The sequence below is a fragment of the Mastigoproctus giganteus genome, chromosome 13 (assembly GCF_048544385.1).
Source record: "Mastigoproctus giganteus isolate SK-2022 chromosome 13, ASM4854438v1, whole genome shotgun sequence".
NCBI lineage: Eukaryota > Metazoa > Arthropoda > Arachnida > Uropygi > Thelyphonidae > Mastigoproctus > Mastigoproctus giganteus.
Window position 1 is genome coordinate 55,472,821 of NC_143587.1, and position 72,089 is coordinate 55,544,909.

General features: G+C 38.3%; 1 protein-coding gene across 1 annotated transcript; it reads right to left on the minus strand.

The window, feature by feature from the left end:
- Window positions 1-17,329: 17,329 nt before the first annotated feature.
- Window positions 17,330-31,049, minus strand: LOC150076072 (uncharacterized). Its single transcript, XM_090387767.1, has 2 exons — window positions 30,766-31,049; window positions 17,330-17,674 (listed from the first exon to the last, which is right to left on the minus strand). Exons 1-2 carry the CDS (start codon window positions 30,874-30,876, stop codon window positions 17,405-17,407), a joined length of 381 nt encoding a protein of 126 aa, XP_090243893.1. The 5' UTR covers window positions 30,877-31,049; the 3' UTR covers window positions 17,330-17,404.
- Between the last annotated feature and the right edge of the window lie 41,040 nt (window positions 31,050-72,089).

The following is a 72,089-nucleotide window of genomic DNA, read 5'->3' on the forward strand; positions in this document are numbered from 1 at the left end:
AGGAATGTGACAAATATTAGTTGTCTGCTATTCCAAATCAGTTTTGTAGAATATCAAAGTATTTAACCATCTAGCTGTTAACCCTGGTGTATTTTGCATGCCAAAAACAGTAAAACTTATAAATTTGAATATCTATTTGAATTACATTTCTATTTTTTTTTGTTAACAATTCACTACTCTAAGATTTGCCCATAAAGTAGTACACATTTTTTTTTTTTTTTTAATAAAAAGCTTTCTAATGATTTTTGATCTTATTATACAATAACTTAAGAATAAAATTTGAAAGTTTCCCATTTTGAACTATTTCTTGCCTTTTCTTCCCAAAAAGCTGTTTAGTGAGTAAAATACGCCAAGCACCCACGAGAAGGTTATGTAAAGACAGAAGAGCTGTTCCAAACTGTATGCTATATGGGGATTCTTTTCTTTGTGATCGATATAAGGAGTGCACCGATCTTAAATTACAATTTGGTGCACTGATGGAACAATTTGAGTCCCTGAAAAAACGGGTACTTGCCCTCGAGAATAATGCATCTGGGAGCTCTTCAGGGACTCAAGACTCAAGAAATCTACCAAGTGATGCACACCTGATTTGGGCCTCAAAACAGAAAAACCAAGTGCAAACTACTCTGGTTAAAAAGGACATTGTTTTATTAGGAGACTCCATTGTCAGGGAAATGGGGAATATTTTTCGTAATAAGGATAGGTGGAGTAGAACCAGGGTATGTCTGCCGGGAGCAACTATTAATGATGTCACCAACAGATTGTCAGATTTTAAAGGGGGGTAAAGAGAATATTATTATTCATATGGGGAAAAATGACATTAAACGTACACAATTTGACGATTTTTTGGAAAAATACAGGACCATGCTGAGGAAATGCTGCGATCTAGGCCACAATGTCTGTCTGCAATTCTGCCCAGACTCGACAGGAGGGATTATATGTTAAAAGCCTTGTGGATTAACTGAAGACTTGAAGGACTCTGCAAGGCTTTAGGGAGGAAATTTCTATCAGCTTGGCCCACACTTGTAGGTAGAAGGAATTTGTTTTGTAGAGACAGGATACACTTGAAAAGGTGGTGCAAGAGTTTTTGCCAATATTATTGAGGATACCTTAAACGTTCAGGGAAACTGCTAGTTAGGGAGGGATGTGGGTAATACTGACAAGTGTTTATCTGATAATATTGGTCAAAGTAACTTGCATATACAATAATACCCCGAAGTTACGCGATAGGTGGGTCCGACGAAAGTCGCTTAAGTCGAATTCGCGTAAGTCGGGGTACAACTTTGCATATAAATAATATAAATTTTGTTTAATTGGGACCAAGGACTAACAAAAACACTAGTTTAGAAGAAAAATATTAATAAAATTGCAGTTCTTTATACATATTAATACAAAATATGTATTAAAAAAATAGACTTACGTAAAAAAGTTATTTCGATGTCGATGGCTTCATAAAATCTAACAAATTCGTCTGACGACACAGAGACTTCTTTTTTTTCACGCAGAATTTCTTCGTAGCAAGCTAATAATTTTTTTATTCCTTGCTTTGTAGCTATAACGCGTTCTTCATTGTAGTCTTATGTTTTCTAAAATTTTTAAGCCCTTTTCAATTGAGCTGAGACCTTCTGTCAAATTTGAAATTGTCATGTGCTTTTCGCCGTTGCCTCATTTAGGCCTGTAGCATGTGCAATATCACATGGTCTTTCATTTCGCTCAAAGCGTTTCACAATTTCATATTTTTTCTCTATCGACAGAGGCGGACTGGTCATAAGCCTTACTGGGGAAACCCTGGTGGGCCTGTGTGATTTTGGCCATAAACCATAGTATGAGGCCACTACAAATTTTCCCGGGTAAGAATTTTTGATCCAGTCCGCCTCTGTTTATCGATAATTGCTTTTCTTTTTCTCTCTGAATCTGCAGTGTCTTCACCAGGACACTTCCTTTTCACACCTTTTAAGTATTTTACTCATTTTTAGGGAATAAAGCACAATTACAAAACGAGGAGGCACGCTTGATACACATAAACAAAGCTGCACACATGTAGCAACTGAATAAACAACACCATAAAGGCAGAGATACACTATTAACACCTCACATTTCTAGGGTTACTACCATAAAACAATAAAAATCCAGTTGCTTTTCTGCTAGTGGAATCTGTTATAAACTGGTAGTAAACTCAATCTAATTGCATACTGATAGCTGGAATTCTTACATTTTCAGAATCTCCTCTTCATTCTTATCGTGTTGCGTTCGGTTGGGGTGATTCTGCGTTCGACTGCCATTTCTTGTAAACACAAAGGCGAATCGCGCATAAGCCAATTCGGTTCGTGTTATATTATAAGATATCGTTACCGTATTTATAAATAGTGTATGATCGAATTCGTGTAGTGTACACACGTGTTATACGAGGACTGACTGTATACGGCTCGACCGACGTGATCCATTTCTCTCGTGAAAACGATGTAATTTCCGACAAACGTTGAGCACGAATTCGAATGCACACATATAAATATGACAGTTGGAATACAAATTCTTGTATATGTGTGCAGCTCATGCGCAGCAAAGTTGAATTTTGTTCATCTTTTGCTCTCACTCTCCGCCGTCGCACCATATATCAATAACATATGAAAAACGACTTTGAAGATAGTGGGCGGCAGTGTTGCCAAACGAAAAAAATCAAGTACCGCGTTACTCAGAGTTCGCGTAAGTTAGGGTATTACTGAACCTCAAGAGTTCTTATCTGTTTCCCCACTGGACATATTATCTAGATGTTCTGGGGACAGAAACATTTCAAGCGAGCGGATAGCTAATGCCATGGAAGAGAGCCTAAAAATCTTCAAGGGTTGTGTTAGGGTTGTTAAATATACAAAAACAGTAAGTCTTAATTGTTTATATAGTAATGTTAGAAGTGTCGTCAATAAAATGAGCGAATTCGAACTGCTGGTTAAAACAAGTAATGCGGACATAATAGGGCTTACGGAGATGTAATGCTACCCGGAAATTGGGGATGAGCTTCAGTACGGCTTGTATAATGTATTTAGGAAGGATATGGTAGATAGAAGGGGTGGTGGGGTAATGCTTCTTATCAGAAGCAGCCTGAGTGCAACGATAGCTTTCCCAGATTCAGATGTTTCAGGTGCTAGTATAGAATCTGTATGGTGTGAGATAGCTGGAAACAAAGGAATAATGCGAGTAGGAGTAATCTACAGACCAGATGATTGTGAAGATTATGACGAAAGCCTCTACGTGGAAATGGAATGGGCAAGTAAGCGTCAAAGTCTTATTATGGGTGATTTCAATTTGCCTCTAACTGATTGGAGTAAATGGGAAGGAAACTTGACATGGGGAAAAAATTTTTAAATCAACTAGATGACTGTTATTTGTATCAACATTTCAGGGAAGGTACTAGAGAAAAGAATATCCTAGACCTCATCATCACCCATGAATCAGATAACATAACAGGGCTGACAGTAGAGGAACCAGTAGCAGGAAGTGATCACGGAGTTCTACGGTGGATGATGATGAGAGAGGTAGCAGCAGTAAAAGGCAAAGGAATGGGTTTTAATTTGAGAAAAGGAAATTACGATGCCTTAAGGTACTACATGGCCTCTGTTAACTGGGTAGATATCGTGCAGAGAATGAATACATTTCAGCTGTGGTATGCTTTTAAAACATTAATCACAGATGCCTTGAATGCGTATATACCATTAAAAAAATATTCCATGAGGAGGGTTCCAAGTTGGATGAATAGTGAAGTTGCCACATTACTTGAGCAGAAAAAGGTGGCATGGAAAAGTTACAGAGCAATAAAAAGTACTTAAGCCTATAACAGCTACAAGGTGATCTGTAAGAGCCACAGAAAAGGTTCGACAGGCAAAGGCAGATTATGAGAAATCACTAGCAAACAGAGCGGGGGGGGGGGGATAAGGAATTCTTCAGATATATAAATGCCAAGACGAGCAGGACAAACCAGATCAGGCCTTTACATAAGTGAAAGGGGATAGTATTAAATACACAAGCTGCCGTTGCAGATGAACTCAACAGTTATTTTGCATTGATATTTACAAATGAAAAATCTTTTGTGGCAATGGGATATTGTGGGAGCGAATTTTGAAAAATATGTAATTAATGATATTGAAATTTCGCAAGATTATTTAATGAAAAAACTTTCGAGCCTACAGGCCAGTAAGGCTCCTGGAGTTGATGGAATATACCCTATAATCTTAAGGGAGGTGGCAAGTGAGTGCATTGAACCATTGAGGCTAATTATGCAAGCATCACGAGACTCCGGGGAGATTCCCTTGGATTGGAAAAGTACCAATGTATCTCCAATACATAAGGGTGGCTCTAAGAGTGAAGTGGGAAATTATTGACCTGTCAGTGTGACTTCAGTGATAGGGAAAATCATGGAGGCAATGATCAAGGGCGGAATTCAGGATCGTTTGGATCAAAATGAAATTCTCAAGGATACTCAGCATGGTTTTGTAAAGGGAAAATTATGTTTAACAAATCTGATTCGCTATTTTGAAAGGGTCTCTCACAAGCTGGATTTAGGGAGTAATTTCGACATTGTTTATTTAGATTTCAGCAAAGCTTTTGACTCAGTCCCACATGAGCGGTTGCTTTATAAGCTGGAACAGGTTGGAATCACTGGGAAAATCTTTAGATGGATAACAGGATGGCTTCAGAGCAGGAGACAGATGGTTGTGATAAATGGCTATTCCTCAGATTGGGTTGATGTAAGAAGTGGGGTTCAACAAGGATTAGTATTAGCACCACTGTTGTTTTTAATTTTCATAAACGACATCGATGAAGGGATACAGGGCGTGATGTCTAAATTTGCAGATGATGTTAAAATTGGTAGAGTAGTTAATGATCACTGTCAAGCTGAGCTTCTTCAGAGAGACCTAGATAGACTTCAGGAATGGTCAGAAAAATGGCAGCTATGCTTTAATCCAACAAAGTGTAAGGTATTACACCTGGGAAACAGTAATCCCAAAATAACTTATTCACTTGGTGGAGTTCAACTAAACCCAATACTGGAGGAAAGGGACTTGGGTGTTACGATACGGTCAGATATGAAATTCTCTGAGCATTGGAAACAGGTTGCAAGGAAAGCCCATGGTGTCCTATCGATGATCTATCGAACTTTTGCAAGTAGAGATAGGGACGTGATAATCCCATTATATAAGGCTTTTGTTAGACCACACTTGGAATACTGTGTTCAAGTATGGAGACCGCACCTAAAGAAAGACATCGAGCTTCTTGAAAGGGTGCAAAGACAAGTAACTCGCCTGCAGAGATCGGCAAAAGGACATCCTTGTGAAGAAAGTCTCTGAGGTGTCTAGTTTGGAAACTAGACACCTTAGAGAATTGATTGAGGTGTTTAAGGCTCTGAGCGGCATCAGTAAAATGAATGAGGATGAAATTTTCAAGATTTCAAAATTCTGCTGACGAGGCTACTAGAGACGGTCGTGTTCCAAGCCGCTAAGTGGATTTTTCTTATTTATTGATTTGAAATTATTGTTTTTCTAAAACTTTTGATTTAAATTTAGTAGTATAACATTATTTTGTGATTTTCTGATTAACTTGGTGTATTTATTCTTTACTCGGCCTTGTAATTGCATAAAAGTATCGGTAAAGGTTTCCACGTGTTTCAACTCCGCTAGCGTTCGTAATTTTCCCGCCATTGTGATACGATAGTTGTACGCCGTACTAGATAGCGTTAGTTGAACTTCGTTAGCAGTTAAATTGTACGTTTAAATAAATACATATAACGACTTAGATTACAAACGTAATATAATTAATTATATTTAACATAATTAATAACATAACATAATTAATTAATAAATTAATAGAATCATGACTCAGACCAGAGCAGCAAAGCAAAAGGCTCAAGCTAATGGAAGCGCTGTGGCTCAGAGCAGAACTGAGGGGAGCAGTTGTCCTCTGACTCACAGCCTTATAAAATGCACTGTTTGCTTGATGTTTGCAGAGCAATCGGGTACGGGACATGATACTGCCAAGGGGGATGTCTTTGTGTGTGCGCGATGCAAGGAGTGTATCGATATCAGGCAACAACTCGGCGTTCTTGTGGGCCTATATGAAAGCTTGAAGAACAGGGTGGATGCCCTCGAAGGAACTAAACTGAGGGGCCCATCAAGCTCTCAGCTGCCCACATCAACGCCAGAGCTTGCACTTGGGCATCACGTGACACAGAGACAACCCCCAAGGCAGAATGCGCTGGTCCCGAAGGAACTAGTAGTTGTTGGTGACTCAATTGTCAGGGAAACGGGGAACATGCTTTGTAAAAAAGATAGGTGGAACAGGACCAGGGTATGTCTGCCAGGGGCAAAGGTTGATGACGTTGTAGAGCGAATATCATCTTTTAAGGGCACAAAAGGTGATATAGTTGTACACGTTGGCACTAATAATATTAAGAGTAGGAGACCGGCAGAATTACTTAACAAGTACAGGTCACTGTTGAACAAAAGCCGAGAATTAGGGTTGAATTTGAAAGTGTCTGCAATTCTGCCCAGACACGATAGGAGGGAGTATATGATGAGAGCCTTGTCGATCAATTCGGCCCGGGAAAGATTGTGCAAGGCTCTCAAGGGGTAGAATTTTTTTCAGCCTGGACTGTACTTGTTAACAGGAGAGATTGCTTCTACAGGGATGGGATACACTTAAATAGAAAGGGTGCAAGAATATTTGCTGATGCTATCGAGGCAGTGTTAGGTGGGTCGGAAAACTGCTAGCTTGCGGGGAGACAAAGACCAATAGATTGACAGTAGCCACTGGCAGAGGTGAAAGAGATTCTTGCACTACTTCTATTAGAATGAGTAGAAGCCTGAAAAACAAGATGCATGGTATTTCAGAGACTGCTGGGAGCCATTGCGGTACAAATAAACACATGGGTTGTGTTAGGGTAGCTAAGAATAGAAACAGGTGCAGGTATACTTGCGTGTACACCAATGCTAGGAGTTTAGTAAATAAATTTGATGAATTTGAGGTATTGCTCAAAACATCAAAGGCAGATATTGTTGGGATATCAGAGACGTGGTGTCACACAGATATAAGGGATGCAGAACTGCAATTTGGGGAGTACAACGTCTACAGAAAGGATAGACAGGATAGGAAGGGGGGAGGGGTTATGCTATTAGTTAAGAAACACATAAAAACCAAGGAAGTGAAGCCAGTCGACATCGCTGGACAGTGCAGTGTTGAGTCAGTTTGGTGTGACATAAGCATTGGGAGATCAAAATTGAGAGTAGGAGTGTGCTATAGGCCTAATGACTCTGATGAGTATAATAAGAAACTGTACAGGGAAATAGAGTGGGCCAGTAAATCAGAGAGTCTTATAATGGGAGATTTTAATTTCCCAGATATTGACTGGAATTTGGGGGCTGGTTACTCACACACTAGCAGGGCTTTTGTGGATTTATTGGATGATTGTTTTCTATATCAGCATGTTCAGGAAGCAACTAGAGGGAGTAATACTCTTGATTTGATTATCAGCAGTGATTCTTCATGCATTAAGAATCTGCAGATAAATGAACCACTAGGTGGCAGTGATCACAGTGTGCTGAAGTGGGATTTACTCAAAGAGGTAACTACCATTAGGGGTAAAGGAAAGGGTTATTGCTTCCGTAAAGGCGACTACGATGGACTGAGACAGTATTTAAATTCTATACAGTGGGACCAACTGATGATGTTACCAACAGCAAATTCAAAATGGGAAGCATTCAAAGAACATATCTTGGAAGCTACTAGGCTTTACATACCAACTAAGAAATATTGTTCAAGGTTTAGGCCAAAATGGATGTCAGATGAACTAATGAGGCATATGGCAGAGAAGTAAAATGCATGGGATACTTACAAATTAACACATGACACAGAAGCCTATGATAGATACAAGTTGATATGCAACCAAGTTACAAAGGAGGTTAGGCAGGCGAAGGCAGATTACGAGAAATCCTTGGCAAGGGATGCAAAGAAAAACAGCAAAGAGTTCTTTACTTATGTAAACTCTAGAAGGAAGGGGATGAATCAGATTGGTCCACTTGATATTGATGGGTGAAGTGTTGATGATCCTGCTCAGGTAGCTAACAAACTAAATGAATATTTTGCATCGACATTCACACATGAGGAGTTATTCAGCAAGGGGAATGCCAGAGGTGCATTCAACTCTAGCAGTAAGCTAGAGAATCTTGAAATAACTGGGAGTAAAGTGGAGGAGAAACTGTTGAAGATAAACATAAGAAAGGCACCTGGGGTGGATGGGATCTATCCAGTTATATTAAAGGAGGCAGCAAAGGAAGTAAGCAAACCCTTAGCCATAATTATGAGAGCTTCCTTGGACTCAGGGGAGGTACCCATAGACTGGAAATATGCAAATGTGACCCCAATTCACAAAGGAGGATCAAAGGCTGACACAAGTAACTATAGACCTGTGAGCTTAACTTCTGTTCCAGGAAAATTAATGGAGGCACTGGTTAAAGAAGCACTGCAGGATCATTTAGACAAGACTTCAGTTATACCTCAGACACAGCATGGTTTTGTTAAGGGGAAGTCTTGCCTGACCAACTTGATTGGATACTATGATGCAGTCACAAAAGAACTGGATGCAGGGAATAACTTTGATATTATATACTTGGATCTTAGAAAGGCTTTTGATACTGTGGCACATGGAAGACTGCTACACAAATTGGAGCAGTGTGACATTGGAGGCAAATTGCTGCTATGGATAAAGGGGTGGTTGAGTGGGAGAAGACAGAGAGTGGTAATCAATGGACACTGCTCATCATGGACTAATGTTATTAGTGGAGTCCCTCAGGGCTCAGTGTTGGGTCCATTATTGTTTTCTGTATTTATAAATGATATTGATGATGGTATATCAAGCTTAATGTCCAAGTTTGCAGATGATACAAAGGTTGGCAGGGTTGTCAAGGACACTACTGACACTACACTGCTGCAACAGGATCTGGAAAGGTTGAGCAGATGGGCTGAGAGGTGGCAAATGAAGTTTAACATTGACAAATGTAAAGTACTACACATGGGAAACAGCAACCCCAGGGCAACGTATCAACTCTGTGGTACTACACTGACAGTGGTAGAGAATGAAAGGGACTTGGGGGTGATTGTGCAGGCAGATATGAAGTTCTCTGAGCAGTGCAGACGGGCTGCAAGAGTAGCTCATGGAGTATTGTCAATGATATACAGGAATTTTTCCAGCAGGGATAAGGAGGTGATTATTCCATTGTATAAGGCAATGGTCAGGCCACACCTAGAGTACTGTATACAGGTCTGGAGGCCTCATTTCAAGAAGGATGTAGAGCTGCTGGAACGAGTACAGAGAAGGGCAACAAGATTAGTGAATGGAACAAAGGGGTGCTCTTACGAGGAAAGGCTTAAGTTTTGCAAATTACAGTGTCTGGAGACTAGGCACCAGCGAGGTGATCTGATAGAGGTGTATAAAGCCTTGAATGGTTTAAGCATGCTCAATGCTGATGGGATTCTTCCTCTAGCTCAGAAAAATCACCTGAGAGGGCATAAATTCAAATTGAGGAAAGACAGATGTAGGATAGACGTGCGGAAATTTGCCTTTAGCCAGCGGGTGGTCGGTTGGTGGAACAGACTGCCATCCCTTTTGGTGGAGGTTGATAGCCTAAATAAGTTTAAGGCTCAGCTGGACAGGTATTTTGAACGAACAGAGGGGTGAAGTGGAAGTGGTTTTTTTTTTTTTTTTTTTTGGCTGATGCTGCATAAGCTTGCTTTCTTGCATCAAATGCCTCTACTAATGCTAATTATAAATGATGCTAGAACTAGGGGACATAAATTCAAGTTACAGGGGGAAATGTTTAGATTGGACTGCAGGAAGTTTTATTTTAGCCAGAGAGTTATAAATTACTGGAATAAGTTGCCTACATGGGTGGTAGAGGCTGACAGTTTGGGGAAATTCAAAGCTCATCTGGATAGTACCTTCGGGTCAGGGAAGCGCATTGATAGGCTTAATTTCCTTTTCTTTGACTAATTGTTATTATCTATTTATCTTTATTATTATGTTTTTTTTATCATTGTTTTATTTTATTTTTTTTATTTTTTTATTTTTTGGCCGGTGCAGCATGAGCCATCGGCTTTCTTGCATCATGTGGCCATTACTAATACTATATCACTGTTAGTAAAAATACTCCACTGCATATCAATTAAAATAATATCAATTATACTCTCATTTGAATTGACAGCCAGGCCACACAACTTGCCACCACTATGCCATAAGATAGGTATCTAGTATAGTGATATGCTTTACATAATTTTACTTTTAAACACTCAGTATATTAACTTAATTTTGCAGTGATAAAGAGGCCAAATCCCATACTTATGATACATCAAATGGCCACTTTACCTAATAACTTTATCCTTTTTGCAAAAGGAGTGTTCTTTTAATAACAGCATCACATGTTTTTACCGTGTGATATAAAGTGATGCTAAGTGAAATTCAGTGGAAGAATTAACAAAAGATCTCGAACACGGTAGCCAACACCAGAAGCATCAATAAAAGTAAAGTGTAACCCAGCTGAGATTTTCATATACAACTTGTATTCAGATATGAAGTTTTCTGAGCAGTGCAGACAGGCTGCAAGAGTAGCTAATGGTGTCATGTCAATGATATACAGGAATTTTGCTAGCAGGGATAAGGCGGTGATTGTCCCCTTGTGTGTGTAAGGCAATGGTCAGGCCACACCTTGAGTACTGTATACAGGATGTAGAGCGGCTGGAATGAGTACAGAGGGCAAAGAGATTGGTAAGTGGAACAAAGGGTTTCTGTTACAAAGAAAGGCTTAAGTTCTGCAAACTGCAGCGTCTGAAGCCTAGACACCTGCAAGACGATCTAATTGAGGTGTATAAGGCCTTGAATGGTTTGAGTAAGCTCAATGCTGATGAGATTCTTCTTCTTGCTCATACTCACATGAGGGGGCATAAATTCAAACTGAGGAAAGACAATTGTAGAATACATGTATGGAAATTTGCCTTTAGCCAGCAGGTGGTTGATAGACAGAATAAACTTCCATCTGTTGTAGCGGAGGTCAACAACTTATATAAGTTCAAGGCAGAACTAGACAAACATTTGGAGTGAATGGATGGGTGAAATGGGAAGGATTTTTTTTTTTTTTTTTTTTTGCTGATGCTATATAAGTTTACTTTCTTGCATCATAAGCCTCTACTAATGCTAACGGTTTCAGTTTTTTTAACTTCGATAGAGATTTTGTAGGTTATTACTTAGTATCGGCAAGGGTATCAAATCCATGTGCTTTACAAGTGTTGCAGCTCCGGCAAATGGGAAGTTTTTAGCTACATTTAACCTCTTTATTGACTAATTGTTATATTAGATTACTTCCTATAAGTAGCTTATAGACCTAGTCAAGATCCTTCATTTATTCTGAATTGAGACAGCGAGATTTTGGAAATTAATTAATACTTAATAGTATTAATTAATTTCCAAAATCTCACTGTATACTGTATACAGTCCCCAGATTTATCGTTCGTAACTTGCCGCCATTGTTATATGATACAACTTTATATCCCGTACTAGATAGCGTTAGCTTAGTATAGTATATAACATTATCAATTTATTAATCAGTAAAATTTATTAATCTTGTTAAACTTCATTGTCAATTAAATTGTACTTTTTAACTAAATACATATAACGACTTAGATTTTACAAGCGTAACATTATTAATTAATACGGAAGTTATATAACAACACTCGAAGATAACACTTGATACTGAAAAAATATATATAGATATATAGTGTTATAATTGCATTGGATATAAGTTTAGTTATAATTCTGTACTGAAATTGAATCGAAATCATGACTCAGACCAGAGCAGCAAAGCAAAAGGCTCAAGCTAATGGAAGTGCTGTGGCTCAGAGAACTGAGGGGGGCAGTTTCCCTCTGAATCACAACCTTTTAAAATGCAATGGTTGGATTTTTTTTTTTTTTTTTTTTTTTTTTTTAAGGAGCATTACCAGAGCAGCAAAGCAAAAGGCTCAAGCTAATGGAAGTGCTGTGGCTCAGAGAACTGAGGGGGGCAGTTTCCCTCTGAATCACAACCTTTTAAAATGCAATGGTTGGATTTTTTTTTTTTTTTTTTTTTTTTTAAGGAGCATTAGCAACTAAGGCCATATTGCTCAGGCAATATGCGGTGGTCATTCCCTGACCTTTCCGCATCCTCCGTATTTGGTGTCTCAAGGGCTCAAACCTCGGTCTAATCAAGAAGCATATGCTATGCACTGTTACTCCTGCCAACCTGGCGACGGAGGCACCTTAAAAGCAATGCTTGCTTGATGTTTGTGGAGCATTCAGGTACAGGACATGATATTGCCAAGGGTAATGTCTTTGTGTGTGCGCAGTGTAAGGCAATCAGGCGACAACTCAGTGTTGTTATGGGCCTATATGAGAGCTTGAAGGACAGGGTGGATGCCCTCGAAGGATCTAAATTGAGGGGCCCATCAAACTCTCAGCTGGCCACATCAATGCCAGTGCCTGCACTCCCCCCAATTCAGAATGCGCTGGTCCCACAGAAACTAGCAGTTGTCGGTGACTATTGTCAGGGAAACCTTTGCCCCTGCCAAACATACCCTGGTCCTGGAACAGGACCAGGGTATGTCTGCCAGGAGCAAAGGTTGATGTTGTAGAGCAGATATCATCTTTTAAGGGCACAAAAGGTGATATTGTTGTACATGTTGGCACTGATATTAAGAATAGGGGACTGGTGGAATTACTTAACAAGTACAGGCCACTGTTGAAAAAAAGCCGTGAATTAGGGTTGAATTTGAAAGTATCTGCAATTCTGCCCAGACACGATAGGAGGGAGTATTTGATGAGAGCATTGTCGATCAATTTGGCCCTGGAAAGATTGTGCAAGGCTCAAGGGGTAGAATTTTTTTCAGCCTGGTCTGTACTTGTTAACAGGAGAGAGTGCTTCTACAGGGATGCAATACACCTAAATAGAAAAGGTGCAAGAATATTTGCTGATGCTATCGAGGAAGTGTTAGGCGGGTCGGAATACTGCTAACTTGAGGGATACAAGGACAAATAGATTTACAGTATAGCCACTGGCAAAGGTGAAAGTGATTCTTGCATTGCTTCTATTAGAATGAGCAGCAGCCTGGAAAACAAGATTCAGGGTATTTCAAAGACTGCTGGGAGTCATTGTGGTACAAGTAAACACAAGGGTTGTGTGAGGGTGGCTAAGAATAGGAACAGGTGCATGTATACTTGCGTATACACCAATGCTAAAAGTTTCATAAATCAATTTGATGAATTTGAGGTGTTGCTCAAAACATCAAAGGCGGATATTGTTGGGATATCAGAGACATGGTGTCACACAGATATAAGGAATGCAGAACTGGAATTTGGGGAGTACCATGTGTACAGGAAGGATAGATAGGATAGGAAGGGAGGAGGGGTTATGTTATTAGTTAAGAAATACATAAAATCCAATGAAGTGCAGCCAGTCGACATCGCTGGACAGTACAATGTCGAGTCAGTTTGGTGTGACATAAGCATTGGGAAATCAAAATTGAGAGCCGGAGTGTGTTATAGGCCTAATGACTCTGATGAGTATAATAAGAAACTGTACAGGAAATAGAGTGGGCCAGTAAATCAGATAGTCTTATAATGGGGGATTTTAATTTCCCAGATATTCACTGCAATTTGTGGATTGGTCACTCACACACACTAGCAAGGCTTTTGTGGATTTATTGGATGATTGTTTTCTACATCAGCATGTTTGGGAGGCAACTAGAGGGAGTAATACTCTTGATCTGATTATCAGTAGTGATTCTTCATACATTAAGAATCAGCATATAAAGGAACCACTAGGTGGCAGTGATCAGTCTGCTGAAGTGGGATTTACTCAAAGAGGTAACTACTATGAGGGGTGAAGGGAAGGGTTTTTGCTTTTGTAAAGGCGAATACGGTGGTCTGAATAGGTATTTAAATTTTATACGGTGGGGTCAACTGATGATGCTACCAATAGCAAATTCAAAATGGGAGGCATTCAAAGAATTTATCTTGAAGCGACTAGGCTTTACATGCCAACTAATAAATATTGCTCAGGGTTTAGGCCTAAATGGGTGTCAGATGAACTAATGAGACATATGGCAGAGAAGAAAAATGCATTGGATACATATAAATGGGTGACGTGGAAGCCTATGATAGAAGCTGGTCTGTAACCAAGTCACAAAGGAGATTAGGCAGGCAAAGGCAGATTATGAGAAATCTTTGGCAAAGAAATACAGCAAAGAGTTCTTTAACTAATATGTAAACTTTAGAAGGAGAGGGAAGAATCAGATTGGTCCACTCAATATTGATGGTTCAACTGTTGATGATCCTGCTCAGGTGGCTAACAAACTAAATGAGTATTCTGCATCTACATTCACACATGAGGAGTTATTCAGGGAGGGGAATGCCAGAGGTGAATTAAACTCTGGCAGTGAGCTAGATAATTTTGTAATAACTGAGAGGAAAGTGGAAGGGAAATTGTTGAAGATAAATATAAAAAAGACACCCGGGGTGGATGGATTTTCCAATTATATTGAAAGAGCCAGCAAACCCTTAGCTATAATTATGAGAGCTTCTTTGGACTCAGGGGAGGTACTCATGGAGTGGAGATGTGACCTCAATTCATAAAGGAGGATCAAAGGCTGATAAGTAATTATAGACCTGTTATTTAAACTTCTGTTCCGGTACTGGTTAAATTAATGTGGTACTAGTTAAAGAAGCACTGCAGGATCTAGACAAGACTTCAGTTATAGCTCGGATACAGCATGGTTTTTGTTAAGGGAAAGTCTTGCCTGACCAATTTGACTGGATACTATGATGTGGTCACAAAGGAACTGGATGCAGGGAATAACTTAACTTTGATATCTTATATTTGGATCTTAGAAAGGCTTTAGATACTGTTGCACATGGAAGACTGCTGCACAAATTGGAGCAGTGTGGCATTGGAGGTAAATTGCTGCTATGGATAAAGGGATGGTTGAGTGGGAGAAGATAAAGAGTGGTAATCAATGGACACTGCTCATCGTGGACTAATGATATTAATGGAGTCTCTCGGGGTACACTGTTAGGTCCATTGTTGTTTTCTGTATTTATAAATGATATTGATGATGGTATATCAAGCTTAATGTCCAAGTTTGAAGTCGTTACGAAGGTTGGCAGGGTTGTTAAGGAAACTAATGACAGTACTCTGCTGCAACAGGCTCTAGAAAAGTTGAGCTGATGGGCTGAGCGGTGGCAAATGAAGTTTAACATTGAGAAATGTAAAGTACTACATATGGGAAGCAGTAACCCCAGAGTAACGTATCAACTCTGTGGTACTACACTGACAGTGGTAGAGAATGAAAAGGACATGGGAATAATTGGGCAGGCAGATATCAAGTTTTCTGAGCAGTGCAGATGGTCTGCAACAGTAGCTCATGGTGTCTTGTCAATGATATACAGGAATTTTTCTAGCAGCAATGATGTGATTATCCCCTTGCATGTATAAGGCAATGGTCAGATCACACCTTGAGTACTGTATACAGGTCTGGAGGCCTCAGTTTAAGAAGGATGTAGAGCTTTTGGAATGAGTACAGAGAAGGGCAACAAGATTAGTGAATGGAACAAAGGGTTGGTTGCTCTTACGAAGAAAGGCTTAAATTTTGCAGATTACAGTGTCTGGAGAGTAGGCACCTGGCAAGGTGATCTCATTGAAGTGTATAAAGCCTTGAATGGTTTGAGCATGCTCAATGCTGATGGGATTCTTCTTCTTTCTCAGAATAATCACTTGAAAGGGCATAAATTCAAATTGAGGAAAGACAGTTGTTGGATAGATGTGCGGAAGTTTGCCTTTAGCCAGCGGGTAGTTGATTGGTGGAACAGACTCCCATCCCTTGTTGTGGAAGTTGGTAGCCTAAATAAATTTATGGCTGAGCTAGACAGGTATTTGGAACGAACGGAGGGGTGAAATGGGAGCTTTTTTTTTTTTTCTTGACTGCTGCTGCATAAGCTTGCTTTCTTGCATCATATGCATCTACTAATGCTAAGTGCATTAAGATTGGTCCACTAATTAACATCCACCCAACAGCAATCCTGCAGTCAGAAACAGCTTTTTGATGCCACAGGTCAACAGAGGCTAACAACATGACTTGTGCAGCATAATAGAAAAGCTACAATCACTCAAATAACAACCCATTATGACAGTGGTAACCAAAGAGGAATTGCAGAATGTACAACTCACCATACCTTGTCATATATGAGACACACATGACTGAATAGATGTCCACCCCATCACAAAAAACAGGAATGTACAGTTACAATCAGCTCAGAAGTGGCAACTCTGGACAGGGGAGAATTGGATAAATGTTGTGTGGTCTGACATCTCCCAGTACCAGTTGTTTCAAGATGATGGTAGCACCAGAATAAGGCAAAAACACTTTGGTCCATGGAGCCATCCTACCAATGTGTGAACAATGCAAGGTGGTGGCGGCAGTGTAATGGTGTGGAGAAATGTTTTTGTGGTGTACATTCCATCCCTTGAGGGCATATTTGAATGTCTGAAGTTTATTTCCGACCAGACATATCACTTTGTGGCTGCACTGTATCCATCTGCAAATGGGTTCTTCCAACAAGATCATGTGGCATGCCAAAAGGACAGAATCACAGAGAATGGTCAGGAACATGAGTGAATTCAGCTTATTGCAATGGTCGTCACCAGGCCATCCCAGATCACAATTCAAATCAGCACCTGTGGAACACAATGGAAATGAGCTCTTCAGAGTAGAAATCTGCAACGTCCAATTTTCAACAACTGCAGAATCAATTGAGTTAATAGAAACCAGCATTCTTACGAAATACTTTCAAAACTATGTTAAGTTTAGCCTTTAGCATACATCGGATTCAACATGGCATGTCAAATCAGAGCTGTGATAAAGGCTCAAAGGGGGTATTACTCTCTATTGGGTAGGTGTAATTTAAAACTCAGGCTAAATGATAATAAAATGTTTGTTTTTGTTAATATGCAGTGCCGTGTTTTTACTAACAGTGTCATCTAAACATACTGTATTCAGTTTGAATACTTCAGCTGAAAACTGTTGGCTTTAAATTTTGAAACTGTGCAAAAATTTATAATCAGCTGTTTCACCACCTTTCTATATTGTAATATGCTTTAAGAATTAAATATAAAGCACATTATTCTGATAAATATATTTACTATTTTACAATTATTTACAAAAATAGCAACTCATTTTAATACAAACGTACTTTTTTTTTTTTTTTTTTTTGACATGAAGTATATTACAGAAAAATACAATTCCCTAAACAGAATTTCAACTCCAAAATATCCTAAATTACCATTTATTCACAGTGATTACTGACTGATAATACACTGCTTTGTATTTCAGAAGAACTGGCTACTCCACTGTTAACAGCCTGTGCTTCATGCTTACTTGGTTTACCTGCAGTTCTATCCTGCTCAACTGAAAGGGCAACAGTTCCATTGGCTGTCACAAATTTACACCACTTCTCTACAAAATTTAGGTTGTTCTCTGTTAAATGTGACAGCTTCTTTGTTAGTGGGGAAACCTTATTTACAATTTTACAGATTTCAGTTAGGGTCAGAGCCATCTGAAAGAAAAATGTGTACTCAGAAAATATTTCAACATCTAGAAGAATTACATGCATGTTTATTACATGCACAAAAAAATTTCATTGTACGTACTAACAATGGACCAAACATATCATTAAAGTTATTTTAGTAAGTTTAATGGAAAAAAACAAAACAAAACCCATTGAAATCAGAGTTCACATTATCAAAAGATAGTTCTAAAATAACAATTTCTATTAATTGATTAATAAATATTATAAAGCATGTGAAAGGCAATTATGAATCAACATTATAAAAGACATGTATCAAAAAAAAAAAAAACATTCACATGAATGAGAGTAGGACAGTTGAATCATTTCACTAAATTTGTTTTTCTTTCAACTATCAACCTGGTACCAAATGAACCAAAGATTCTACAAAAAAGTAACTCCAGCATTAGGCTAAATAAAATGAAAGGCAGCATTCAAAAAAATAAGTTCAGAAAACTGACTGAAGCATTTCCACGAAATTTCCTAAATGGTAAACTTTTGAATGTATGATGTCAAAAGCTATGGAGTTTATTCATATGAAAACATTTTCCATTTGGGAATCTCCAGCATATTCATTCCTTAAATGAGCAAAGTTTTCTGTAATTGGAGCAAGCATCTGTTCATGCATCATATTGTCCACAAATTTCGATTTTTGTTTTCAATTTTAATTTCTATTCCCAAGATAGTTTGGATTTCTTGTTCTGTACTGTTCTTTTAAACTTAAAAAAAAAAAAAAAACAGGCTATTTCACATACAAATATGAAACTAAACCAGACTAGATTAATATTACTGTAACAATTAAAATCAAATTATTTAACACAGTACCATTTGGCTATGAAATAGTGCTGTGTTAACTAGTACAAAACAATTTTATAATTTCTTGTATACAATAATTTATGAAATATGAAGTTAATATTTTCTGCTACTGTCATTAGTAATGCGCCATAGCAATCTGATCCCAGAAGTCAATAATTATAAAGAGACTCTTGGGCAGGGGAGAATAATCTGAATAATGCTGTAGAGATATGTATGACTTACATACCATAACTGTATAACTTGTGAAAGTTTCCCTACTTGCCTCTGATGTACTAATACATACCTTGCATTACTATTAGAAATTTATTTCTGATAGAAAGCAATTTAAAGAGATAAATTTTTAAAATAATAAAATCCACAGCAAATATCACTAAACTACCAGAAAGAAAACCAAATTTCCAAAGAGCTCTCAGAAGCCACCAAAGACCAAGAACAATAAAAAAATGGCCTCCTTTATAGAATAGGATACCCCAGGTAGGCCCAGGACACTATAAAACATCCACTCACAAGTAAAGACAGCAAACCAAAAACTTTTAAGTACCATGTTTCATTTTTTGATGAATTTAACTGCTGTGTGCTACTGCATTCTCACTCCTGACTACTCAATTATTATTATTATTTTTAATTATATTTAGCCATATGGTGCAAAGGAAGCCTGAGGCATTTGCTACACCAGCCAAAAAAGAAAAAAAAAAAAATTCTGAAACAGAGAGAGAGAGAGAGAGAGAGAGAGAGATAGAGAGTTAGAAGTAGAAGGGAATCACAAAGAAAGAGAAGAATGATATCCAGCTCAGGCCTGAACTGAGAGGCCTAAGAATTCCTCCCTATTTATTCAATTCTAATATTTAATAAGTAATCATTAAATGTATAAGGGACATCCTTCATTAATCATAAAAAAAAAAAGTCTGAACTCAAATGTTAAGGGTAACTCACTAATAAGAGTGAGATTTAGTTTATAAGATAGCTAATGAAAAGTATTTCATTAGCTATCTTATATCTTAGCCTGGTGACCAAGAAGTGACATCAAAAAATGATTTTGATCTATTTTATAAATATTTTATAATTGATTTTATTAATTTTATATATTTTCCGATTTATTCAAACAATAATTTACATAAGGGTCGTGATAACTTGAAAATAAGCGGCTGTAAAAACTAAGACAAGAAAACTAAAACATTACATGCATTTGGACCCTCAACACTGCAGGTAACTAATCCTGATATTTTAAATCATAAGTGCAATTATCTATGTTATGTTGATTCCCAGAATGAATTGGCTGTATATAATGAGGACAGAACCCAAAGAATCATAAAGACTACCTAAAAATAATAAAAAGAGAAATACTTATGTAATGGCCAATAAAACTATTAAACTTGATTTTGCAGATATTTTTGAAGAGTACAGAACAAAGTGAGAAATCAGATGATATCAGATGAAAAAAAGACAGTACGACGTAATTATTAAAGCACAAAAATTCAATGCTGAATAAGATATTAAACTTGGAAGTATACTTCATTTCTAGAAATTAATACAACAATCTTCACTTATATTTTAAAATTAAATTGAGAAATTTCATTTTGCAAAAAAAATTTGAGAAATATTTTGTGTGAATGAGTGAGAGCATATTCCTGAAATCACTGGCATCTATGGTTTCTCTTGTAGTCCTTTAACACCTATATTAATGGAGAATTAATAGAGGCACACTGGTTAAAAAAGCTCTGCAGGATCATCTAGACAAGATTTCAATTATAGCTTGGACACAGCATGGTTTTGTTAAGGGAAAGTCTTGCCTGACCAATTTGATTGGATACTATGATGTGGTCACAAAGGAACTGGATGCAGGGAATAACTTTCATATCATATATTTGGATCATAGAAAGGCTTTTGATACTGTTGCACACGGAAGACTGCTGCACAAATTGGAGGAGTGTGGCATTGGAGGCAAATTGTTGCTATGGTTAAAGGGATGGTTGAGGGGGAGAAGACAGAGTGGTAATCAATGGACACTGCTCATTGTGGACTAATGTTATTAGTGGAGTCCCTCATGGTTCAGTATTGAGTCCATTGTTGTTTTCTGTATTTATAAATAATATTGATGATGGTATATCAAGCTTAATGTCCAGGTTTGCAGACGATACGAAGGTTGGCAGGGTTGTTATGGACACTAATGACAGTATGCTGCTGCAACAGGATCTAGAAAAGTTGAGCGGATGGGCTGAGAGGTGGAAAATGAAGTTTAACATTGACAAATGTAAAGTACTATATATGGGAAGCAGCAACCTCAGAGTGACGTATCAACTCTGTGGTACTACACTGACAGTGGTAGAGAACGAAAAGGACTAGGGATAATTGTGCAGGAAGATGTGCAGTTTTCTGAGCAGTGCAGACAGTCTTGCAAGAGTAGCTCATAGTGTCTTGTCAATGATCTACAGGAATTTTTTTTACAGGGATAAGGAGGTGATTATGCCCTTATATAAAGCAATGGTCAAGCCACACCTTGAGTACTGTATACAGGTCAGGAGGCCTCATTTTAAGAAGGGTATAGAGCTGTTGGAATAAGTACAGAGAAGAGCAACAAGATTAGTGAATGGAACAAAGGGTTCCACTTATGAAGAAAGGCTTAAGTTTTGCAAATTACAGTGTCTGGAGACTAGGCACCTGGGGGGGGGGGGTTGATATGATTGAGGTGTATAAAGCCCTGAATGGTTTGAGCATGCTCAATGCTGATGGAATTTTTCCTCTTGCTCAGAATAATCATTAGAGAGGACAAATTCAAATTGAGAAAAGACAGATAGATGTGCAAAAGTTTGCCTTTCGCCAGCAGGTGGTTGGTTGGTGGAACAGACTTCCATCCTTTGTTGTGGAAGTTGATAGCCTAAATAAATTTAAGGCTGAGCTGGGCAGGTACTTGGAATGAACGGAGGGGTGAAATGGGAAGCTTTTTTTTTTTTTTTGGCTGATGCTGCATAAGCTTGCTTTCTTGCATCATATGCCTCTACTAATGCTAATGCTAATATACAAGGTTGTTAAAATTAAAGTATCCCTATGTAGAGGGCTCTGGATTGAGTTCTAAGGCTTGTACTGAAGAGAAATTTGGAAAACATTTACAATAAAGAATGTGTTCTTCATTTATTGGGAAAAAAAATTAGTTACAAAATTTGTCACTGTATGGGGGTGTGTCACTGTATGGCATGTAACTATCTTAGTTACGATTAGCATTAGAATTATTAGATGTATATGATGCAAGAAACAGCATCAGCCAAAAAAACCCACTCCCATTTCACCCCTCCGTTCGTTCCAAATACCTGTCTCAGCCTTAAATTTATTTAGGCAATCAACTTCCACAACAAAGTCTGTTCCACCAACCAACTACCAGCTGGCTAAAGGCAAACTTCCATCATACATCTGTCTTTCCTCAATTTGAATTTATGTCCTGTCAGGTGATTATTTTGAGCAAGAGGAAGAATCCCATCAGCATTGAGCATGCTCAAACCATTCAGGGCTTTATACACCTCAATCAGATCAACCCCCCCCCCAGGTGCCCAGTCTCCAGACACTGTAATTTGCAAAATTTAAGCCTTTCTTCGTTAGAGCAATCCTTTGTTCCATTCACTAACCTTGTTGCTCTTCTCTGTACTCGTTCCAACAGCTCTACATCCTTCTTAAAATGAAGCCATCACACCTGTATACAGTACTCAAGGTGTGGCCTGACCACTGCCTTATACAAGGGGATAATCACCTCCTTATCCCTGCTATAAAAATTCCTGTATATCATTGACAAGACACTATGAGCTACTCTTGCAGACCGTCTGCACTGCTCAGAAAACTTCATATCTGCCTGCACAATTACCCCCAGGTCCTTTTTGTTCTCTACCACTGTCAGTGTAGTACCACAGAGTTGATACGTCACTCTGAGGTTACTGCTTTCCATATGTAGTACTTTGCATTTGTCAATGTTAAACTTTATATGCCACCTCTCAGCCCATCTGCTCAACTTTTCTAGATCCTGTTGCAGCAGCGTACTGTCATTAGTTTCCTTAACAACCATGCCAACCTTCGTATCGTCTGCAAACTTGGACATTAAGCTTGATATACCATCATCAATATCATTTATAAATACAGAAAACAACAATGGACCCAACACTGAACCCTGAGGGACTCTACTAATAACATTAGTCCACGATGAGCAGTGTCCATTGATTACCACTCAACCATCCCTTTATCCACAGCAGCAATTTGCCACCAATGCCACATTGCTCCAATTTGTTCAGCAGTCTTCCATGTGCAACAGTATCAAAAGCCTTTCTAAGATCTAAATAAATTATATCAAAGTTAATCTCTGCATCTAGTTCCTTTGTGACCACATCATCGTATCCTATCAATTGGTCAGGCAAGACTTTCCCTTAACAAAACCATGCTGAGTCCGAGCTATAACCGAAGTCTTGTCTAGATGATCCTGCAGTGCTTCTTTAACCAGTGCATCCATTAATTTTCCTGGAACAGAAGTTAAACTAACAGGTCTATAATTACATGTCGGCCTTTGATCCTCCTTTGGGGTCACATTTGCACATCTCCAGTCCATGAGTACCTCCCCTGAGTCCAAAGAAGCTCTCATAATTATGGCTAAGGGTTTTCTTACTTCCTTTGTTGTTAGAGTTGTTGTTATTATTTAGGAGCATTAGCAACTAAGGCTATATTGCTCCGGGATATGCGGTGGTCATTCCCTGACCTTTCCGCATCCTCCGTATTTGGTGGTTACGGGCTCGAACCCCGGTCTAATCTAGAAGCATGTACTATGCACTGCTGCTCCTGCCCACCTGGCTACAGAGGCACCTACTTCCTTTGCTGCCTCCTTTAATATAACTGGATGTATCCCATCCACTCTGGGTGCCTTTTTTATGTTTATCTTCAACAATTTCTCCTCCACTTTCCTCTTGGTTATTAAGAAATCATCTAGCTCACTGCCAGAGTTTAACTCACCTCTGGCATTACCCTCCCTGAATAACTCCTCATGGGTGAATGTAGATGCAAAATACTCATTTAGTTTGTTAGCCACCTGAGCAGAATCATCAACAGTTGAACCATCAATATGCAGTGGACCAATCTGATTTATCCCTTTCCTTCTAGAGTTTACATAGGTAAAGAACTCTTTTCTGTTTTTCTTTGCATCCTTTGCCAAGGATTTCTCATAATCTGCCTTTGCATGCCTAATCTCCTTTGTGACTTGGTTACAGACCACCTTATATCTATCATAGGCTTCCATGTCACCCATTAATTTATATGTATCCTATGCATTTTTCTTCTCTTCCATGTCTCATTAGTTCATCTGACATCCATTTAGGCCTAAACCTTGAACAATATTTCTTAGTTGGTATATAAAGCCTAGTAGTTTCCAAGATAAATTCTTTGAATGCTTCCCATTTTGAATTCACTGTTGGTAACATCATCAGTTGGTACCACCATATAGAAATTAAATACTGTCTCAGACCACCGTAGTCTCCTTTACGAAAGCAAAAACCCTTTCCTTTACCCCCGATGGTAGTTACCTCTTTGAGTAAATCCCACTTCGGCACACTGTGATCACTGCCACCTAGTGGTTCTTTTATCTGCAGGTTCTTAATGTATGAGAAATCACTACTGATAATCAGATCAAGAGTATTACTCCCTCTAATTGACTCCCGAACATGCTGATGTAGAAAACAATCATCCAATAAATCCACAAAAACCTTGCTAGTGTGCGAATGACCTTCATGCATTAAGAATTATGCAAATAACGTAAGTTATTACCACAGTGCCACTACTCAGCTCTAATGTACTGTATAAAAGCAAAGCAGTCTCTTCAAAATCATACAGTACTGTAGATGTTTGCCTGCATTATGGCAGCAAAGCCAACAACGTTGCAGGAAAAGGCACTATTAGTGAAGCTGTACTATCTGAACAGCAACAATGCAGCTGCGGCTATCAGAGAATTCAGGCATCAGAAGTGCATAAGGCGTGGACCTATGACTGTACTCTCCACAAAATGATTGCAAAATTTGAAGTGACAGGACATCTTGGTGTTCAACCAGGCAGAGGTCAAAAACAAGTGGACTCCTCATGTTGAAGATGTGGCTATGACTGTCGTGGATTTATCAAGTCAATCTACATGTGGGAATGCAAGTGTGCCAGCTGTTTCATGTGAACTGGACATGCCGTATTCTACTGTAAGGCTAGTAATGCATCAGGTGTTGCAGTATTATCCTTACAAGATGCACATGCTAAAGCAGCTAAAGCATAGTGATGCAGATATTCGTTTCACATACTCACTTCAGTTTCTGGAGCGAATGACAATGGATATCACTTGGCCATGGAACATCCTTCGGATTGATGATGAAGCCCACTTCTGCTTAAATGGACAAGTGAATATGCACAACTGTCACATTTGGGCAACAGAAAACCCTAGAATTATCCAAGAGGTCCCGTTACATTCTCCAAAAGTGACAGTGTGTTGTGGATTTACAGCCACATTCACGATTGGACCATATTTTATTGAACAGGTAACACGAACTGGACCCTGTACCTGTTCCATCACTGGACAGTGATATTATGAAATGTTGGCAAATTTCGCAATACCAGAGCTGCAACAATGTGGGTGCCTTCAGGATACCATATTCATGCATGATGGTGCACCACTCCACAACCACCATTGTGTCTAAAAATTGCTAAGGCAGCACTTTACACACAAACGGGTCATCAGCCGTTATTACATCTTGGCCACCCCAATCATTGGACCTCACCCCATGCAACTTCTGGTTGTGGGGTTCTTTTAAGAACCAGGTGTATCGGGAAGGATGTCAAACTCTGGCAGATCTGAAGGACAGCATTAGACATCATGTGCTGACTATTCCACTTACTTTCTGCTGTAGAAAATGCTGTTCTTCGAATGGAAACTGTTGTTGACCAAAATGGACACACTGAACAACTGTAGCACTGTTCAAGTCATTTGTATTGCCATAGCACCATATAGTGACAAATTTTGTAACTAATTTTTTTCTCCAATAAATGGCAAGCACATTCTTTATTGTACCTATTGTCCAAATTTCTTTTCAGTGCAAGCCTTAGAACTCACTCCAGAGCCCTCTACATAGGGATACTTCAATTTTAACAACCCTGTACTTCTCCTGTATACCTGAATTACATATCTACAGATTACTGAAATACTTATGATAATGACCTATAAATTTTAATTATATCCTCTCCAGGAATAAACTAGCAACTCACACCTAACAAAGGATTCAAAATTAGAACTTTCATCAAGCCATAAAACACTATCAGTAAAAAGAAAAAGGATTTACAAACGATGGGCATTATGTTAAAAAAAAAACTCAAAGAATTACTCTGGTTCACTCCAGAGTTCAGCACTGACATCAGAATACAATCTGGCCTAGACAAATGCAAGTCCCAAGGAATGCATAAAGGAAATCCAGTTGGTTGAAACTACCACTTGAAGTCTGGTGGAGATTGATGCCATGATGGAGGGAGAGACCTACAAATATCTGGGGATGATGCAGGCTCACCAGTTAGAACACAAGGCCCACCTAACTCAGAAATACCATCAGAGACTGAGAAGCCTGCTAAAATCAAAGCTAAATGGTGGGAACATGGTCACAGCCATAAGAACTTACACAGTCTCAGTACTAATGTACATCTTTGAGATCATAGATTGGACCAAAACTGAGCTGGAAGGGATTATGAGACCAACCACGATAACGAAGACCAAGAGCCACCAAGAGACCAACCATAGCCCAGAAAAAAGGAGGGAGGGGATTGAACCTCATTGAACAAGAGAAAGCAATTAAGAACCTGCAGGATTACTTCCGAGAATACACAGCACCAATCTACCAAGCTATAAGAAGAGACAAAATGGCATACAACACAACCTTAACAAGGAGACCCCCACCAACACTGACAGAAAGATAGGCAAAGGCCTCCATCAAGACAAGATGGTCTTGATGGAGGCTCTTCATAGATAAGATGGCATCCAATGCATGGCTCATTAACAGGAGGCTCTTCCCAGACTTAAGGATTCATGCTCCCACCCAAGACCAGAAACTACAAAAAATACTTTGCCAAGGATCCTGGAGTGGCAAATGCCATCTGGCCCCCGAAACAATCCAGCACATCACTGCGGGATGTAGGGTGATTACCCCAGATGGAGTACGCTCACTCAGGTTACCAGGATAATACGTAAAAATGTAGCATATGGAACAAGTGATGACCATCCTGATCACCATGTCAACCACCGGCTTGGTGCCAAAGAGCCTCCATAGGAACCTAGCAGCAATAAGCCTCCTAAAGCCACAATCTTGAACACCTGTAGGACAGTAGGAGAGTTCCTCAACAAACAGTAATAACAATAATAATAGCACCAGACACAACCATGCACTTGGTACTAGTCTCTGTTGCAGGGTAGAAAAAATGACATAAAGGATAAAAAAAAAGTCTAATAATAATAATAATAATAATAAATAAAGTCAATTATACTGTACAGTATTATTGAAATACTGTTTCTTTGTAAAAATACAGTTTATGGGCAAGTTTTAGCATTGGGATGACCAACTTGTTCACCCTCCAGCTCCTTCCTGATGTCCGTGTTTATTATTAATTATTACACTGGAATAACCTTTAAACCTGATTATAAAAGATTTAGTTGTCTTGTTTATAGTTCTATTAGGATAGGACAACAAACGATGATAACAGATGAGGTTTTTTCATTACTGCAAAACCAAAAAATTTCCATTTTATGAATCCTTCAATGCCATCAAAAATGTAAATTACTGAGAGCACAAAGAAACTTAAACAGAAACACTTTTAAAAAGCAGTAATGATTAAAAGAGAAGCATATTATAGTTTTTGAGAATTTAAAATCGTCAAAAATGTAGCCTACAAAATAAGCAATATAGGATAATGGCAGTCGTACTAAAATGGCAAGTAATAGTAATAGCGGCACGTGATGCAAGAAAGCAAGCGTACGAGCTTATGTAGCATCAGCCAAAAAAAAAATTCACACAACTATTCCCTCTAAATGTTTGTCCAGTTCCTCCTTAAATTTATTTAATCTATCAACTTCCACAATGACAGATGGAAGTTTGTTCCAGCAATTAACCACCTACTGGCTAAAGGCAAATTTCAGAACATCTATTCTATAGCTGTCTTTCCTCAACTTGAATTTATGCCCCCTTAGGTTTGTAATCTGAACAAGTGGAAGAATCCCATCAGAATTTAGCATGCTCAACCCATTCAAGGCCTTATACACCTCAATCAGATCACCTCGCCTAGTCTGCTGCAATTTGAAGAACTTAAGCCTCTCTTGGTAAGAGGATCCCTTCATTCCCCCACCAATCTTGTTGCCCTTCTCTGTACACGCTCAAGCAAATCTACATCCTTCCTAAAATTAGGCCTCCAGACCTGTATGCAGTACTCAAGGCATGGCCTGACCACTACCTTATACAGAGGGCCAATCACCTCCTTATCACTGGTAGCAAAATTCCTGTATATCATTGATAAAACCCCATGACCTGCTCTTGCAGCCTGTCAGCATTGTTCCGAAAACTTCATATCTGACTGCACAATTACTGTCAGGTCTTTTTCATTTTCTACCGCCCTAAGTTTGTTGTTGTTGTTTTTTGGTTTTTAGGAGCATTAGCAACTAAGGCCATATTGCTCCGGGATATGCGGTGGTCATTCCCTGACCTTTCCGCATCCTTCATATTTGGTGGCGACGGGCTCGAACCCCGGTCTAATCAAGAAGCGTGTGCTATGCACTGCTGCTCCTTCCCACCTGGCTACGGAGGCGCCTACCGCCCTAAGTGTAGTACCAGACAGTTGGTATGTTCCTCTGGGGTTACTTAGCATTTTAGAAGCATATGACAAAATAAAGCAAGCTTATGCAGCATCAGCCAACAAAAAAAAAAAAAACTCTCATTTCACCCCTACGTTTGTTCCGAATACCTGTCCAGCTCAGCCTTAACTTCTACCCATAAGCAATACTTTGCATTTGTCAATGTTAAACTTCAGTTGCCACTTCACGGCCCATCTTCCCAAATTTTCTAGATCCTGTTGCAGTAGCACATTGCCATTACTGTCATTAACAACCCTGCCAACCTTTGTATCATCTGAAAACTTTGAAACTAAGCCTGATATACCTTCAACAATATCATTGATAAATATACAAAACAACAGTGGACTCAACACCGACCCCTAGGGACTCCACTAATATTAGTCCACGAAAAGCAGCACCCATTGATTACCACCCTCTGTCTTCTCCCATTCAACCATCCTTTTATCCATTGTAGCAACTTACCCTTAATACCATTCTGCTCCAATTTGTACAGTAGTCTTCCATGCACAACAGTGTCAAAAGCTTTCCTGATATCCAAGTACATGATATCAAAATTATTTTTCGCAACCAGTTTCTTTGTAACCACATCATAATATCCAATCAAATTTGTCAGACAAGACTTTCCCTTAACAAACCCATGCTGTGTCTGAATTACTGCTGCAGTCTTGTCTAGATGATCCTGCAATGCATTTTTAAGTAGTGACTCCATTATTTTACCGAGAACAGAAGTTAAACTTGTCTGTAATTACTCATGTCACTCTTCGATCCCCCTTTGTGAATTGGGGATACATTTGCACATCTCCAGTCCGTGGGGACCTCCCCTGAGCCCAAAGATTCTATCATAACTATGGCCAAGGGTTTGCTTGGTTCCTTTGCCGCCTCTAATATAACTGGACAGATCCCATCCACCCCAGGTGCCTTTCTTGTGTTTTAACTTCACAATTTCTCATCCACTTTGCTCTCAGTTATTACAAAATCATTAAGCACCCTGCTACAATTTGATAACCTTCTGGCATTTTCAATCCTTAACTCCTCATGTGTGAATGTAGATAAAAAATACTCATTCAGTTTGTTTGCTATCTGAGCAGGATCATCAACGGTCGAACCATCAATATCAAGTGGACCAATCTGATTCATCCCCTTCCTTCTAGAGTTTATATAAGTAAAGAAATCCTTGCTGTTTTTTTTTCTTTTTCTGAGCATCCTATGCCAAAGATTTCCCGTAATCTGCCTTTGCCTGCCTAACCTCCTTTGTGACTTGATTACAGACTAGCTTATATCTGCCATAGGCTTCTGTGTCACCTGATAATTTATATGCATCCCATGCATTTTTCTTCTCTGCCACAAGTCGCATTAGTTCATTTGACAACCATTTAGGCCTAAACCTTGAACAATATTTCTTAATAGGTATGAAATGTTTAGTAGCTTCCACGATTAATTCCTTGATGCTTCCCACTTAGAATTTGCTGTTGGTAACATTAGTTGGTCCCACTGTACAGAATTTAAACATTGTCTGAGACCACTGTAGTCACCTTTACAAAAGCAAAAACCATTTCCTTTACCCTGGATGGTAATTATATCTTATAAGTAAATTTACATAAATTATAAGTAAATCCGACATCAGTACACTGTGATCACTGCCACCTAGTGGTTCCTTTATCTGCAAATTCTTAATACATGAATGATCACTGCTGATAACCAGATCAATAGTATTACCCTCTCTGGTTACCTCTTAAACATGCTGCTGCAGAAAACAATCATCCAATAAATCCCCAAAAGTCTTACTAGTGTGCGAGTGAACAATCCACAAGTTCCAGTTAATATCTGGGAAGTTAAAATCCCCCATTATAAGACATTGTGATTTACTAGCCCACTCTATTTCTTTGTACAATTGTTTGTTGTACTCATTTGAGTCATTAGGCCTATAACACACACTCCTGTAATTTAGATTACCCTAAAATGCGGTGCGGGAGTAATCCTGATGTGGGAATTCGAAATGAATGGGCAAATATCTGAGTGTCTTATGAGAAAAAACACAGATGCAGATTCTATGCTATTATTCTGTTCGGCTTCTTTGAGTTCATCCCCCCCCCCACACACACACCCTTGTTGGCATTGCAGATGGCATGCATTGGATTGGTTGGCATCCATTCCAAATCTGAAAGAATGGTTCTAAATACAATACCGAAAATTTCAGCACTTTGCTTGAACGATACCAAATTCATACTTTTAAAAATAATAACTGAATTAAGCAGTTTTATTTGGACCGGGACAGTAACCAGCTTTAATGTAGATCGATCTCACAGAACAATAACCGGCCTCATTCAAACAAGAGAAAATAACATAAGCAAGATAACACAAAACTGCATCAAAAAGAATATCTCACTCTTTGAAATTCTTTTTCTACTTCGTCGCGTAATTCGTCTTCATCGGAAACTGTGGACAAATCTTTCCCAATTGGGGAATCGAAATCATCACCGGTATTACACGCTGCCATCAAAGACACTACTCAGTAGACGTAGGTAAATTTAACACGATTAGATTTTGTAGTAACAAAAAATTGGTTCTTTGGTTTTCCACCTCTGTTGTACTTTCACGCAACTTCAAATTAGGCGCCAGTGCAGGCAGTTTCGTGGATTAAACAATAACTCTGCACAATCCATGTTGTAAGGAAGCTGTCACTCAAACAGCAGCTAAGAGGTATCAAACCGTTAATACAAATACAAATACAACCAAGACATTCTCAGTTACACTTAGCGCCCCCTATAATTAATGGCTTGGTTCGAATTTACTCAAAATTTTTTGTACAAATGAGACACAGAAAATTCGTTAATTATTTTTTTAAAGAAAAGTTGGTTAATATACGTAGTAGGTTACATTTCAAGCATGTTAGCAAATACATTTCTCTACAAAACTATTAGAACACGTAGAAAACGTGGTATACCCCAGGGGCTCACATCTGGCGAGTATGGGCTTGGCACACACCCAGGGTCCTGAGCTGGAGCTGGATATCATCATTCTTCTCTTTCTTGGTGATTCTCTCTCTCTCTCTCTCTCTCTCTCTCTCTCTCTCTAAGGGTAACTCGGGAATTTTTTTTTTTTTTTTGGCTGGTGCAGCATAAGCCTGAGGCTTCCTTGCGCCATGTAGCTAATAATAATAACACATTCAGCTTGCCATGAAGCGGGACAAAATATAGAATGATGGTGTACCGGAGAATAACGATGAAATAAGGAGATAGAGAGAGACTTCGGACAGGTACTGTATAAGGAACATTTCTAAGGATTCTATAAGAATTACCAGAAAGGTCACGTTACAGAAATGTTCCACAGGCTTTTCCGTCATATTATGCTCTTGCCTATCAATATACTCGTGAATCCTCGCTATAGCAAGTCAGCACAATATCATATGAATTCCAGAAAAGCCTGGGTTTCGAATGATCTATCTAGTGGTTCAAATTAGGACAAAATCCTGCGCCCTCAAGTCTCACTCAACATGTCACAGTGAGCGTACTCGCAGCGACAGAATTGCGTTGTGTTTTTTCATCCCGAAACAACTCTTAGCTAAGGGCTGGTTCGAAATGCCGCCATAAATGATTCTTAAAAATAATTATTGTTCAGTGAATTGTATGTAATTTAGAAAGAATGATCAGAACGCAAAATAATAACAAACAAAATAAGTTTATTTAACATATATGTATACAAATGAGTACAATATAACTGGTAAATAAGTTAGATTAATTGGTATTTAATTGTTAGACAAATTAATTGAATGCAAGCATTATCTTGCTGTTAGCTATATTACAATGTTGTAATATTCTTCATATGGTTTTTCCACTAATTCCTTAGCAAGTACAAAATAATTAGTGTTTGTCAGAGCATACCACTGTTCAAAATATGAAACAGGTAATTATATTATCTTAATAGTGTAATTAGTAATTGACAATTAAATTAATAAGTCGCATTATCATTAAAGTTGAATACTAAGAAAATAATACAGTTGTCGGGGTATATTTATGTGAGGAAAGGTGTCTTATAAATGCATTAAAACGTATGCAGGTAATAGGTTGGCTTTTGGGTGTTAATACAGTTTGTTATTAAACAATAAGGGTTGTCTTACCCGAAAATATTCTGCAACGCCTCGGGGGGGGGGGGGAATCTGTTCCAGACATCAATACGATTCTTTTCTCATCTTTTCCTATTAATTATTAATTTACCTCTTCTTCACATAATGACAAAAATCGGCCAAAACTATCACTACTCTTTCTTCAGTCATGTCTTGCACCAAGATCACTGTGTCTCTGTGTGTCCCTCTCTGTCTGTTTTCCCCTTTTCCAATATATACCTCCGCATCCCCTCAACTGTGCTCCCTAAGAATTGTCTTATTCTCACGAGTCAACTATGTGGGGGGGGGAAGAATTAAATGGATACTGTACCATGCACGGCGTCGTAGTGACAATTAATATCTTTATAAAGGTCTTGTTATGCAAGACCTGCTGTGTCTTGTTCTGGTAATTTCTACTCATATACAATTCACCGTTCTTCGGACCTTTGCGTTCGATCAACATTCTTGTCCGCTCAGGAGAACGGGTGACGTCACTGTGGTGTAGTATTACGGCGAGCGCACCCCTGGGGTGTTTGAATTCGAAAGTAAAAGCTTAGCTCAAGTGACGCTATCGTTATATAATTTAGTTGTATAGGCCGTGAAAAATATATCAGGCATTATTAGGCCAAATACCTCTTGAAAATAAGTGAAAGGGCTGAAAATGAAAAATATTTTTCACAGAAATATGGTCAGTACGGCGTATGATCCCCTCAAACGGCTAAACAGGCTTGACAGCGGTGAACTATGCTCGATATAAGGTCGTCTATAAGATTCTGTGATACCTTATAGACATTCTTCTATGGAACAAATACCATTCTTCCATCAGCGCAGACAGTAATTCTCCAAGTGACCGAGGAGTTGGCTGTCGCTGTGCAATGCGACGACCAAGGGCGTCCCACACATGTTCGACTTGAATTAAGTCTGGTGATCGCGCTGGCCAAAACAGTCGTTGGATACCTTCATGTATTTTATAGTATCTTCAGTTTCAAGATATTCCTCCAACACTTGAGCTCTATGTGCAGTGGCGTTGTCGTGCACGGAAAAAAATATGGGCCAACCGCACCGCTAAATAGTCGGACATAGGGTTCAAGAGTCTGCTCTCGATATCTCTGAGCAGTTTCAGTACCTCTATCAAAAATATGAAGAGGGTTGCGGCCGTTGATGATTATTCCGCCCCACATGATGATATCACGTTCTCTGACGTTGAAGGGATGATACTGCATTCCTCGTTGCCTCCAGACATGAAACAGCGTCTAGACTCTGTAGAACCTGTTTGTAAGCTAAAAGGGGACCCTTCAGAAAACAGAACTGTGCTTCATTTGAAAGGGCTCCAAGTCACATGTTCATGGCACCAGTTTCAACCAGCTATGCGATGGTTTAGGTACAGCGGGATACAAACTGCTGGCTTCCTCGCGAAGAGTCCACTTGAATTTAGCTTTCTTAATATAGTCTGGTTGGAAATGTTTTACCTGTAGACCCAGCAACCTCAAAAAACAGTTGATGACAGGACATCGTAGTGTTTCGTCTTGCTGTTAGAGCCAGATAGTGGTCTGTGCTGGTTGACGTAGCCCTCGGATGACCTTGGCCAGCTCTTCTTGTAATAGTTCCTGTCTCCTGAAACTACTTCATAGTGCCGAAACAACACTGCGTGACGCATTAAGCCAACGTCCCACTTCCACCTGCGAATGCAAGTCGTCCAACGGCCTGCCATCTCAAAGAACCATCTAAACGACGATGACTGGTCATCCTGAGTACTGGCGATGTGGCTGTCCCACTGAACAAGGCGAAAAACTGGAATGAAGTGATGTGGTCGCAACCTATGTTTTTATAGGCGTGAATGATTTGCATAATGTGCGGCTCTGTAAGATGCAGGAGCGGGCCGTCCCGATGGTGAAAAGGCGGCACTGGGCGAAGGCACTAACGTTCAAGGGGCGCCTGAAAATCTGAAACTTACATACACATATGAAGAAAATTTTAAAAGGGGTGCCAAATTTCAATTACCACCCGGGCACCACATACCCTAGGAACGCCCCTGTTAAGGTGATTAATCGATTTCTATTGGACTCTAGGAATTTGCATGCCAGAATGTCTCTAATATCAAATTTCACAATAAAATATTCATGAAAAACGTTTTGTCCTGTTAATTTTGTAAAGCAGTGTAGTAATAGTTCATGATTTCTAACAAAACAAAAAGAGCAAAAACAACGACTTGTATGCGCGGACAGAGAACATTTCATATCTATGCATCCACCATATTGTACATTGATTTCTCCAATCAGACAAGGCAACGAATATAAGACGATTTTTTGCGGTTTGAAATAATTTTGTTGGTTATTACGGTTGTACCGGGTTATTATTTGACTGACTGTATCTTTTCTGTTACTCTCCCCAAGTTTTGTCAGCCTCCGTTGCTATCTGGCATCAGCAAGTTATTTCTGTCAATTCATGACATAACAGAAATGTTATTTCTGTTAATCATGTTCTTTGTACCACAAGATTGCTGTTGGCTGGATGTTATTGGACTATTGAACAACCTCGATACATAACCATACTTCAAAACTCCAGCTCTGTTGCATATTTCCGGGATACTCGTATCGGTACGTCTGTCTTTAGCAACCATGTCACGTCTCTGAACGTGACATGGTTGCTTAGCTCACTTAAATCTTTCGTCTTTGTCCATTCTCTCACTGAAGAATTGTATACATACAGCATCCCTATATATCTGCTTATCTCCTTTATATCGCATGGTACGAACCCGTAATATTATTACTGAAGGAGTAATATGAGTCCCTTCTTCAGAGGAGGACCAGTGAAAATTTCAAATAATGATTTTCGAAGCCATTTTAGGCTTTTTATTAAAAAAAATTTATAATGGCTCTAAGCATATACTGTTTTCTAAAACAATCACTGACACTACTAATTTAATAATGGCATTAATGCCACAAAACCCGGGCAGAGAAATATCACGAGCTCTGCCCAATTACGGATGCTAGGCAGTTTTCTTAACATAAATTCGGCTATGCATTGAGTGCATTTTGTCACTTGCTTTTCCATTGGATGTCAAAGGTGAATTGTTGCACCATACAGTACTGATATTGAAAAAATTAGAAACAGATATTGAGGAACTAGCAGTTACTGTTGCTGATCCTGCAGCTACATGAAAGCACTCATCTTCGTGCCACAAGTCTGCGCAGTAACACAGTGGTATCGTCACCGTCCTCCCCACACGGGATGGAAAAGGATCGGGTTGGAATCCCGTCGACGACGCGAGGAACTTTAATGCGTTTTTTTAACTCCTTGGCAGACTTAGTCGGTCTCAGGCATAGATAGCAATGTCCCCCCCCCCCCCCCCCAGAAATGGGTTTTTTCGTCCAGCAAAACAGGCAAATTGACGAGAAAACACGCAATTTACAGACAAAATACATATATTGGCATGTACAGGGGCGTATTCAGGGGTGGGCAGAGGGGACATATGTCAAAAATTTGAAATTAAAGAAAAAGAACGCAGGAGGCGTTCTAAAAAAAACAAACTAAAAAGGGCCTGGTCGCTATGCCCTCCACTTACGATGACACCTGGAAACGCCACTGGGTTATGTAATCAATTATGGATGACCCTAATATAATTTTTTTTTCTTTGTACCACAGTGATGTTGCAACAACTAAATATTCTATGAATCAACACTGTTTTGATCCCTCCTTTAATGTTTGCTTAAAAGTTCCAAACTACACCAGTTAACTTCACATATCTCCAACAATGCACCAATATCGGTCTGTAGTTTCTGGCTAGGATGGAAATGGATGATGATATGTGGCCTTAAGACATCTTATTGATTGATGAATCTTATTTTCAGTAACGTATCACTACCTATGAGAAACATTGCCTTCACGTCTTATTGGAAAAGTTCCTTTCCACTGTCTACGGGTTTCTTATAGCATTCTAGCAGTCATCGAACAAATGTGAAGTGGGGAGAAATACAAATAATCTTCGAAATTAAGTAAATAAATAAAGACCGCCCTTATACAAAGTGAAGGAAGTGATTCAAGAAAAATGATAATTACGAATGTCTGTAAGACGGTAAATTTCCTTTCAGATATAAATTTATCCTAAATAAATTAAATGATTAATTAGAAGAGAATATTCAGAAGTAAATAACTAAGGGAAACCAGCAATATATCTCCTTTACTGGAGTTTTTTTCAAATTGAAAAGAATTTTGAAATTAAATTACTTAATGATGCGGATCCATATATCACTTTCACTATTTTATATAGATAGCACAACCTTCGTTCCACTCCATTGCTCCATTTTGACCCCTTCCCGGACTCAGTCACTGTGGTAGGAGACACAGAAATAAGAGCCGGGATCTCCTACTGGGAAAAGTGAGCCGGCGTGAAGAGTCTGTTTTCCTCCAGAGTCCATGGTAGTTCTAGATGCTTCCTTTGCTAGCACGTTTCAGGAAAAAGGTTGACCACCTTTTCAGAATAATTGGTGTCATCCGAATCTACAGCTCGCCCCATCCTGATTCACCCAAAGTAGCAGTAATTCTTTCCTACGTCTCAGACAAATTGCCAAGAGGAATCGAATAACTTGGTCCAAAAAATAATCGACGCCTTTAGCAAGGATTAAAAATCAAAAGTAGTTTGGAGTACAATAGGATTCATTATTATTTATTTAATTTCATGACATCAAGACAACAGATCATCGAAGTTCTTACAATATTCAGTTGTCTTTTTCTGCGAAGTGATGCCATCTATTGACTACTTTTGAAAGCAAAGTAACAGGGTGGCTGCAAACATAAGTCGTTTTTTATTATATACTGGGTAAGGATCTTACAGGTTAAGATTATTTAACAGATAAGTGGCGTTTGGCCCTATATCTGCAAATAATACACAGTCAGACTTTAAAAGTGTACAATTGATTCATAATAGGACTTTGAAAATACAGAAGAGGAAACAATAAAAATTTGTCAAGCAATTAGATTAAAAGTAGTGATTATTTCAAAATTCATAATGATATAAATTAACAATTTTAAAAATAAGCCCGAAAGTAAAAAAATAAGAAATCTGTTACGTATATATGAGGATAATAAAAGTATAAATGATCGTTTATTTAATTTATTTGGGTGGGATCCGTTAAGTTTTTTTTTTTTTTTTTTAAATTGATTAAAATAAATAAGCCACCAGTATTATAATTGGCCAACAAAATAGGGTAATAAATTTGTAGTAATGTACTTTAAATTCCGTCATAAAATAAGAGAAACAATTTCACATGTATGGTAAAAACAACCTCATTCTCTAGGTTCTTTTTTTTTTTTTTTTTTTTTTGAGAGGAGTTGTAATGGAGATTTTCTTGCACAAAGGCAACTAAGGCCACATTGTGCCTTTTGAGAAGGGGACGCTGGTAAACAAGGGAGATTAAAGCTTAGGGGAGGGGTGAGTACCAGCACACGAAAACTTTTTCTGTTTATAGATAATGCGGAAGGACAAAATGCAAGACCGTGCTTTTTTGAATAAAGTATAACTGATGCTCTGAAACAGTTGTTCCATATTTAGTTAGTTTTTGTCTGTTTTACAGCACATAAGCATCTAAGGCTATAATTGACTAGTGTGTACTCACTAGTCGATTTGCATGTTGCGTGGTATGAAAATCCCAGAATAACTCACTAAAAAACGCTACTCTCTCATCGCTAACTGCAATCCCGATTGAAGAAACCTTTAAGAATTCCCCCGGCCTCGGGCTGGACTCGAACCCAGATCCCTCCAAACAATGTTGAAGCCTCTGTAACGTTACGGAGGACTACATATTTATCGAAGTACCATTTCATAGAAACGGGTCTGTGTGATAGCACATTTGTCATGCAACAAAACTTAGTCCTTTTGAGTCCATTTCTCCAGTCTTTTTCTCCCCATCGTATTTTTTAGATGACGAAACAATTCGATCTCTTTGGCACAAGCCCCTGTACTTTCTCCTCCCCTGATCTACACTAGATTTTACCCATTTTGGCGAATATTTTTGCGCAGTTCAACTCAGCAATATTGTTGTACACAGGAGGAAAAATGCGTATATTCATCAGGAGGGGTTCTATCAACGAAATTTTTGTACTGGTCTTTCTAATCCCAGTTACGCCACTGTTGAACAATCCTATCATAAATTATAACTTTTCACTGCACTTTAGGAATTCAGATGCGTAACATCACTTATTGGCAATTTTAAATGAGAAACCAGCTACTGGGATGGGTGAATGGAGCAAAAGAAACAGTTCCTGAGACACAGGTCATTGTTGGTGAAGGACTTGAAAGTGTAGAAAAAATGTCTCAATGGGAGCGAAATCCTACAACAACCTTTAAGGTGGAGGATAGGCCAAATATGAGTTTTACCGGGAATCATAAATTCATGATTGGACACTTTGACAGATATCCGAACGGTTCCACTCGATTTTTAATAACAACCATGCCAAACCTGCAGCTATTCTTCCTCCCCCATTTGACTAACCTAGTGGTACAATTATTTTGTCATTGTGCAGTGCTGAAGTAGCTTACATGGCATTTAGAGGTTCCAAAATCCTAACTGATACGTAAGTATGCTTTTGTCTCTTTTGGCAAATCCACTCAATTCATTTTTTCCCTTTTCGTTTCTTACATGTACTGCAAAATATCAATTTTCGTTTATGCTCTGACAGTCGCATGGCGTCAGAGGAGTTTGCACTAATAGGGACTATAAGAATATAGTATTGGCGTATTTTGTATAAGAATATAGTATTGGCGTATTTTGTATAAGAATATAGTATTGGCGTATTTTGTATAAGAATATAGTATTGGCGTATTTTGTATAAGAATATAGTATTGGCGTATTTTGTATAAGAATATAGTATTGGGGTATTTTGTATAAGAATATAGTATTGGCGTATTATGTGCCTTTGAACACATGATTTGTCCTATTAACTGTATACTTCAAGGCTGAGTAGTCCGAAAAAATGAGATGTAATTACGTCAGCCTGTAAAACTACGTAGGTATATTCTATGTTCAGTTTGCCTCTTTTACAGGATGCAAAAAAAAAAAAAGTTCCCGGGAGTCGAAACAAATTATGCAGCGCAAATTAACCATAAAAACTCCCCTCCGTCTCCCGATCAACTTTTGCCAGCGACGGGAATCGAACCCTGAGCCTTGGCTTTTCTGCAAGACCAGCAACACTAGCCACTGCCTATTCGCGAGGATCACCATCAAAGATTGATCTATATGAATAATACTATTGATATCAACAATATTATTGTCATTGCGGGTTGGTCCGTTAGATAGCACGGCTCTTTTTTAGCCTCGATATATCGCATCAACAAGCTGTCACCAGGCGAACGACTGCCATTGGTCGGGTGGATGATTGGTGCAACAAACTTCCAACTGTCCTTGTGGAAGTTGATAGCTTAAATAAATTCAAGGAGAAACTGGACAAACTTTTAGAGGGAATGGATGTGTGAATTTTTTTTTTTTTTTTGGCTGGTGCTACATAAGCTCATACTCTTGCTTTCTTGCATCACATGCCTCTATTACTATGTGTTTCTGGTTGTTGAGGCACCAAAGTTCAGTACAGTACATTCCAAACTGTTGTGCATGAACAGGTTATAAATAAATTTTCTGTTTATAGTCCGGGACGATCACATGGTCATAGGAGTTCACAAGATAAAGAAAAATATTTTGGATTTTGGAGGCTCCGATAGCCTCCAAAATGTTCTTGTTTATACTCTGGCATCACCACCAGATCAGAGAAGTTTAAAAATAAATCACAAATACAATCGTTAATCGCGTTTAGCAGTCACGGACTTGAACTACTGTCCACTTAAAGAGCGTGTGCGACTGCACTCTGCCAATGACCACTTGGCTACAGGCTTTAGACGCAAGAAACAACTTTAAAATTTCACATATGAATATAAATTAGAGCAGGTCAGATTAAAGGGAAAATCATTCGGTGCATTGGGAATGACTTGGAGGGCAGGAGGCAGAGAGGGAGAGAGAAAGATCATAAATGGGTGTTCTTAAGCGTAGACTGGAGTAACAAGTGGGGTTCCTCAGGGATTAGTGTTTGGAACCTTTTTTTTTTCTTATCTTCCTAAAGATATTGATGAGAGAATACAAGGGAAACTGTCAAAGTTTTCTGACGACTTAGACGTTGGGAGAATTGATAACGATCGGAACCAGGCTATGCTGCTTCAAAAGGATTTAGACCAATTGCATTTATGGTTTGAAAAATAGCAACGACACTTTGGTGAACAGAAACCCGGAATCAGTTTATAGGCTTAGGAATTATGATACAGAAAGACACGAAGTTCAACACGCGGTGTAAGCAGGAGGCAAGAGAGATACATGGCATTCTACGATTTATCCGTATGTGACAAGTGAGAGAAAGGAAGTTATTAACCTCTTATAAAGTAATCGTACGATCACACTTGGAATATTGAATCAGGTGAAGGTCGCATCTAAAGAAAATATATAAAACTTCTAGAGAGAGTACAAAGAAAGGAGTTTAGGTTGGTGGAGAGAACTCAGCATTATCCTTTAGGAGCAACCGCTTAAAAGATATGGTCTGCAGTGCCTAGCAACTACACTACACGCATAAGGATGAATTTGATTAAAATGTATAAAATCCTGGTGGGGAACTAGTAAAATGAATGAGGGAGGAACAGTGTCACAGTTAGTGAGACAAGAACCAGAAGACACAGCTACAAAAAAAAAAAAAAAAAATGTTAGGGAGGAACAGTAGAGCAGACCTTATGAAGTTTACCTTCGAGCAGCGTGTTGTGAAACTGGAATAAATTGCTTGCAAGGGTGGTATTCAGAATAAATTCGCTTCCTTGAATCATTATGCCATTTTAATACTAAAAGCTCTAATACTAATGCCAATTTGGACACAGTTCAGCTAACAGCAAATGACATACTTAAGTTTTGCCATAGGCTAATATGATTCATAACGTTAAATGTCCTAATTCCCTAGTTTCAAAAAATGTGATTTGTCCGATGTATCCCACCAAACGAAAAAAGCATGACAGAAAGCGAGGCTATAAAACCATCAGCAGCAAAATCTGCGGTGGGAAGAATAAAAGATCTTTTAGCCTTTTTAATAACCAAAAATGAGTTGATCTCATTACTGTAAAAAATTTTTCAGTAATGAATTTCCCGCCTATCCAGTATGTTTTTACTGAAATTCTATTGATCTGTTTGCACCTCCATCCTCTCCGAAGGGTGTATGAAGTTTTAGGACATTGTTTTCTAATGAAACAGTGGGGATCTTTAAATAGAATTTTTTTTCCCTTTTAATTACCGTATTTTGCGAGCTGGATTACGTTTAGCTTATAATAATGTATGGCCTTGTTTTTCGATGTGCCAAAAGTAATCTAACCTATAAAGAAGAGACACAAAGAAGTAAATGAAAAATTCGTTCTTAATAATGATTCAGCTGATTTTAATCTAAAAGAAGATAGAGTAATTAATGAAGAAACACAAAGAGAGAGAGAGAGAGAGAGAGAGAGAGAGAGAGAGAGAGAGAGAGAGAGAGAGAAACATGTATCTCCCACGGCGAGAAAAATTAGAGAGCACAGAGGGCAGGAAATCATGACAACAGTCCTTAACCACAAAGGTAATGTGAATATGACCACCGCCTCCTGAAAACTGGTATAAACAACGCGGCCGACCACAATTAAAAGGCAGTAGATCTGCACATGTCCATGTCGTGTACTGGGAGTGGACAGCTGAGGTGCAAGCTGCAATTTAGTTGTCCATCCACACCCATATAGTGTTCCAGAGGGTATGAAGGTAGCAAGAGAGAGAGAGAAAACGCACGTGCGACCCTAGAAGAGAGAAACGAAAGGAGCATGACAGGAGGCAAGGCCAGAAACTACTACATCAAGTTTTGCAGTAGGAAGAATAAAAGCACTGAAACATTCCTATTCGTAGGCTTTACTTTCAAACACGTATAGCAATAACCAGCCATTGTAAGAATAAATGAATAATCACAGACGCTGAAAAAAAAGATGAAAAAGTATAGAAGAATGTACGAAAACACAACTTTGCTTAATATTCAGAAAATCTGTGTGTCCTGTGAATCGCAAAACAGCATAACATAATCTGCTGAAAATTCTTCGGCGTGATGAGTTATGTCACCAGCTCTCTTAAAGTGCAAGCATCATTTCTCATCTACAGTCAACAATTGGATGCATCACAAATCGCCCTCGACAAGTCCAAGAAGTTATTTCTTTCCTCTTAATATTGCACCTAAAGCGAGATAAACACAGTTCCATTCGGAAACGTTTCTCTTCACCGTAAGGACATTTTGAGAAACCTTCCGACTACAGTCTGTCATGGACGATGTCTGCACGTCTGTCATGCAGCCTGTCACTGATATTGGCAGACCGATGTTTGATATTCAGCGACCTGAACCTTATTGACCTATAATCAACTGTCGCATACCGATCTGCTTTGATGACGTTGTTCATCAAGACAATATTTTCTTCTGTGAGAAGTGTGTGAGCTTGTCTAGAGCGAAGAGCATTCTCCAGATCTTCTTTACTTTAAATAATTTGTCCATTCGTATAGTCGTGGGCGTGTCATAAACTGGTCTATTAAAAGTTCATGGGACATTCTTCTAATTGCAGGAAATTGTGTGTAACTTCGAAATATGAAAATATTTTGATCTATAAAGGTGATCAGCAGTCGGCTTTGAATTCATTTCAAACATGTACGCTGCACGATAAGCACATGGAAAGAGCTAACCTTTCAGAAGAGATTAATGATAGTTGGTTGTTATGTGGAGAAAATGTCTGTAGGTAATTCAGGAAATAACAGAAGTCGTCAACTGGCTACAGAGATGAGAAGCAATCCAAAAAAATAAAGCACCAAGAAGGAATAAAATACTGACTGAGAGAAGTAAAATACTGGAATGGTCCTTCATTCATCGGAGAGGATGATATGGTGTGCTATTTAGAGTTTTAAGATGACACTACATTAGAAAGAAGTTTGTTTATATTTAACTGTTTCTTATACGTACTTTATGTGCTGAAACTAAGAGTGTCGTTGGTTTTTCTCTATTGTATAACCATTGGCTGAAATTTGAAAGTTGTATGTTTTTGCGACATTTAAAAGTGTATACCAGTACTTTTATATTGTATACAAGAACTTCTAGTATTCGTAAAATAAGGTTAGTTTTGTTTTTTTTTTTGTTTGTTTGTTTTTGCAACTTGCTGTGGCTACGAAAAGTTTTCTGGACAGTGACGCATTATAGGGCCCCCAAATTCCATTTTGCCTTAGGCCCCCTTCATGGGGCCTAAGGCAAAATGGAATTCGGGGGCCCCATCTAAAGAAAAAACTATTAAAGAACGTTTTCACTTTCATTTTATTGTGACAACAAAACAAACGAATTATATGACATAAGAACTAAATACAAAATTTCATCAAAATCAGTAAACCCATTTTCGGAAAAAACGTAATTTTCAAATTAATCTTCGAGTAAAGTTCATTGACCTTGGCAGGTAGAAAGTTCAGTTTACGATAAAAATCACTTAAAAATATTAGTAAAAAATAGCAATGAGTTTTTGAAACAGTGATTTCGGGGCCCCACCTCTGATCGGGGCCCTAGGCAGATGTCTTTTTGCCTATAGGATAACGCGCCACTGTTTGTGGATATTATATATGTCTCAAGTAGGAACCTATACAATATTCACAAACGATAAAGCATTACATTGTGCCACAGCACCCAGTTTTGCTGTTGGTTTTCTTTTCCTGTTTTTTTTTAAGCGAAATAGCAATTTAAACCACATTGCGCCCTTGTCTGCTATTTTTATAGAATTGTGTGCGTCCTCGCTGTAGTACAGTGGTTATAATCACCGTCCTCCCCACACCGTGTGGAAGAGATCTCGGTTCGAATCCCGTCAATGACGGAGGGAGGTTTTTAAGCCTTTTTCACAGCTTGGCTGAGTATTCCGTCTTCTCAAGCGAGAATATGCGTATAGTATTGATTGTCAAGCGGCACCGGGGATTCCACCCCACTCCACGTTTGTATCCTCTGTGTCTCAGTATTGCATAGAACCATGCAACCCAACACTGCACTACGCAGCACTACGTAGTGTAGTGTTGGGTTGTGTTGTTCTGTTGTTCCTCCGGCCATTTAGTCGCAGGGGCCCCTAATGAGACCCACGTTGCCCGTTCTCTCTCTCCCACGGAAGCAGGCTAAGTACAGTTCTGAATAGAAAGGTCTCTGGAGGTTGCAAACCCTGTATATGCCTGAACTTGCCAGAGAGGGCCCAGAAAAAAAAAAAAAAAACACTCTGGAAAGTGAAAAAGGGAGCGGAGAAGACATATAAGAAGGAGAGGAACAGATGAAGATAAAGAAGGTGAGCGAAAGGAAGACTTTCCACCTGCAAATAGGAAGTTAAAAAGATAGAGGGGAACCCCTGTGGAAGGGGCACATCCTCCACTGGGAAGGGGGACTGTTGAGAGCAGAAAAAAATTTTTGGCAGTAGAGTCCACCAGGCAAAAAGGTTGGGATGGGAGGTGAGAAGGGGAGGCTGGGATTGTAGGGGATTAAAGTCATAGGGACAGGGCGCCCCGCTGTGGAGGGAGGAGGAGATCGCATTGTGGACATGCAGTGCTTCCCTGTTATTAATCCTACACCGACAAGGCCAGCTAAAGCTGGTGTCAGCAAATCCCACGTCATGCTTCAGAAGAGAGGTTATGACGTCTGCAAGGGGGTTTCCTGGTAGGTTGTCCTACTGCAGTCTAATTTGGGAGACCTGTTAGAGCAGCGCACACACTCTACATGCACTCAGCCGAATTACACACCTCTCATACTTATATTTACACAATTTTGTTTTGTTTTTCTTTTTTTTTTCAAAATATACATATTTAGAGGTAGACTGAAAAATTTCACATAACACAGCATTCTCCCAAACATTTGTCATTACTTTCACCATCATACAGACAGACAGGACACAGGTGCCATCTAAATATAGTAGCTACCAAGACATCACCTTTTTTTTTTTTTTTTTAATACTAACCCTAATCATAAACATTCATTGAGTCACCGCATGGTTTACACAGGTGACTTAAAATTCACTCAAGTTTATACAACTTAACCCGCAAGAATAGATGATTTAAGTTTACACACATATATATATATATAATCGGGGGTACAACAGTTAACACTTGTAGGACATTCAGGCAAACTTACAAGAGAATATACACATTTTACAGACATAAATGGGTGAATAAGTTTATCCTTTCGGGTAACCATTTTTTTTTTTTTTTTTTTTCCATGTTATACTGTCTGAAAAACTTGGAATAACTCATGGGGAAACTTACTCCCTCCGCCTGAATTCGGCTAAATACAGCCTCGATAGCAGAGGTCTTTAGAAATTCCTCTAGTCATAGAGAGGAATTGAACCCAGACCACTCCAAGCGAATGACAAGTGAGGCTTCTCCAAATGAGAAGCCTCGCTTGTCACTTGTTTTCTCCAAGAACAGACCTGTCCAAATGACCGACAAGTGACGAAGCCACTTGTCGCTCGTTTATAGAAGTCTGGGTTCGAAAAATGGAATGCAAGTGTTGGATTGCCTATGGGTGATCAAGACAAGTTGTGGGCAACTCATTTCTTATATGGTAGTTGCAGATCAACTTTAGCAAGGTGATTTTGTGGTAGTCACAAGTGTATGTATGCCCTTTGCAATATCTCGAATATGGAGAGAGAGAGAGAGAGAGAGAGAGAGAGAGAGAGAGAGAGAGAGAGAGAGAGAGAGAGAGAGCAAACCATCCTGACAATTACTGCTTTTGCATGGTGGTCATAAAAAAGTTCTAAAAAGTCTGCAGATCAAAAAGTTGTAGTACATACCACCATACCATCCTCTACATCTCATCATCATACCATTATCTACCATCCTATATTGTACTGGTGCTATATCATGAAGACCTATCACTTCCCAATCCAACTCCAAGAAGAGCCTTCAGAATTGAATGACGGATCATGTGCATAGGATAATTGAGATTACACCTAAAAAGCCTATTCTAGTAGGCGCCCAAATCGTTTCAGAGAGAGAGAAAGACATCTTGGAGGGTTCTTGTGTAGATGGACTTTGGACATTGTTGACTATTTTGAATGGATGTATCTCATTATCTGTACTCAGGACCGAATCAAGGGTATATGGCGCCCCTAGGCCACATTAACTGATGGCGCCCCCCACCAGCTGATGCAAAGATTTTAATTTTATAGAATGATTAATTTTACTAATTTGAGCCAAGGCTCCAAGGCGTTGGAACCTTGGCGCCCTTAGACCAGTGCCTACTCGGCCTTATCCTAAGCCTGCCCTATTTGTACTATACTATGAATTGTATTTGCAACGCAGTATGTATGGTATTGTAACAAACGGCGGGGTTGCCCGTTTAGCAGGGACCGCCTGGTACAAAAAAATTAATAATAAATAATAATAATACTGTAATAATAATAATAATAATAATAAATCGTTCATCAACTTGTTTTTTGTAGCAAAATATTTTTATAAATATCCTGTAGCTTCTATTATCGCCAAAAGTTGCAAAGTTGCCGAAAGATCGTTAATTACTGTTGCCCCCTTTCTTCCCCATGTCCACTCATCTGTTTAAATTCAGTCTGACGCCACAAAAATAAAAAGAAGAAAAAGTCTGGATAGATAAGTCGTCGTTGCTAACAGTATAAATTAGGAAATGCTATTTTGATAATTATATTTGGCCACTAATAAGCGTTGAAATTGTCAGGTTGTGATCTTAATTTCGCCTTCCCAGTACGACTGTACGAAATACTCCAAACGTGTAAAATTAAATATTTGTGCCAAATTAAGCGATGTCGCGCCGAAGTTGTCTTAATGTCACGATCCTTTCTACCGCACTCGTTTTAACTTCCCAAACTACACGTGTTCTCTTTCTAAGCGTAAATTTCAGTCGTTAAACATAAACTCTGACCTCTGCTGTCACTGAAAACTTATACACTTGCTCTCCATTTTCTATACGATATTTCTCAACCCAAACTATTTCTTTAATTGCATGCCTAATGAGAGGTCGGAGAAGGTCACGGTTGCATGCTTCTTTGACTTAGCAGGGTTGAAATATCGTGGCCTGTGTCGGTAGGAAAATTAAGACCGAGATGCTCTTTAAGTCTGCCGGCAGTCCCTTTTAGTTTTCTTTTTAAGGTTCAGCCCTCCCCCCCTCCTCCTCAGCCCCTGCTCCTGCATCTTGTCCTCGTTGAGCGCCATGGCAGGTGACACGATGACCCGCGTCAACCTCTTCTGACAGGTCACATGACTACAAGCGAGGCCATTTGGCGTCTATTTATTTCTGTGGTGAATCGCTAATGAGACGTACAGTGGCAGCGACAGGGGTGGAGCCAGGTGGGGTGGGATCGAGGACAGAGAGACGATCCTTTGATTGATGATATTCTTCTCTGAATGCCAGTCCCCTCTGACAACGTTATTAGTACTCGAGACATCCTGTCTCCGTGAAGATGCTCCGTCATCCGAAACATGTGTACTTCCTCAAGATGTTCGGGAGCGTTTTTAGGTTAGGGTCGTTATATCCGTGGCAGGCGTCTCATCAGTGTCCCTCATGCGGAATATAGGCATTAAAATAGTTTGAATAACCGCGCGGATTCAAGGAAACTTATCTGCTTGGAACAGAGTGGATATTTCGTCTCCTTCCATGCAAACGGGACAAAAGTCAATTTGGGCGGATATTTTTCAACGCGTGCACAGACCATTTTAAACGAAACATTTCACATTTGCTGTTCGATCCTGCATTATAACCTGTGGGCAATGTTCGGCTCATGAAGTTATTCTGTGAGGCCAGCCAGCTTGAGTCTAACAATAACAAACTTCACAACGTTAGGCTGATATATACGAATAAGACCCATGAGGGGGGGGGGGTGACGAAAAGTATCGAGACTCAATCATTGAAAACTATGAGGCTGAAGTAACAAAATCAATTTTCGGGATTCCATTCAATTTGATTATTTCCACATCTTCAAATTGTTTTCCTTTTAAGTTTATTCAAGATTAGGGAACATCAAAAACACTCACAGGGAGCTATATCTAGCAAGTAAAAAATGTTTTCCCTTCAGCCATTTCACGACTAGTCAATCTTCATTCATTTGACACACAGTTACGCGCTTAAGCTACGGTTGGTGCTGTTGTTGTAGGGTTTTAGGAGCAAGGCCATATTGATCCGTGTACCCTGTCTGTAAATTGCCTGCGTTCTGTGGTCGATTTTCTGTTTGATGGACGAAAAAACCATGCTACCCTCTTTTGAGACCGACTAACTCAGTCAGTTGTGAAACAGGCCCATAAAAATTCCTCACGTCATCGACGGGACGCGAACTCAATTCTTTTCCACCCGGTGCGGGGAGGACGGCGATTCTATCAACTGTGCTTCCCACGAGGGCTCTAGGTTAAAGATTATCATTTCTACTAGTTAAAGAGCTTCCACAACGCTCGTTGCTTTCAATAGATTATTGTTCCACTTTAGAAACGATGGAATCACTCAAAAAAAACTCATGGACAGCTACCGGCACCTTTATTAACAGTGACGTGTGACATTTGGATGCAATGCACTTCGAAATTTATAATATTCAGTACATTTTTTTCACGTGTTTACCTACTATTCAAATAAGCTTAAAATTATTTAACTAAATTTCCATTTTTTACTGTCTATTGTTAAGATATTTACTATATAAAACTGTATAACCATTTTTATAATTCCAAAGCGAATTATTTTGAATTCCCCTTGGAAGTTACATTTAAAATAGTTTCCGTTGAGCGAAGAAAATTTTCTTATAGCGAACAGATTAAGAGAGAATTAACTCGGTACGCACTGTTGGCATTTCTGGCATTTCTGGCCTTCAGGCAATTTAGGCAATTAGTGCTGCTGAGCGAATTAAGAGAGCTAAAGGGATTACCATTCTACCACTTAGTGGTACCTGGTAAAACCTATTCGACTACCTGTCCCACATACGGAGAAGTCGCGCCGGTGAAGAGTGAGCAGTTCAAGGTACATTCCCAATGGGCTCTGGCCCACCTTCTACTGCAGTGGTGGCCAACCTTTTCCCGTATAGGGGCCATATTCAACAAAATTCAGAGTTAGATTTCTTTAGCGTGTTGCATTTTCCATATCTTGTTGCGTGTAAAAGTTAAATTGAAAATATTCGAAACTTTTATTAAGTACAATACACAACTACATTTACTGAACAAAACATTTAATGAGAAAAATTTTTTGATAATTAACTTTTTATCAAATTATTTTTGATAAATTTTTAAATGCTGTTTTAGTTCACTTTCTTCGCGGGCCGTAGATTGGACACCTCTGTGAATCAACTGTAAGCGCCTCATTCGAGAATTAGAAAAGTGATTTTCTTTTACCCCGAAAAAAATTTAGAGTATTTTACATATCCTTTTAATTTTCAATTTTTCCTGATCGTAAAGAATCAGTACCGGCACCTATTTTTTACAAAAAAAGCAGAGTATTAGTATTAAAATGGCTAAATGATGCTGCGAAGCGAACTTTTTCTACATCTGCCAAAAAAAGGGTAAGAAAAATAATCTTAATTACTCATAAATTCATCGTTGCCAAAAACAGCAATCCAGTTCTGTTTTAAACCCCTTGTCTGGACCATTATGGGAGACAATTTATTCCAATTATCTACCTCGAAAGAACACTGCCTGCAAAATTCCATCATACGCTGAAAGTAAACTTCATGAGATCCAGCCTTGATGATGAAAAAGAACTCTTTGTTATACACAGAAGAAATTATTAAACAAAGATGAAAAAATAATAATAAAAAAACCAGCATTATCACTCCAGAAAGGTTTGAACACTGGAGTGATGAATCCATGGCAGTAATGGATAGGTCCTCGGGAGCAGGTTCTAATGTCCTGTGACGTGGTCCTGGGAAAGAAGTCGACCGAGTACTTTCTGCCTATATTTCTTATCGACTGCGAACTTGTAGATGTCGCCGTCCAAGGAGTGTAGGAACCGATCAGATAACTTTAACCGGTTTGGAATGGCCTGAAGGATTGGATTAGCCCTAAGGCTTGGGACCGGGATCCTCTATTCGCAGTTAGCCCAGAAGTCTGGTACTGAAATAATCCCGACCATCATTTTGACGGCAAAGACGAGTCTTCTCTCGTGAATGATGGCAGGAAGACGTCTGATGTTGAAGTCCCGACTTCGCCGCAATAGAGTATGACCGGATAAACACGTCTTAATATATCTGCACCCACAGCCTGGTCATGGACGTGCATAAGTTGTTGTTTAATCACCCACCGTAGTCGACAGAACTTTATTTGCAGGTGGTCTATGTACGGTAGAAAGGAGAGCTTTTCATCAAAAATAACGTCCATATCTGTATGTTGTTGGACGGCAGAAATCGCGGATCCTCTTAAAATGGGTTGCACTATTGTTGGGTTCCGTTTGAGAGAGGAAAATCAACTGTTTTGACTTCTCAGGATTGATGTGAAGTCCGGAGAGGAAAGCCTCAAGGTTTTTTTGAAGGATTAACGCATTGATGTATTCAGCAGTGTCTCCAGCTCATGCGAGTACACAGTTTTATGTCATCAGCAAAGGTGATGATATCAGTTCGGCCCGTCACGAGGGCACGAGAACAGCTGAGTACAAGATTCCGGACAGGAGTAACAGTTGATGCAATATTACGTCATCACCTACGCGTGTCAATCTTATCTGATGCAATCTGTAAGAAATATTGCCATATATTTACGTTTTTCGACGACAATTACGATTTTAAGGGGTGATGCACTTGTTTTGAACACCAGTGCACGTAACGGTGATTTTCGAACGGTGTTCAAATGCCTGGAGGGTCTTGCTAATGTATCCTATATATATATATATATTTTTTTTTTAATATATTTTTTAATTATTATTTTTTATTATATATATATATATCTTTTCTTTTTATGAATATTTCAAACCCCAGATGTATTAGATCTAATTTATAGTACTTAGTACTGTGCATGGGTTGAAATTCAGAAGATGAAAGAAGATATTTGTTAACGTTAAACTTGAACGTCTGTTGATTTTAATTTTTAGGAAATACGTATGAAGGAAGGCTGTTCCAGAGAGCAGAAGTTGAATGAATAAGTGAGGAAGAAGAAAAGTTGGTTCTGCGAGTTTGAAGTTTTACAATAAAAGGATGTTGACTGGTTGCGGCACGTGTTCGGACTGCTTTTGAAGAGAGAGAGTTTTTTTTTTTATCCTTTTGGTAGTTGTTGGCGCATAGGCTTCTGTGGCCATAATGTACCTCCCAAAGTTTTTGCAGTACTTTGATCCAAGCCCGAGGCGGGAATCGAACCCGCGACCTTTGGGTTGCCAGGCAGGCACTTTACCCACCCGGCTAGCCCAGCCGACTGAAGAGAGAGAAAGAGAGAGAGAGGGGGGGGGGGTAGAAATTATAGAAGCCAATTCAGAAGAACAGTGCCCATTTAAGTATCTATAGAAAAAGGCATGAGCAGAATCAGAAGGTCTATATATCAGTGTTTTTAGTACGCGATTACCGTACGTTTTTCAAACGTACGGTAATCGCGTACCCATTTTGAGAGTTTAGTCTCCCCAATGTACCCCATCAAGATTGAAGATAATTTGTGGGGTAGTTTTAATATATAATAAAAGTTATACATATATACTATATATAGAAATTAACGACTTGAAAGGATGGAAACCATGTTTAGTCTCCAGAGAAAAGCTCCGGCAACCCCGCTCCCTCATCTCTTCCATTATGCTTTATGATTGATTCCTTTTGAGGTTATGATGGACATCATGGCGAGATCTAATCCTTCTTACATTTCGAGGGCACAGCTCTAAACCAGTGTTCGCAGCCCGGCCGCTAGATAGTCCACCCTATTGAACCTATTTCATAACTCTCTATGAGGCTTCCGGATCAGCTAGTGTATAATCTTGCTGCCTCTATCTACCAGATATTGACTGGAAGGAGTCTTTGAGTATTGTGTATGCGAAGGGCGTTGTCGAGGCCACATTATGTCAAGGAGCTGGAATTGTTCTTGCCATGCATTCTCATCAAATACAAAAATTTAATTACTTCATACAACCTCCTCACCTTTTCTTCCTAGCGAAACATGTCCTCCTCACCTTTTCTTCCTAGCGAATACATCATGAATTTCCAAACTAATAGAACAAAATTATGAACAAAAGTCTAAACCTTCCAAACACTTCCTCGTTCATTTCACAAATATACGGGGTCTCGGTTCCAATCTCAATGTTTTCCATTACCGCTTATAGTCTGCCAAACCCCATGTACTTTTTATAACAGAGTCCCAGTAATCGGTTGATTCAACCACTGCTCATCTCAGTTGTCCGAATTATTCGCTATATGATTCCTTTCGCTTCAAGTACCTTAGTCTGATATTCCCTGTCAATTTGGAATCTCCTCATTTTGATCTTCTCTGGCATAAAATCGCTCTACCACATTCTGTCAAATTCATCTGTTACGTCTATCGTTCTTCCAACTCCACTAATCATTTGGAACTCTTTCAGTTCCTCTCTTTGAAACGTGACTTTCTCCAGTACAACTTTCCTAACAGTGAGGTAATTTTCCTTTGTGATTTTAATGTTCACAATTCCAGCTGACTTCCGTTTTCAAGTCACACGGACCCAGCTGATTGCGATGCTGAGTCTTTTGTAATTACTAATAACCTCCCTCAGATTGTTCATTTACCTACCAGAATACCAGATAATTCTAACCACGCAGCCAACTCGCTTAATTTTGATCATGATTGGCATAAATGCCTTCTAAATAAGAATCCATCTTCTTATGTTGTTCCAACGGTTTTTTGTAATTGGGTATCTAGTTTGCTCTCTGACCGCTCTCTGCGAGTTGGTGGATGGTTCTCTGTTCTCTAACTTCTCAACTAATGCAGGTGTTCCCCAAGGTTCAATTCTTTCTCCCACTCTTTTCCTCTTATATGACCTTCTTTTTTTGACCAGAAATGCTATCCATAGTTTTGCTGATGATAGCACATTGCATTAGCATTAGCATTAGTAGAGGCATATGCAGCATCAGCCAAAAAAAAAAAAAAAAACACTCCCATTTCACCCCTCCGTTCGTTCGAAATACCTGTCCAGTTGAGCTTTAAATTTGTTTAGGCTATCAGCTTCCACAACAAGGGATGGAAGTCTGTTTCACCAACCAACTACCCGCTGGCTAAAGCCATCTGCTCAACCTTTCCAGATCCTGTTGCTAAAGGCAAATTTCCGCACATCTATCCTAAATCTGTCTTTCCTCAATTTGAATTTATGCCCTCTCAGGTGATCATTCTAAGCAAGAGGAAGAATCCCATCGGCATTGAGCATACTCAAACCATTCAAGGCTTTATACACCTCTATCAGATCACCTCGCCGGTGCCTAGTCTCCAGACACTGTAATTTGCAAAATTTAAGCCTTTCTTCGTAAGAGCAACCTTTTGTTCCATTCATTAATCTTGCTGCTCTTCTCTGTACTCGTCCCAGCAGCTCTACATCCTTCTTGAAATGAGGCCTCCAGACCTGTATACAGTATTCAAGGTGTGACCTGACCATTGCCTTATACAAGGAAATAATCACCTCCTTATCCCTGCTAGAAAAATTCCTGTATGTCATTGACAAGACACCATGAACTACTCTTGCAGCCCGTCTGCACTGCTCAGAAAAAATTCATATGTGCCTGCACAATTACCCCCAGGTCCTTTTCGTTCTCTACCACTGTCAGTGTAGTACCACAGAGTTGATACGTTGCTCTGCGGTTACTGTTTCCCATATGTTGTAGTACTTTACATTTGTCAATGTTAAACTTCATTTGCCACCTCTCATCCCATCTGCTCAACCTTTCCAGATCCTGTTGCAGCAGCATAGTGTCAGTAGTGTCTTTAACGACCCTGCCAACCTTTGTATCGTCAGCAAACTTGAACATTAAACTTGGATACCATCATCAATATAATTTATAAATACAGAAAACAACAATGGACCCAACACTGAACCCTGAGGCACTCCACTAATAACATCAGTCCACGATGAGCAGTGTCCATTGATTACCACTCTCCGTCTTCTCCCCCTCAACCATCCCTTTATCCATATCAGCAATTTGCTTCCAATGCCACACTCCTCCAATTTGTGCAGCACTCTTCCATGTGCAACAGTATCAAAAGCCTTTCTAAGATCCAAATATATGATATCAAAGTTATTTCCTGCATCTAGTTCTTTTGTGACTGCATTATACTATCCAATCAAATTAGTCAGGCAAGAGTTTCCCTTAACAAAACCATACTGTGTCCAAGCTATAACTGAAGTCTTAGATGATCCTGCAGTGCTTCTTTAACCAGTGCTTCCATTAATTTTCCTGGAACAGAAGTTAAACTCACAGGTCTATAATTACTTGTGTCAGCCTTTGATCCTCCTTTGTGAATTGGGGATATATTTGCACATCTCCAGTCTATGGGTACCTCCATTAAGTCAAAAGAAGCTCTCTTAATTATGGCTAAGGGTTTGGTTACTTCCTTTGCTGCCTCCTTTAATATGACTGGATAGATCTCATCCACCCCGGATGCCTTTTTTATGTGTATCCTCAACAATTTCTCCTCCACTTTCTCTCAGTTATTACAAAATCATCTAGCTCACTGCCAGAGTTTACTTCACCTCTGGCATTCTCCTTCCTGAATAATTTCTCATGTGTGAATACAGATGCAAAATACTCGTTTAGTTTGTTAGCCACCTGAGCAGGATCCTTAACTATTGAACCATCAATATCCAGTGGACCAATTTGATTCATCCCTTTCCTTCTAGAGTTTACATAGGTAAAGAACTCTTTTCTGTTTTTCTTTGCATCATTTGCCAAGGGTTTCTCATAATCTGCCTTTGCCTGCCTAACGTCCTTTGTAACTTGGTTACAGATCAGCTTATATCTATCATAGGCTTCTGTGTCACATGTTAATTTATATGTATCCCCTGCATTTTTCTTCTCTGCCATATGTCTGATTAGTTCATCTGACATCCAACTAGGCCTAAACCTTTAACAATATTTCTTAGTTGGTATGTAAAGCCTTGTAGCTTCCAAGATAAGTTCTTTGAATGCTTCCCATTTTGAATTTGTTGTTGGTAACATCATCAGTTGGTCCCACTGTATAGAATTTAAATACTGTCTCAGTCCATCATAGTCGGCTTTACGAAAGCAATAACCCTTCCCTTTACCCCTGATGGTAGTTACCTCTTTGAGTAATCCCACTTCAGCACACTGTGATCACTACCACCTAGTGGTTTCTTTATCTGCAGATTCTTAATGCATGAAGAATCACTACTGATAATCAGATCAATAGTATTACTCCCTCTAGTTGCCTCTCGAACATGCTGGTGTAGAAAACAATCATCCAATAAATCCACAAAAGCCTTGCTAGTGTGCGAGTGACCAACCCACAAATTCCAGTCAATATCTGGGAAACTAAAATCCCCCATTATAAGACTCTCTGATTTACTGGCCCACTCTATTTCCCTGTACAGTTTCTTATTATACTCACCAGAGTCATTAGGCCTATAGCACACTCCTACTCTCAATTTTGATCTCCCAATGCTTATGTCACACCAAACTGACTCGACACTGCACTGTCCAGCGATGTCGACTGGCTTCACTTCCTTGGATTTTATGTGTTTCTTAACTAATAGCATAACCCCTTCTCCCTTCCTATCCTTTCTGTACACATTGTACTCCCCAAGTTCCAGTTCTGCATTCCTTATGTCTGTGTGACACCACGTCTTTGATATCCCAACAATATCTGCCTTTGATGTTTTTGAGCAATACCTCAAATTCATCAAATTTATTTACGAAACTCCTATCATTGGTGTACACGCAAGTATACATGTTAATTGTAACCCCTGTTCTTTTTCTTAGCTACCCTAACACAACCCATGTGTTTACTTGTCCCGCAATGACTCCCAGCAGTCTCATAAATACTCTGCATCTTGTTTTCCAGGCTGCTGCTCATTCCAATAGAAGCAGTGCAAGAATCACTTTCGCCTCTGCCAGTGCCTACTGTTAATCTTTTAGTCCTTGTATACCACAAAGCTAGCAGTTTTCCGACCCACCTAACACTGCCTCTCATACTGGAATGTGGAATTGCATTCCATATTCCAGTATGAGAAATCTTGCCCTGCACGAACAACTTAAACTTCTCGAATATCCACTAGCAGTTCCCTAAATGCTAATCTCCAGTGGGTCAAAGATAACTTAGTTGATATCAATCCTTCTAAAACTCAGTCCCGTCCTATATCTTACAAAAAGGATTCTTCCATCCTATGGTTATCTTCGATGATACTCTGATTTCTAGGCAAAATGATATATCTCTATTGGGGATTTCCCTGACTTCTAATCTCTTTTGGCATAAGCACATTATAAATATTGCTTTCTCTGCATCAAAAAACACTGGGTTTTCTTTTTCGCTCTCGGCGTTACTTTTCTTCCAAACAGCTGCTCACTCTATACAAATCGAAAATCCGCCCTACCATGGAATATTGTTCCCACATCTGGGGCGATGCCGTCGAACCTCTCTCAGGCTTCTGGATTCCATTCAAAAGAGGGCAGTTAGGTTAATTAATTGCTCATCTCTAAACAGAGTCTCTCCACTCTCTCTCTCTCATAGGCGTTCTGTTACTGCTGCATGCCTTTCTACAGATACTTTTATGGCCACTGTTTTTCTGAATTGGCTTCTATAATCCTCCCCCCCTCTCTGTTCCAACTTTTTTTCTTCCTCATTTTTTTCATTCATCTGCTTTCATACGTATTTCCTGAATATACACATGTGTGTGTATGTATATAATAACTAAAAATTGAAGTGATAATAAAAACAACAAACATTCCAACAGAATACCGTATATAAATTTTCTGTTTTTTTTATATTCCGGGACGACCAAACGGTCAGAGGAGTTCACAAGATAGACATAATACAAGAAAGAGCACCATATAGCTCGTCTGAAATTAAAGTAAATACGCATGTCAACTAATAAAGAAAGCACACTTTTAATACTATTTTGTTATTGAAATTTTCAGTGCCAAACGAAGTGTTTCATGCGTTAAAAAAACTATGTTAAAGTAAAATAAAAAAATTCTGCCTTGTACCCTTTGAAACCCTTTCGCGTACCCTTACGGGTACGCCTACGACACTTTTGGGAAACATTGCTATATATTATAGATATATTGCACTGCGTGGAAAATTTATGTCACTGAATTGTAACCTCTGGATCTTTTGTTCTTCCTGAGCACCTTTTATATCCACTATCCCTAATTTATAGCTAACTCTTGTATTTCTCTTCCCCAGATGCAAAACCTTACATTTAGACGCATTAAACTTCAGACCATTTATAGAACCGATTTAAGGCATTTCGAAGCAATATGGTTAAATGTAGTAAAAGACAAAAAAAAATCTGACTTAAAATGCAGAGCACGAACATCCGAACCAAAGGAATGAGCTCTGAATGCGTGTACATAGGTGGCAACAGGTCAGGAGAAGTTTGTTGAATCGGTGCCCTAGAGTAGTGCAATTTATCAGAGGTATGCACGCAGTCCCGATATATATATTTTTTTTATTAGCTGTTGCACGTTTACACACGTTTCTCTAAAAAGCACGGATCCGATATCTTAGTGCTTTCATCACCCTGAAACTTATACGATAAGTTTCGAGGAACATCTTTTCACAGAGCCGGCTCAAAATTTGTGTGACCAAATGCAAAATAACTGTGCGAGTTCAGATTCAAAATAGCTGAGGGGCAGGGGCTAGTACTAGAAGGAATTTTTTTTTTTTTTAAAAACATTCCCTGCCTCATTTACGTGATTTTAACTCTGGTCTTTTTCCATTCGGCGTGGGGAAAACGGTGATTATACCAATGTGCTATTCACGAGGGCAAGAACAGATATAAATTAAGATTAGGTTTTCAAAACAACACAATTATTTTTGTATTTATAAGAAAGTGAGTTAACCCAGAAACTGGATTAGTTATAATCATAACCAATACGAAAAGACTCACGTATATTTAAAAAAACACCTCAGTCTTTTTTGAACTTAGTACAAAAAAAACAGACCTTGACTCTTTGTAATCGGAATGGGGTTAAATAGAGGTCGTTACATGTAGTTTTATAAACTATAAAGGTTGGGGACTTCTTCAAGTACAAAGTTGAATTAATTATATATTCACGTTCGGGATAGATGGATTTAGTTCACATAAACCAACCCTTCTGTTGTGCATAACACAAGAAGAAGAAGAAGAATTGAAAACTGATATTCATTGAAGAACGACGTATCAATATTAGCCAGGAAAATTTGTAAGTGCTCGCATGTTACTTAGTTACTTAGGGTCTTAACAAAGAACTGTTGTGATCAGTCCCTATTTGGATAATGAAAGGTGACCTGGCGGATGTGGAGATTAAGAGATTAAGAAACAAAATAAAAAACTTTTCTACTTTTTCTTCTTCCTTAAACTTGCTGAATTCTAATCTCCGGAGGAAGGATGGCTGCCACTGTTTTAAAGGATTCTCTGGTGCTGAGACAATTATTACTTGCTATGTTTTATACATTAGGAAACCCTCACAAACAATGGTAAGTTACCCCGAAGTTTAGAGTTCAGCAAGGCTAACAAAGAAGAGGAAGCAAAATATCTCTTGATTTTTTTCCCTGGTTGCATAACTAGAAGTCATTTTTACAATCAGAGACCTCCCTTATAACAATGCGCGGTAGCACAATGGTATCATCACGGGATTCAAATCCGGGCGGAAAAGGCCCGGATTTGAATCCCGTCGATGACTCGAGGATCTTTAATCGGCTTTTTTCATTCTGTGGCTGAGTTAGTCTGTCTCAGGCGTAGATAGCAAAGGTTTTTTCCCTCAGTAACTGGGGCTTTTTCGTCCAACATGATCGTCCAACAAATCGACCATAGAACACACCTAATTTACAGACAAAATAAATATATGGGTAAATGTAAGAAATTACCGGGTGATCCTAATATAATAGTTTGGTTTATCCCTTATAACAGTATGTCTTTCAGAATTGTAGGTAACCGATTTGGAAGTTTTCTAGATGATGTTTAAATACAGTTCCTCATAAATGTGAATTTGTAATAACTGTATTCATCTATATTATTATGTTGAATACATCGAACAGGAAGTGTAAATTCTGTAAATAATTTATATTATTTATTTTTTTTTGGAGTCTTTATTGCATAGTTAGTATAATGTATACAATATCCCATCACGGCTGTACAGTTGGAGTTTTACAAATTTCAAATATGATGTTACAATTGAAAATTGCAAATACATTGGGACAATTATTATTTACTATATCATGGAGACTTCATTATACTAAATAATACAGGGATATGTATTAAATATCTATGAAAAGTATGGTACTCACAATCCATAAACAAGAGAGAGAGAGAGAAACAAACTTTTGTATGTGAGCAGGTTCGATTTATTTTGCTGATTGTCGAGCCAATTCCGACATGGCAGGGTCCCAACTTTTAGATGAAGCATTGATTACAACGCTGATTACTGAGCTTTAACAAGTTTCAATATTGCTAACAATTAGGCCAGGCCAGGCCAGGCCTTGCCTTGTGCTGCCTGAAGCATTTGAGCAGGAAGGAATCAGTCTGAAATAAATACGGAGGCGATTCAGGTTTAACTCAAGGGATGGTGATCTCCTGAGGATGTAAAGAGAGATTGTCCAGTGGCATAATTCCCAGATGTTTGGGGAAGTAATATGGCCTGTCACCTCTGGTGCATAGTCATTTCTCGTAGATTTTAGTGTTAAGCCTGGTGTACTGCAGGTTCTGTGCCAACTCCTTGGTGTTTGAGGCCGCAGTTGGTGCTTAAAATTCAGCCATTTCAGAAGCCACTGCTCATCTGCAAAAGACGGTCGTACAGTTTACGGAGCTGCAGAAGCCTATACGTCTGAAGCATATAACAGTACTAGATAAATAATCCTGTATTTAAGTATATAATTTAAGTGAAGTCTCCCGATCTCTTACATAAAGTAGTTGTTTTTTTTTTTGCAACGCATCTCAGTTGACTGAATACCCCATGAATGGACGGCAATTGGTGATGAAAATTAAGTTTGGAGTCAAATATTATTCTCAGATCTGTGTGTTGAGTAACTTGAGGAATGGCAACGCTGCTGGGGGATGTCTATATCTGTGAAAGTTGTATTTTGAGGAAAAGAAACTATAATCACAGATTTCGCAGGGTTGATGATCAGCTAGAATTGTGCCAAGGAATCAGAAAACTTGCTTAAGGAACTTTCGATTGAAGTTCCTAAATTAGGGATTATTATTAGTTTTCCAATCTGCAGAGAACTAAATTTATATTGAATGCCTTCGCACTACAAAGCAAAAAGTGTTTTAATTGTATTTGGATTCTAGCTTTTCGTTAGGATGTGAGGTGAACTTAAAAGAACAAGGTCGGGTAGAGTCTTTAGCACTCGCTTAAAATTGGCACTGTATTTTATTTATATTTTTTTACTTTGTATACAACCTGTAATTTTTTTTTTACTAATTTAAAATTTGAGGCATTTTAATATTAAAAATTCTATTTGAAGTTTTTTTTTGTGATTTTTTTAAATTAGACCACTGTCCAAGTTGCGAAGCTGGATCATCCCATCGAACCAAATCATAAATTGCCAACTACTGATTTAGACTTTAGTTAGGCTTTTGACAGGTCCACTACATGAATGCCTTTTGTATAAACTGGAGAAATGGGACATTAGAAGTATGTTATTAGTGTGAGTAAAAGGATATTTAAATGGTAAAAGACTGATTATCAATGTTCGTTTTTGCGCCAAAGCAAGAGGCTAGCAGGTGTTAGTGTATTATGTTTCTAAACTGCATGCACTGTTGTCAGCAAACTGCGTTTTTATCCACTAGAACAGACAAACCGACCAATAATTCCATGGTTGGTTTTCCTGTTTTATGAATGAAAAACCTGAGTTTCCTAAAGAAAATCCACGCAGTCCTCCACCGAGACCGAGTAACTTGAGCACGGTGTGAAGAAACCCCATAAAAATTTCGCTTGATTTGACAAGATTCAAACTCAAGTGTTTTAAGCGATTTAACGAGTTGACAGAATGCGTAGTCTACACAAAAATACTTAATAAAGTTCAATATTTTGTTGCATGGGCGTTTGTTGCATGGGCGTTGGTGCTACTTGTAGGTATTTAAATATACAAGACAATTAAAGAGGTTCCTGAGGCAGTTACAATCTGCTGTAAACCAACGTGCGATATCACCAGATTACAGATAGCATAGTTTCAGTCAGTGACTCAGTTTTGTATTACTATCTGAATTTTGTATTTACTATGTGGAAAGAAACAGATCCTAATGGTATTGGAACGTTTTTACTAAGAACCGCTTGTCCTTAAGCCCACCCTTGATCGGCTGGGCTTTTTCTCAACATTTCGGAAGCGGAATTTCCAGCTGTAGATGAGGTATATGGAGCCTTTATCTCTCCAATATGTGGTCGTCTGTTGTCATGCTGAAAAATCCATGCAAGAGTGGTTTGTGGAAAACAAAGTTCCAGCTCTTAAGTGGCCGACCAGATCTTCGACTCCTGCTTTGGGCAACTGTGAAATGTGTTAAAAGGCTCAGCTTTGAGTTTATATTTATGAGGCACTTATTCTTTATGAATTAGGTGAAAAAAAAAAAAAAACCCAACGGAATAAAAATTCAAAGATACTACATGCAAAATTTTTCCGAAGGACACAATATCATCCTTGTTAATAGCGATCCGACTTAGTAAAGTTTATTTTCTCTTTTGTTTTTCGTTTTATATTGCACTACATCCAGGAGGTCTGCAGTAATTTACATCTTCATTGTGACTGTTTTGTGACAGCCGATATATAAATAAATAAATACACTTCTGTTTTATCTCAATATGGCTACCGTTGTCAGAGGAGTTCAAAACTTAATTGTAGTGTTACCTATTTTATTGCAGTGAATATAACTCGTATCAGCACAACAGTTAACAACGAGTATTTGTGGCGATGCGCGCAATGGATCTCTCAAACAAGTGACGGGCATAATCGAGAGATTTCAATAATCGAATGATTAGTAATCAAGAGATTTCAATAATCGAATGATTATTGAAATCAAGAGATTTCAATCATCACTCGATTATAGAAAATCAAGAGATTTCAATCATCACTCGATTATAGAAAATCAAGAGATTTCAATCATCACTCGATTATAGAAAATCATTCGATTGTGACAATTCATTTGATTATGGAAAATTATTCAATTATGAAAGTTCATTCTATTATTTTGTTCGAATATTAGATTCGAATTATTTCAACCGATTGTGGAAAATGATTCGATTGACAGAATCGAATTATTGCTGTAATCAAAATAAGCGATATGTTTTCTCGGTTTTGTCCATCAATACTTTCAACGTGTGTGCAGTTATATACATTACCTCAGGACCTTACCTTACCCCACCAATTACAACAAAGGCAAAATTGAGAATATCGTGTAATGAAGTTGGGGCGGGGGAGAACGCTTTTGGCAGAGGAATAACTACAAATCCCTACCCCTCCCCCCCTACAGCAAGAGATTTTCAAACGGAAACCACACTAGATCATACCTACTCTAATGCTACCACGGGATAGCGAACCTAGATGTATATAAGTTACGCCAATCACTTTTATTAACATGTGCTACTCTAAACGGTTAGGAGATATCACGAAATCAGCTGCAGCGGATACTGACAATTCCATCACTTCACTGTTGTTAAGGCACCAGCTCTACTTCAATTGTTCATCAAGTCTTGAGCGAGGGTTGCATTTTTTTACCACCTGAAAACTGGAGAACACATGCGATTTGCAAACATATTACAATGTATATACGGCGCAGTATGGCTTAAGTTGTTGATGCACTTAAAACCCTACAAAAACCAGCGAACCAGGCTTCCATGTTAAAGCTGCCCATAAGAATCGCAAATTGTAAACTAGTTTACTAACTTCACATTGAGATTCCCTAATTGTTACCAGCAGCGTGTTTTAATTGGCAATTTACTCATATTTTTATACGCACTATTTTTCTCTTCCTTGCGACTAACAGGTTCACATAAAAATTCTGTATTTACAGAAAAAAATATTACTTGGTCTGCACATTCTCCATCTGAGATATTTAAATTCCTTAATGGCAGCATCAGACGTTGTGTGGTGCACGGGTGCGCGCGCGAATGACTGTGTAGTGTGCTCATTAAGTGTCCAAGGCATCTGGCTCGTGAGGAGTCAATACCTGTTGGTAATCGCTTGAGGTCCTCTGTGGTTCGTTCGTTTGTTAGACGAAATTCCGATTTTTCCAGTAGGTTAAAACCATGAGACCAACGAATTTGACCAAAAGAAAAAAAAAAAAAAACACCCCTTTACCGGCGATCGTAATCACTGTACAAGCCACGAGAGCCGACAACAGCTATAATGTAGCAAGTGACAGTTTTACTCCTTTCTCGAAGTGAAAAATATTAACAACCCGAGCGCTATTATTTGTCTAAAAAAATTATAATTTCTGTTAAAAGTTTATTCAAAACATGCAGATTATACACTAGTTCTCGTTGGTTACGACTTTTGCATGATGCGATTAATTTCGAATGTTCCCGGACTTGTAATCGTCAATGATATGAAACATTTTTGAAGTTTAGTCGGAATGCTTTGAGCAGTTGGTATAACTGCGGTTTTTAACGTCGGTTTGCTTTGATTATTTTTCTATTTTGTAATAAGCATATTACAAATGATTATTTTTCTAGTTTGTAATAAGCATATTACAAATGATTATTTTTCTAGTTTATAATAAGCATATTACAAATGATTATTTTTCTAGTTTATAATAAGCATATTACAAATGATTATTTTTTTCTAGTTTCTAATAAGCATATAACGTCGGTTTGCTTTGATTATTTTTCTAGTTTGTAATAAAATTTTAGAATAATAACTAGTTAAAACTGTGTTAATTGGCTTGGTTTATATTTACTTTTATAAATTAAGCTCAGATCTAGTGTTGACACCGTCGACGTTGAGTTTAATTTATAAAAGAAATCCTAGTAGATCATAGTATGCGGACAAGTTGACGAGGTAAGTTCGTGGCAAGTACGAGCACAAGATATAATTTTGACCTGAAAGTTTGAGGGCCGAATATATATACCTCGAGACTTTTGTATGATATGATTCAGAGGCCTTGCAGTCAGAGATTTTGAAAAGTCCCTCAGAAGACTGTGGACCAGGCAGTCCCATTGGGGGAATTGGGATCCTTTTTTTGTTTAAACAGTCTAGTTTTAAAAAAAGAGGATCCCAGAACGGAATGACAGCTGACATTTTGTCGTTCATTGGTTGCAATGATCGTTCCTGATCTGTAATCGTTCCTGATCCATAAAACGTTTATGCCTAAAGACATGGAGAAATCCACCAGAGAACACACTCGATTTATGGACATAACATACATGGGTAGATAAGATGTGTGGTCCTAATACGACAGTTTTTTAATACTCGTACTAGAGCTTTGGCTTAAAGTTATATAAAATGATATTCTTAATATACAGTATTAGCCATGCTTATTTTTTATCAAAACTCGCCTCCTGACCATATGGTTTTTAACGATATGAAGAAACTAAAATTACATACAGTATTAATATTAATTTTATACATATAAGGTACGTATTCACGTAAAGTATCTCTGTACCTGTGCTGATTTTCTCAATTAGCCGTAAGTCACAATAAAATATTTAGTTTATTTAATATAGTTGCACAAATTAAACGTTACAAGGCGCTGCTGTTCTCCTAATTCGTCTGCAGCGTTTCTTTCCAAGTTAGGAAATGCATTTGAGTGGTAGCATAATGCTTGTGTTAAAAACGATAAAATTTATTATATGTTTGGTTTTTAAGTTAATTATTCCATCGATAACTGTTTAATAATTAGTCAAAGAAATGTTTTTGATTCAATTTAGTGAAAAGTTAGTGCAGTAGTAATAAGTATGTGTAACTATACCAATTTGTTTATACGGCGTTTATTTGTGAATTCAGGTAAGCATTTTTTTTTTATTCGTATTTTTAAATAAATGCAGCTATTGTATGTTATTTCTGGATGTTTAATTAATGAAATCATATTTATTCATTTGTAAAATATTATTATTTAAGTAATTTTTTCAGTATTTTTAAAGTATTTCTATTTTCTAAAAACACTCGTGATTTTAATTTGAGTCAACATAAGATATTCTGAAAATATAGTGCTGGAGTTGACAAATTACATTATTCCATCTATAATTGTTTAATAATCAGTCAAGGAAATATTTTTGATTCAGTTTAGTGAAAAATGAGTACAGTATTACAGTATTCATAAGTATGTGAAACTATACAAATTTGTTTATACAGCATTTATTTGTAAATTCAGGTAAGCATTTTTTTTTTCTCGTATATTCATATAAATATCTTCTAAATAATTGCAGCAGTTTAATGATGTTTCTGTATGTTTAATTAATAAAGTCCTATTTATTCGTTTGTAAAATATTAATATTTGAGCAATATTTTCAGTATTTTTAAAGTGTTTCTCTTTTCTAAAGGCACTTGTAATTTTATTTTTAATTTGAGTTAACATAAGATATTATGAAAATATAGAGCTATAGCGGACGAAGTGTGAAATTACTAAGAATATATGCAATTAAGCGAGAAGTAAATTACCAAAAACAGTTCGAATAATTCTTTTCATGCCACAAATAACATAAAATAAATATAATATTAGTAAAGTAATATGAGCATAAAATCGATGTCAAATTTTAAACTGTACAGATTATTATTCTCTAATTCAGCGGTTCCTAAGTTTTTTTGACTCTCGAACCCCTTTCAACATTATATTTTTAATGCGAACCACTAAGCCTATATTCTCTGAAATCGTATAATAATTCTGAATTTTTATTATAAAATATTTCCAATACCACGTTTTCATAAGACACATTGCGCAATAATAAAAATTACTATTAAGTATTTTTTATACTTTGTAAAGCAGTCCAAACTAGATTTCGAACAAGCTAAGTAGAAAACTTGCTTCTTGTCTAAATGGTATCCGAGCATTCTGGTCTCTTGCCAAAGCTATTGGCCGCAATTTTTGCCCATTTCTGTTCCTACCTCTAGTGTAAGTGTGTGTTGTTGTCTTACAGCACCAGGGGTTTCCCCCATCTCTGCGTTGCTTTCATTGTGGTGAACCAGTTCACTGGGAAATGCCAGAGATTTAAAAGTGTGTGGGAATTCTTCATGTGTTGTGTTCTGTACCGTTGTTCATATGGTCATTTAGCCGTTGGACCCCTACTGAGGCCCAATGTTGTCCCACTTACGCCCCGTGGAGGCAGACCAGGAACCCAGTAGCTGTAGATTCACTCTGGCAGGTCCTGCCGCTTAATTTCCTGGGATTTCGGCGGCTAGGACCTTAAAAAAAAAAAAAAAAAAAAAAAAAATATATATATATATATATATATATATATAAATAATAATAAAATAAAATAAAAAAATAAAAATAATAATAAAAACAAATAAATAAAATAAAAAAAGTATATATATATATATAAATAAAGAAAAAATATGAATAAGTGAAAAATCTTCGCTATCGTAGGGGTAATATCGCTTTGGTTTGCTAGGCCGAGTTTTGGGCGTAAGGTAATTTTATCATTTTAAGGGCCGACCGGGCTAGCCGAGTGGGTAAAGTACCTGCCCGGCAACCCAAAGGTCGCGGGTTCGATTCCCGCCTCGGGCTTGGATCAAAGTACTGCAAAAACCTTGGGAGGTGCAATATGGCCACAGAAGCCGATGCGCCAACAACTATCAAAAAAAAAAAAAAAAAAAATCATTTTAAGGTTGTGACGTGTGGGGCTTTCGCTATGATGAAGGTAGAGAGGGGAGAGAGACCGAAGACTCGGAGGAAAAGACAGAAATATGGGGCCAATAGAGTAGATAACCCCAGTTTTCAGTGGGGCATGCCCATGCCCCACCAGAGTAGAAGTTTGGTGGTGGTGGAGAGGAAACAAAAAACATCACCTCCCCCCAAGGAAGTGGGAATAATAGGTGAAGAGGGCTAGGGTGTCCTCTTCAGATCACCATCAGGCTGTTTGCAGCTGTGCTGCGTTCTGTTCTGCTTTGTCACACATGGGGCGAGCCCCGTCTTTGCTTTTAAATAAAAAATAAATAAATTTTCTGTTTATACTCCGGGACGACCAAACGGTCAGAGGAGTTCTTTCCTACCTCCGTGAAAACCAGATGGTTCTGTTCCCACACCATCCAAAGATAAAGCTGACCTACTAGCAGGGACAACCCAAGCGATCGCCTGGGGCGCTGACGCTTTGGGGGCGCAGACATTGGGGGGTGTCGAAGGTTTGAGAGGGCGCATATGCTGAAATTTAATTATAGAAACTATTATTATATAAATTAAAGGCAAGCATAACTGCAACCCGCCGCTAGTATTTTGATAAATGTCCTTATAAAAATTTGACTATTTTGTAAAATTTTTATTGTTAATATTTTAATATGACAATTAAAACATATTATAAATATTCTGGTTGTCATTTTTTGTGTTTATATTTGTCTTTTTAACGTTTTTATAGCAAAAATAAAAATATTAACTCAATAAAAACGCCTTAATTTTTTTCTATCTGGAAGGGGGCGCAAAATGCCTCCCCACCTGGAGTGCAAATATACTTTGGGCTGGCCCTGCCTGCTAGCATCCTATTTTTCTTCCAACTCATGTATTTATGATCTTGGTAAATCACCTCAAACCATTCCTAGTACACTCCATTCAATGCCTCCTGTGGTCTTCCGTCAAAAGGATGTCAGAAGGATTTTGATGAATCTGATGCTAAGAAAGCTCCAGGTCCTGATGGTATTTCTCCACTTGTTCTCAAAACCTGGGCCCCTGAACTTACTCCTGTTTTGTGTCTTCTTATTTCACTTTCTTATTCCAAAGGTGTTTTTCCTTCTGCTTGGGAATTTTATCATATCCAGCCAGTTAAAAAGGGTGACAAATCCCTTCCATCCAGTTATCGTTCCATTGCGATTACTTCTACTCTTTCCAAAGTAATGGAGAAATCAATTCACCGCCAACTCTTAAACTATATGGAAATCTTTCATCTGATCAACGATCGCCAGTATAGATTCTGTCAGTGTCGTTCCACTGGTGATATTCTGGTTTTTGTTACCCATTTATGGACAAATTCAATGGAAAATTTTGGGGAAACACAAGCAGTTGCTCTTGACATCTCAAAGGCTTTCGATCATGTTTGGCATAAAGGTCTTCTAAACAAGCTTCCATCTATTTGGTTTGCCAACTGTTTTTTTGTAATTGATTATCAAATTTTCTCTCTGACCGCTCACTGAGGGTGATGGTAGATGGCTCTCTGTCTTCTAACTTCTCCACCAATGCTGGTGTCCTCCAACGTTCAGTTCTCTACCCACTCTTTTTCTCTTGTATATTAATGACCTACTTCCATTGACCGGAAATCTTATCCATAATTTTGCTGACGATAGCACATTGCATTCCACCTTCCACTTTGAGAAACCTTGCCCTGCTTAAACAGCTTCAACTTCTCGAGTATCCACTACCAAATCCGTAAATGCTGATCTCCAGGTAATTCTCCAGTGGGGCAAAGATAACTTAATTTCAATCCTTCTAAAACTCAGTCCTGTCTTATATCTCGCAAAAAAGGATTCTTCTGATTCTTTGTCATCTTCTATGACACTCCGATTTCTAGGCAAGATCTTGGGCATTACCCTGACTTCTAATCTCTCTTGGCATAAACCACATTACAAATATTGCTTCCTTTGCATCTAAAAAACTCGGTTATAGAACCAACTCTTCTTCCTCATTTATTCATTCAACTTATGTTTTCTGGAAGAAACTTCCTTCATGCGTATTTCCTGAAAATTACAATCTACAGAAGTTCAAGTCTAATGTCAAGAAGTATCTTCTTTATCTTTTCAACCTTCAACACCCATGCAATGTACTAAGAACTATAGGTTCTAAAAAAAAAGTACCTGTACATAACAATGATCCTTGAGAATGAAAAAAAAATTTAGTATGGAAAACATTTATTTATCATGATGTACTGTAAGATAGTAAACTAATTACAAGGAATTGTGGGAGATGTGGTTTCTTTCTCTGGAAATTCTTTACTTTTTATTTTATTTTACTTTATTATTAGTTATATTTTGTAGTTTATAATAATATACCTCTGTAAATCTAAGCAGACGCCGTACAGAATTTTTAGTGCGAATCCCCTGGAAAACTTTCGCGATTGGGAACGGGTTGGGAACCGCTGCTCTAATTAATTCTCCTTGAATCGACGTGTTGTCCAGCTTGCATTTACTAATAAACAGCTTAGATGTGGTTGATTTTAAGATAAAGTAAAGCGCTTCTATGGGCCTTGTTTCCCAGTAATATACAGTACAGTATTAGCCATGCTTATTTTTTATCAAAACTCACCTCCTGACCATATGGTTTTTAACGATATAAAGAAACTAAAATTACATACAGTATTAATATTAATTTGATATGCAAATTAGGTAGGTACATATTTTCACGTAAAGTATTGCTATATCTGTGACGCTTTCCTCAATTAGCCTAAGTCACAATAAAATATTTAGTTTATTTAAAATAGTTGCACAAATTAAACGTTACAAGACGCTGCTGTTCTCCTAATTCGTCTGCCGCGTTTTTTTTCCAAGTTAGTTTTTCCAAAATATAATTTAATTATAATTTAATTTAAAAATATAACTTGCTTTGATATTTAAAGGCATAGGATTGCGCTCGCACTTGAGCAACAGTATCCCAATTCAGGGGAACCCGTATGTATTACAGAATATCATTTTCACGTTAGTTGATTCCACTGCCTTTTTTTTTTCTAAAGAGAGAATTGAAATTGGTACTGCTATGTTAGATTGTCGTCGGCAGAAATTTTCCTAGTAGAGTGTAAATATTATTATGCTTGTAGATGTGAGGGGAGATAGTTCGTTATGAAAGTTAGATTATCTGTTCGTCAGCCTAGGAAAAATAATATGAAACCACGTGAAAAGCCCGATGCTTGTATTCAGTTTAATCATTAACAGTTTTCTTCATGAAATATGCCATTTAATTATACCATTAAATTTAACCCTTAATAATTATTTGCCGACCGGGCTAGCCAGGTGGGTAAAGCACCTGCCTGGCAACCCAAAGGTCGCGGGTTCGAATCCCGCCTCGGGCTTGGATCAAAGTACTGCAAAAAAACCTTGGGAGGTGCATTATGGCCACAGAAGCCGATGCGCCAACAACTACCAAAAAAAAAAAAATAAAATAAAATAATAATAATTATTTACTTGATTACTCTATATTGATCACTTGATTTATTGTTATTTACTTGATTATCTCGGCAATCACAAGATACGAATGGTTTAGCAAATATTATTGGTTTGCTAGTTGTGTTAATTTTTTCCGCATTGATTAAGCAGGTTGTAATGCGCCAATTCATATGGTGTACTTCATAGGTCATAAATACGCGAAGCGGCTCGTTGCACAAAAAAGTAGTGGTTGCATTTTGATGTTTGAAACTTTCTACTTTCAAAAATAATTATCTATAAATTATTATAAGTAATGTTTTTAAATTTAAAATTAAACTATAATCACAAAGCTCTTATAATGTAATTGTGCGCTTGTTTCCTAAAACTTTCACTGACATACTGATTTGAAACCTTCTTGTAACCCACCCTAACTGAATGGTATGATGACTACGTGATCCCTGTGCGTGTAGGGTCACGCTCGGTTTCTTAACACTTTTTTGGCCACCGACCCTTTTTGATTCCTAGCTTTACGACCAACCCCCAGATTAAATTATCATTTGAGTGTTATCGTTCTCAATAATAAAACATTGTGATCAACAAGCAAAAAATATTTCTAATCTTCAAAGCCTTTCCATGTTTCAAAGTACGCAGATTTAAAAAATATTGAAATCTGTTTGTACGCAGTCGGCTGGACGCATATCGCTTATGTCAGGAGTGGCCAACGTGCGGTATGTCTGCCACAAGTGGCAGATATTTTATATTGTACTTAATACGTAGTCATATAGTTATAGTTACGCTGGATATTTTTTATTTTAATTTAGATAAAGAGTTTTTGTGGATTTTACTTACGATAGGTAAAACCGTTATTTTTGTTCGATTTTTGTAGCCATTGTTTTTGTATATAGGGAATTCAAAGTTTTTGTAGGGAATTCAATTTTTTTAATTGAGGTAGCTCTAACGCATAATTATATAGTAATACGCTTCACTGTTTCTATTTCATAGTTTCTATTCAAATACTACTGACATTTAATTTATTGATTTTATTAATTTAAACTACCATGCCCCGAACTAGAGCAGCAAAGCAACGGGCACAAAGTGGCAGGAGTGTTGTGACTCGGGGGAGAACTGAGGGGGGCGATTCTCCAACGCGTCACAGCCTAAAAAAATGTGCAACTTGTGAAATGTTTGCCGGACTCTCTGGAACGGAACATGATATTGCCATGGGGGATGTCTTTGTGTGTG

Bases quoted from the DNA above. Each gene is read 5' to 3' on its own strand.
- LOC150076072 (XM_090387767.1), bottom strand. From the start codon at position 30,876: ATGGCAGCGTGTAATACCGGTGATGATTTCGATTCCCCAATTGGGAAA. The intron at 17,675-30,765 runs GTGAGATATTCT...TTTTTCTTTCAG, and splicing joins TAGAAAAAGAATTTCAAAGA to ATGGCTCTGACCCTAACTGA.